Source organism: Lynx canadensis, chromosome A1, assembly GCF_007474595.2.
Source record: "Lynx canadensis isolate LIC74 chromosome A1, mLynCan4.pri.v2, whole genome shotgun sequence".
In the NCBI taxonomy this organism is placed as follows: Eukaryota; Metazoa; Chordata; class Mammalia; order Carnivora; family Felidae; genus Lynx; species Lynx canadensis.
In genome coordinates, this window is record NC_044303.2 from 195,841,754 (window position 1) to 195,912,767 (window position 71,014).

Sequence of the window (71,014 nt, forward strand, 5' to 3'; positions counted from 1 at the left end):
TTGAGTTACATTTTAGGACACTCAGCTGGTGTCACAGAATTGCTTGTTGTGGGGAAAAACAAAAACCCACACACAAAACCCACACATCTGATGACCACAAGTGTCCAGAGCGTTCTGTGTGAAAGTAGAGGAGAAAGACACAAGAAGGGAGCTGTGGGGTTGTCCAGTACAGCCATCTATGGCAAAATGTTAAGATTTGTCAAAGCTAGCAGGTAGATACAAAGATATCAACCTTATTATTCTGTATACTTTCTTTGTACGCTTGCCATATTTCACAAATTAGAAGAAAAAGGACTTGACGTACACCGTGGAAAATATTGCCACCAGTTCAAGAAGCTGTACAATGAAAAATAAATACCTGTTCATTTCAGATCTGTGATCCTCCTCAGAGACGCTCGTGGGCTGTGGTCAATTTCATATGCATCTTTCAGGAGCAGTCTGCAAACGCAAGCTGTAATATCCGCAAGACCTGCTCCCCTTGGAAGCATACATACACACATACATCCTTACACACCTAGATGTCTGATCTTACCCATGTGGGAAGCAGACCTGCACATCGAAGCCTTCCATTTGGAAAGTCTACCTTGTGACCCTTGATTTTGGACACTCACTAGAAACCACTCTGTTTTCTCTGTCAGTGGACCTGAACCCATCTTGCATGTCTTTTCCAACTGGTGATTAATGTGGGCCTTTCTTATTAACTAGGGTCAGCTTTCTCTGGAGAATGACTGCTTAGCTCTTTGAAGCGTCCTTCTCAGGCTCCCTAGAATGCAATTTCCAGGTGCCAAACAACCCATATTTTAAGTCAGACCATCCCAAACACATCCTTAAAATTTGGTGAAAATCTGTCCTGCCATTTTCTTAGGATATGGTACGTAAATAGACAAAAAGTCACAAACTTCCCTTTATGATGTGAATAAACCCTCCCACTGCTCCCCCACTCTGACCTTTAAGGGAAAAGAGAGAGAGAGAAAACTTACAAAATGAGAACACGCGTGGCACACTGTCTGTACCTTGCCTTTTTTTTCTTACTTATCACTGTATCTGAGATGGTTTTGTGTTTCCTATCAGTCCACACAGTTTTGCCTTTGTAATTTATAGTATAAATACTGGTTCAATTTCATTTGTGAATATGCTGGGGACTAAATTCCTAGTAATCTTTTCTTTCTAAAATAAAGTCTTAATTTCTGTTAAGTGTAAGGTGACCAACTCATGCTTTTGCTTGGGGGTTTCTGTTTTATCACTTAAAAGTCCTATGTCCCGGAAACCCTTCAGTTCTGCACAAGGTGGGATGTTTGGTCACCATGTTTAGGTACCATGTGAACAGTAGACAAATTTGAATAGGAAGTAGTTCATTATAACAACACAAGTAATGATCTTCTCTTTTGCCCTAAAATGAAATTATTTTTATAAACATTTTTAGAAGTTTATTTTGTATTTTTTTGAGAGAGAAGGAGAGAGAAAGTGAACGAGTGGGGGAGGGACAGAGAGATGGAGTGAGAGGACCCCAACAGGCTCTGAGCTGTCAGCCTGGAGCCTGACTCGGGGCTCGAACTCACGAACCGTGAGGTCATGACCTGAGCCGAAATCAAGAGTTGGATGCTTAACCGACTGAGCCCCCCCCAGGTGCTTCCTAAAAAGAACTTGTTAACCAAATATTGTCCACATAGAATAAGGATGGTCCTAGGACTTTTGCTAGAGTTGGGGGTTGCCTTACGCTTTTAGGTGGCTGTGTAGTATTTCAGGGTATGACTTCACCATAATTTTATTAAGCCTGCTTCCTGCTAACGGACATTTTGTTTCTTTCTAGCGTTTTGCTGGAATAAACAAGTCTTCCCTGAATGTCCTTACTTATTTGTTCTATAAACTGGTAAACTCCGCATAAGAAATTTGTTTTGAGAATAAGGCTTTCCTGCTAAAAACAAAACTCAAAACGCCACAAGATTAAAGCCTCTTTCATCTCGGGCCTTCTGTGAGTCTCTTTTTCTTCAGGTGACTGACTGGGCTAAGGATGAGTTTAAAAAGGGTTGGCAGCCAAGGTCTGGGAAGGAAGCCCAGGCACAGGAGAGGCTTCCTGGGGCGCATGAGGGAGAAAAACAGCCCAGTGCTGTGCTTCCCAGCTTGGAGGGGGTGTTTATCAAGGCCAGTGGGAGAGGAGTTGGCCAGACTTCGAGGGGTCCAGTGTTGGCCAGGAGTAGGGCTGAGAGACTGGAGCCATTCAGCTGCGTTCCAAAAAGAGCAGGGAGAGGAAGGGGAAACTAGCCCAGACACACACTGGGTGGCTGCCGGCTGGCCAGGGCTCTTGGTACAACAAGCCCAGTGCCAGGCAGTGGGGCCCAGCCAGCTGTCCCCCGGGACCCCACCCCAGACTAGGCAGGGTTAGGTCAGTTCCGCAATTGCTTCTTGGGGCTATCAGGAATGGAGTTCTATGGAGTGTGGGATAATTCAGTACTTCTCCAGAGATGGGCTACTTGGGCCAGAAAGGTGATTTTTCTACCCATGTGGTATGTGCGACACGTGTGTAGTAATGGATCCTTTATCTTGCAAAGGGGCTGTGGCATCACTCGCCAAACTGTTCTATGCAGAATGCTGTTGGTAAAACACCAGATCCAAAAGTCAAAAAAGCTCGGGAAATGCCAAGTCCGTCAAAATCAAGCAGAATTCTTTACTGTGGGAATTCTCAGAGCCTTCAGTGTGCTAACAGTGTACTTCCTGACTCTTCAAAGAGGAGATGAAGTAAACATTGTTTCCCTGATGTTAAGTCCTTGGAACATCCTCTGTCCCCTCAGGGAACACATAATAACATCTTTGCTAGATGGTGTCTGCTAATTCTAACCCATAGGAAAAGGCAGAAGCCAACAGGCCCACCTGTAAACCATCCAAGAATGTAGGACGGAGAGGCCTCTGGAATCTGGCCGATCAGAGCCAGAAGATGCTGCCATATCCTACCCAAATGTGTGCCAGGCATCTTTCACAATATAAAATGATTGACTTTCAGGAGCACGAGGGATTCCCCCAGACTTGAGGTAGGGGCAGCCCCATGGTGATCGGAACAATTGAGGGAGTACAGCAGAAGAGCTTGGGTTTGCTCCAGCCTTCATCTCTGCATCTCATTTCTTCTGGTCCCAGAGATTCAGCAACATACTTCACCACAGTGATCTCTGGGGCTCCTCCTGTGTGTCAGGCTCAGCGCACACAGCACCGTGGGAGAGACGCCCCGCTTCATCCAATTGTCATCTCCACTGTGTGGCCTCTGGGTCTGTGACCCCCACCTTTGTTGGTGCATTTTTTTTTTTTAAGGTTAAAATGCAAAGCCATCTGGGAGGAACCATTGCCAGGGTCCTTAACAGCTTCTCTGCCCTGAGATTTATGTGGAAAGAGCCAAGTTTGGTGTTGGAGGACAGAATGTCTTGTAGTAGAGGCTGTGTGTGCAAATCTTTCCCATTCTTGAGTCACTGGGTTAGGCTGGTACCTTGTATCTATGGTCCCTTCTCCTGGAAAGAACTGGAAAATGAAATGCTAAAGAGTGAGAGAGAACTTGAGTCTTAGTTCACTCTGCCCCTGATTTGCTAATTGACATTAGAAAGTTCTTTCCTTTCCCTGAGACTTTTTCTTCCTTTGTAAAATGAAGTGGTTTAGACTATTTTAATTAATTTCTAACTTTCTGATCAGAGGAAGACTTGTGTCCAACAAAGTCCTAAGAGCCATCCCATCTAAAACAGGTAAAAGTGGTCTGTAACCAAAGTGTTTTTAAGGTAATATGGCATCATAATATTATGGAAGTGTTTCCTGTAAAAGTTAGGGTAGAGGTGCTTTTAGGAGCAAGGAGATAGTTGTGATTGGTCAAGGCACCCAAAGGGCTTTCTGGGTGACTGCAAATTTCCTGATCTGAGTGGGAGTTACAAGTGGTGTTTTCCTCAGAATCTCTCAGCAAACGATAAAAATATTACTAATACGTTATAAAGCCAATCACTGGGAACACAACTGTGTCAATTAGATTTAGCTGCAAAAGGCAAAAGCTTCATAGTAAAAGTGGCTTAACAAGATAGAAGTTTACGTTTCCTTCACGTAAATGAAGTCTGGGGGTGAGCAGTCCAAGGCACTCGATGGAAACAGCTAAGAGCTCAATGAGCATCAAAGACCCAAGGCTCCTTCTCTCTTTTGTCCACCATCTTCAACACAAAACTTCCAATCCAGAGGTCCAGATGGCTGACTGAGCTCCACCGTCTTGTCCACAATAGATACATCCAGCAAGAAGAGAGATGAAAACAGCATGCCCTCTCACTTCAACCCCTGGAAGGAGCACAACCTTTGCTTACATCCCTTTGACCAACACTTAATTACAAGGCCTAGCAGCAAGGGAGGCTGGGAAATGTAGTCTTTAATCTGGTGACTTCAGCTCAGGTCATGATCTTACAGTTCGTGAGTTTGAGCCCCGCATTGGGCTCTCTGCTGTCAACACAGAGCCCACTTTGGATCCTCTGTCCCCCTTTCTCTCTGTCCCTCCCCCACTCTCTCTCTCAAAAATAAATAAACATTAAAAAAAAAAATCTGGGTGGCCATGGACCCACCCAACTGTTTTTTCCACAATAAATGTAAAAAAAAAATGAGTAGATTTAGGGGACAACTAGCAGAATCTGCCACAACATATTAATGGATTTTAGTTTCTGATGTGTTGAAATTTGTGGGTGACTAATGTGGGTGTCTTTGCTTCTTTTCAGTCACTGTTTTAAATATAGCTTGAGACAGACAAAATGAGGTGAATATTCATAATTTGTGGCACGGCCAGAGCACTCACAGAACACAGCTTAAAATCCCCTGAACTAGAAACTCCCCAAGAGTTTTTCCAGCTTTGACATTCTAGAATTCTATGAAAGCCCTGCCCCCTTCCATGAGCTAACAGAGGGCTTTCTCTCTGGGGACTGGCAGGGGACTTCTTGTTACCTTCAGGACTGAGAATTGTGCCCATTGTTTCTTTGGAGGCAGCCGACCTGGCCAAATATCTTGAAAAGCTCTCTGTCACAGCAGCCTTCCCCATCTCGGCCTGGGAGTTCCCCAGAGGTGGTGTGGTTTACTGAGGCATTGAAAACTCAGCATTTCAAAGCAGGGGCTGTCTGTGTCCTGGCTGGGAGTGGCTCAGACTTGCCCTCACGATTTTCGGAGACCTCTATAACAGAAGGAACCACCTTTGGTTCAACTCATCCATTTTTCAGAGGAGGATGCAGGGATCCAAAGAGGTTGAGACTTTGAAGTCACTAAGCAACCAGGTACTGACTTGTCCTAAAGCTTTTCCATCACCACTCATTACAATAGCGTGAATTTTTTTTTTTATTTTTAAATTTTTAAATTAAAAAAAAAATTTTTTTTCAACGTTTATTTATTTTTGGGACAGAGAGAGACAGAGCATGAACGGGGGAGGGGCAGAGAGAGAGGGAGACACAGAATCGGAAATAGGCTCCAGGCTCTGAGCCATCAGCCCAGAGCCCGACGCGTGGCTCGAACTCCCGGACCGCGAGATCGTGACCTGGCTGAAGTCGGACGCTTAACCGACTGCGCCACCCAGGCACCCCGACAATAGCGTGAATTTAATGTACAGGTCCTATGTGCCGGGCCAAGCGCATCACATGCAAAAATCTCATTTAATCTTCACAAAAACCCTGAGAGATAGGTACAATTTTTTTTTTCTTTTTTGGTCATTTTACAGATCAGGAAACTGCAACCTCGATTTGCCCAAGGCCTCGCCGTTACCAGGTGTGGATCAGAACTGGAACGTACGCAGTGCGACAGCGGAGCCCGCACTTTGACCTCTGTGCTCAGAATGGCTGCCTTCCACGGATGCTCCGGGTGTGAGGAGGACCGACTTTACTGCTAGTAAACTGCGAGGGGCACATTGTTGCCTGGATGAAGCCGCTTGGACATTGCATCCGTTCAGACCACTCCTTGCCCCAGATGTAGCTCTGTCATCAGCAGCTTGGTGTCAAATTCAAGGTGTCTGGGCACCAGGAATCATGTGCCCGGAGGCGTGGGTACCTAACTTTCCACCAGGCAAGAGCCCGTCCCCCAGATTTACCATGAGCACCTGTCCTATCTGTCCTACCCTGTCTGGGTGAGGCAATCCTCCAACACCACAAAGAGGACCAAGTACCCCTGCAAATGTACTGACCCTGGGTGTGGGGACCTCCCCCATCTCTGGGCCATCTCTGGACCTTGCCTGAGTAGCCTGTATAGCAGGTCTTCTTTGTGACAGCTTTCTGTGTTGGATACGGGGCCTTTCTGCCTGTTATCACTCACTTTTCCCCTGAGCAAAGACGCTGAGGAATTGTAGGGACAATAGGAAGCTCTCAGTAGAGAAGCACCATAGGGAGTTGCTGTGGAGACCTGAGCTGTTTAGCTCACCCCAGCTCTTCAGGTTTCTCCTTGTCCTCTGGCAAAGGAAGCTTCTAATCTGTTCCAGAGTCCAAGGAAGGATGGGATGAGGTCAAGGGCCTGAGATACTTTATCTTAGAGAAGGTTCAAGAAAGGCCCAGGGGCTGAAGGTACTGTTTTTGTCCTTACTCTGACCACATTTCTGAGAGGAATGTTGGTGGGGGTTGGGCATGCTCGGCAGCCTGTTCAGAGGATAGCGGGGTTCAGACAGTGAAAGGCCTTCCACAGAGCTGACCTGCCTCTGTCAAGAGCATAACCCTGGAAAATCCCAGAGCTTCGCATGGCCCAGTCTGTGCAGACTCACAATGGAAGAAAACAAAGTCCCCCCATCACCGGTCATTTAGAAGCTCTGTAATCTTTACCTCCGTATCTCTAACAGCATTAAAAGGGATCTAATTAATAATCCACACAAAACTCCATTTCTGTTTCCTCAAATTCCCTCATCTCCTTAATGAGGTTTTTGGAGTGGTGGTGGGGGGGGGGGTGGGATTCAGAGCTGATGGCCAAGAAAGAATTCTTTTAAAAAAAAATTTATTTTTAACGTTGATTTATTTTTGTGAGAGAGAGAGAGAGAGTGCAAGAGGGGGAGGAACAGGGAGAGAGGGAGACACAATCTGAAGCAGGCTCCAGGCTCTGAGCTGTCAGCACAGAGCCCAATGTGGGGCTGGAACTCACGAACCCCAAGATCATGACCTGAGCCGAGGTTGGATGCTTCACCGACTGAGCCACCCAGGAGCCCCAAGAAAGAATTCTTGAAGACGTCTTTAGTGCAAAAAGGTGATTTTGTTAAAGCACGGGGACAGGACTCGTGGGCAGAAAGAGCTGCACTGGGGTTGTGAGGGGTGACTGCTTAGATACTGTGGAGTTGGGGACGTAAAGTCAAGAGGAAGTTTCTTAAAGGGATTTTCATATGCTAAAGAAGACTCACAGATTACTGGAGGCCTAGCTATTGTCGGGCTAAGTTTATTTTCCCCTTTAGCAAAGCATTAACATTAAGACAGCAGGGAGTTCCTGGATTTTAGGCTGTTGGTAAGATTGTCCTTTTTTTTGTAATTGTACTAAGATATTTGTAAACTGATGGAGACTCTTTTTAGTTTGACCATTTGTTTTCTGTCCTTCCCTTTGTTCTTGGGCAGCCAGAAGTACTTGAAGAATGTCACATATACCCCACCTGGGGTTGGGGGGTGCTAGCTTGTACTTTGCCCTCAGCTTGCCTTTTGGTCCCTCATCATCCTCACTCTTGTTGCCTAACTGCCAGGAAACTGCAAAACCCCACACCTAGGACCTGTGGATTTTTGTCTCTTCCTTCCTTCCTACTAATTAAAAATGTGTTTTAATTTTTTTCGATCTTTTGATTTTGAACCTATCATAGATTCACGAGACACTGAAAAGACATTAGTACTCAGAGGCCCCATGGACCCTTTACCCAGTTTCCCCCAATGGTCTCATCTTCCATAATTCTTTCCTATTAAACTTTAATAGCTCACCTAATCCTTGCAACACCTCCACGAGATCACTCTTCTTGTGACTGTTTTACATAAGGAGAAACTGAGTCCCAGAAAAATGAAACACATTGTTCAAGATCCCCAGCAATTCGGTGGAGAACCAGGACTTAACAATCCAGATTTCTTGGCTCCAAAGTTTGTCCGTGCTCTCATTATTTCTTATTATTCCCCCATCCCCTCCCTGACCCTCTCCGGGGAAAAAGAAAAAGTCCTGAAGAGGCCCAGCCCCTGAAAGAATGCAGTTCTTTACATGCCTCAGAAGAGGAAGCGCCAGAATTTGCTGAAAAGTTGGAGGAGCCTCCCCTGCATAGCTTGGCTGTAGAGTCATCAAAATTATGCTTGTGACCCAGACACTGCTTCAGACACTGCTTCAGATCCTTTCCCAAGCTGGAACACATTTTCTCCTTCCCTTAATGCTGCTCTTTGCCCGGTGTCTTTCTTCCTCTCCCAACCGCCCCCCGCCCCCCATCCCCTGCTTTGATGTTTCTCTGATGCCAGAGGGTGAGTCTCCTGTGCCACGTAACATCATCTCCTTTCTGGTAAAGATACGACTGTGGCTCACCTTGCCTCGTAGACATGAGAAACGGCTCTGTGCCTGCTGAATAAATGTGAGATCTCCTCAGAGCCAGAACACTGGTTTCTTCTCTGGAAGGTGACAGAAAACCCAACCCCAAAGAGCAGAAGCCAAAGGGGACAGATTGGTCTCTGTTAAGGAAAAGTCCAGGAGTAGGGCCGTTTAGCACGTAAGGATTGCACTCAGCTGTGTGTCACAGAAACTTGACCCCAGAGCTTTGGCCTCACTTTGCAAAGCCACCTGGCCATGACCTAGAGTAAGCAGTCAAGGGTGCCGCTGTGTCTCCTTCCACCTGCCTTCCCCGGTGGCTTCCACGCTCCTGCTGCTCCATTTCCAGTCTTGGGTCTGCAGTCCGGAAGGAAGGGAACAAAGGGCAGAACTCTCCCCCCTTCCCCAGGCTTCCTCAGAAGCCCCAGGCACGGGCTTCTGCGGCAGGTTGCTGGCCAGAACCAGGTCCCATGGCCTCCCTGCGCTGCAAAGGCATCCAGGAAGCTGAGTATTTGGGGTTGGACACAGAGCTAGCTCCCTGAGCAAAACTGAGCATCTGCTGATTATTCAGAAGAGCAGGCAAATAGCGGTTTAGGGGCTCAGACCAACCTCCCGGGGCCAGTCTCCGTCTCTGGGTCTCATTCTATCTCTGCCTCTCTCCACTTTCTTCTATTTCATGTTGGCTTTATGCTCATGCAGGCCTCCGTGTGATCTCAGGAAGGCTGCTGCTACTTTGGATCGTACATCCACTCCTGGTCCAGCCCAGGAGGAAAAGCCTAGATTCCGTGTCGTACTCCATGTCGTGTTCCTCCCTGACACAGTTACTGTGGCCATGGGGATCAGGGTGGCTTAGCCTAGTCTCACGCTCTGTGTCTAAGCTGGACTGAGTACAGGAGAGGGTATTAGCCGAGAGGGAAACCAAGGCATGGTTCCCAAAGAAGGGGAAAATGGGTGCCGGTGGTCCCACATCAAACATAACCAATCACAAACAAATACTCCATGCGGAACCTCAGGAGTCGTTACGTTCAGACATGGTTAAATCACTGAAGGTGTGTGACAGCTTCCTAGATAATTGATCAAAATTTCATGTTTTAGATCAGTGGTTCTCAAAGTGTGGTCTAGGGGTACCTGGGGGTCCCTTTAAGGGTCCAAACTGTTTTCATAATACTACTAACATGTCGTCTGCCTTTTTCACCCTCACTCTCTCCCAAGAGTCCAGTGGAGTTTTCCACAGGTGACATGCCATGTGGCTCTGACAACTGCTGGGATGTTGTTTGTATATTCTTGGGTTTTAAAAAGATCTTCGTTTTGGGGTGCCTGGGAAGCTCAGTCCGTCTGACCTCAGCTCATGTGGTGATCTTGCGGTCTGTGAATTTGGGCCCCGCTTCAGGCTCTGTGCTGACAGCTCGGAGCCTGGAACCTGCTTTGGATTCTGTGTCTCCCTCTCTCTGCCCCTCCCCTGCTTGCACTCTCTCTCTAAAAAATAAACATTAAAAAAAAATCTCATTTTAATTTCTAATACAGTAAATATTGATGTTTGTAACCCATGAAATAAAAGTTCTTTAAGGGCCACAATCATTTTTAAGAAACTAAAGGGGTCCTGAGACCAAAGATTTGAGAACTGTTGTGAAGGGTAGCAGAATATACTGCCCCGTGTCACTTTGGCATACCTTGAAGTGGCCTATTCTGCTACCCTTTAGCTGGTTCAGATATTAAGTTTACTTGAAAATCTTAAATAAGACACTCTTAGATCTTAAATAACATTACATGACAAATTTTAACACATTCTAGGTCATCATTAGTTTAGCTCTTTTTTTTTTAATTTTATTTATTTATTTTAAATTTACATCCAAATTAGTTAACATATAGTGCAACAATGATTTCGGGCATAGATTCCTTAGTGCCCCCTTACCCATTTAGCCCATCCCCCCACCCACAACCCCTCCAGTAACCCTCAGTTTGTTCTCCATATTTATGAGTCTCTTCTGTTTTGTCCCCCTCCCTGTTTTTATATTATTTTTGTTTCCCTTCCCTTACGTTCAACTGTTTTGTCTCTTAAAGTCCTCATATGAGTGAAGTCATATGATTTTTGTCTTTCTCTGACTAATTTCACGTAGCATCATACCCTCCAGTTCCATCCACGTAGTTGCAAATGGCAAGATTTCATTCTTTTTGACTGCTGAGTAATACTCCATTGTGTGTGTGTGTGTGTGTGTGTGTGTGTGTGTGTGTGTGTATACCACATCTTCTTTATCCATTCATCCATCGAGGGACATTTGAGCTCTTTCCATACTTTGGCTATTGTCGATAGTGCTGCTATAAACACGGGGGTGCATGTGTCCCTTCGAAATAGCACACCTGTATCCCATGGATAAATGCCTAGTAGTGCAATTGCTGGGTCGTAGGGTAGTTCTCTTTTTAGTTTTTTGAGGAACCTCCATACTGTTTTTCACAGTGGCTGTACCAGCTTGCATTCCCATAGTTTAGCTCTTTTTTATCCATCAGGCTTAGCTGTGAGACCTAGACTCACTCTGTTTTATTGCTCTGCCACACTCAACTTGGGGGTTAAACCTCATGTTCCAAATAGCTGGTTAAACTCCACCCATCCCAACTGCATTCCGTCAGCAAGGCACTTCCAGAAACTGCACATGGCACCACCACTATACTCTTTGGTCAGGACTTAGTTATAGAGCCTACCTGTGAAGGAGTCTGAGAAATTCTGTTTTTTAAACTGTTTGTCAGTTAAAGTCAGAGTTTCTATTGCCTAGAAAGCAGAGTATATAAAATATCAGTGGTCAACTATTAGGTTAACTTTTTTGGTGTACAGACCCTGGAATAAAACTTCTCCTTTATTCTTTGTTTAATTGCAAAGTGTCCTGTGTTTCAAAGTGAGCTGTTTAAAAACAGTGACCGTTTACGACTATATATCTTTAAGTTGGTATTTTCTCAATAACAGGCAATAAAAAAAAAATTATCGCTCAATGAATTGGATGCTGAGGCTGATTCAAATCTGCAATTGTCATCCAAAACCTAGCTTCAGTTTCAAGTTTTTATGGTCATCAAGGCCCATTCTTCTCATTGGCTGGATTTAAAACAAAAATAAAACAAGCTTATTGAGAAAACACTACTTTTATTTTTTTTTATAACGAGATTCTGTATATAATTTCTTTTGGAATTGGGGCATATTATTAAAGAGTTTGATAACAATGATCTTTGGAAGGTCTCAAGCTGAAAGATGTATTTTGTCTATTACTGTATTCTCAAGCATTTTAAATATGAATGTCTTGAGAAAGGCTAGGAACTTTCTGCTTCACACCAGGCTCTACCCCACTCTCCTGAATTAAACTTGCCTACTTCACCAAATCTTAACATCTGCCTGGCTTCTGGAGGCAACTGAAATGCTGAAATACCTATCAGATTATAACAGAGAGGGAAAGGATTTGCCTAAAGTCCAAGGAGAGGTGCCTGGCTGGCTCAGTCGGCAGAACATACAACTCTTGATCTCAGGGTCATGAGCTCAAGCCCCATAGTGGGTGTGGAGCCTCGAAAAGAAATGAAAAGAAAAGAAAAAACAAAAAAGGAAAGAAAAGAAATAAAGTCCAACAAGGATTTGTTGAACTTTGGAGAAACCAAGAAGTGGGTAAATGTTCTTACAGAGAATAATCTCTAAAGTATGAATCAAGCACAGGTCACATGAAAAGATAATGGTGGAAATTAAGGTCAGATGTTGGAGAATCTTGGAGATGAGCTGGGAATACTGGCCTTGACTGTGTGGGTGGTAGAAAACCACTAGATTTTGAATTTTAAAGAGTCTAGAATTGTTTGGGAGGTTATAGGGATTGCCTCTTTAAATTCAAGAGTAAAATAATCTGATCTGGACATGAAAGTAGAGCACTTTAAAACAAGGAGATAGGGGAGCCTGGGTGGCTCAGTCGGTTGAGTGTCCTACTCTTGATTTCAGCTCAGGTCATGATCCCAAGGTGGTGAGATTGAGCCCCACATCAGGCTCTGCATGGAGGCTTTCCAAGCTCTGAGCATGGAGCTTGCTTGAGATTCTCTCTCTCTCTCTCTCCCCCCCCCCCTCTCTCACCCCCTCTGTCCCCCTCCTTGAGAGTTCTCTCCCCCTCTCTCTCTAAACAGGCAAACAAAAATCAAAGCAGATAGGAACGGCCTGGGGTTAGTACTAATAGAGAGAAAGGCTGGGTATGTCTGCCAAGGGAGTGGAAAAATCTTCAAGAAAAACAATGGGGCAGATCTGCTGGGATGGTCGTTAGTATTTTAATGAACACATATAAGCAAGAATTTGATTGGTTTCTTGAGAGTTCCAAGCAAAGCTGCTTGGGCATTCAACCCAGAGAATGACTCAGGAACCATAAATTCAATGAGCATGGCTACCATTAGGTTTGCTGGGTCCTACAGGGAGGCTAGGAGCAGGGATTGCAGATAATCAACGAGAAGGTCACACTCCAGGAAGCATGGACAAGCCAGGGAGTTGCTTTCTGGGTCTGTTGAGCTGGACTGGCTAGACAAGAGGTACTGAAAATAACTGCCATTTATTGAGCCTTTTTTATGTGCCAGGTATTGTGCTAAGCCTTGTGCATGAATTATCTCCCTGAATCTTCTTAACTGCTTGTTATTTGGGGATAGATAGCAATATCCCTATTTTACAGAGGAGAAAACTGAAAATAGAGAGGCTAAAACATATTTTTTTTGGACTGATTCCTATTGATGGGGTTAAACAGCATAACCAGATTTCTTTGTTATCTCTTCTTAGAGGAAATAGGAAAGTTCCATATGTTTATTCTAGTACTTGCAATGAGATAAGAAAGGCAGGGGGCTGCTGTATCTTGTCCCTCAGCATCCATTGGTCCTTTCTCCAGCACTTGAGATTTCCCCTGGGAGACCCCTCCTCCCCCTCCTAGCATCTGTGTGGGGTGGGAAGCCTCTACAACAGCTGCAGGACAAGAATGTCCCTCAGTCTGGCCAGTCAGAGCACAGGGAGGCAACAGAGGCTCTCTTCAGCTGTTCTGCAATGCAGGCAGTCTGGGGAGGAAGTCAGGGCATTGAGTAGGCAGGAGGCCTGGGAGAAAAACTGCTTCATATTCCTTCCAAAATGTACCACTAGGCCAGTGTCTGTTTTCAGAATAGCTAACATTTTATTGGAAATGGCAGATTACAGCTGGACCATAAGCTCTGGAGAGTCAGGGACTATGTCCAGGAACACCATAGAACAAAACACAGTCCATAGTAGATGTTTAGTTGAGGATTGTTGATTGACTGGATGAATTGGTAGGCACCTTGACATGTTTGGAAGGATCCAGAGATCTTTTAGTCTGATGCCTCCCATCTCCCTGAAGAAGAAACCAAGGCAAGGGGATTCCTAGTGAGACCAGCACCCAGTGAGAATTGGGTCCTGGGCCTCCCACCTCTCAGTCCAGGGCTGGCTTTACACCATCATAGCTTCTCAAAGTCAGAGTTTACCACGTTTTGTATTTTGGTATGAAATTGCCCTGAATCCACTGAGTCAGTAAATTATCTCCTTTTAAAATCTTTTCCAAACCTCCCCATCACCTCAAGGAGAAAGTCTTAGTTGGGAGCTACTGAATTGCTCACACCTTTCTAGCACTTGCTATCTTACTTTGCTTTAACAGCAAGAGAGCCAACTTTAGGCTCAGAGCCTTCACAAGTAACAACTAATTTAATTTAATTTAATTTAATTTAATTTAATTTAATTTAATATTTTAATCTAAAAGTTGCATGGCAATGTTCACGCATACTTCAAAGCAAAGAGAATAATATCATTAACCTTCCAGGTACCCATCACCCAGCTTCAGTGGCCATCAACATTTTAGCAAGTTTATTTCACACATTGTTTTTCAGGAGTATTTACCCATCACCCAGCTTCAGTGACCATCAACATTTTAGCAAGTTTATTTCACACATTGTTTTTCAGGAGTATTTCAAAACAAATCTCATACATGATATCATTTCACCTATAAATATGCCGGTATGTGTAGCTAGTAAATCAGGACTTTTTTTTCAGCCTGGCTACATGGGGCTTAATCCCATGACGGTGAAATCAGGACCTGAGCCGGTACCAAGAGTCGGACGTTTAGCCACCTGAGCCATCCAGGTGCCCCTAATTTTTTTATTTTAAAATCGATCTCTTAGGCTGTTAAATGTTGGTTGCTGATGATACTCACACATTTTATTTGTTTATCATATATATATAGTTTGTTTATCCCATTGTTTCAAGATACTAAAATTAGTACTAAGAATACGACTACTAACTATATATATTTCTTAGTATATATGTCACTAAGGATGAATGCCTAAAACACTGTTAAATTTACTCGAACCAATGATTCTCAGGATGGCTACGCCACCAACTTGATATATAATTAGGCTCATTTGCTTCTGTACTTTTTTATTTTTAGAATATATCTCTTTGATATACTTAAGTATTTTTACATTTATTTATTTATTTATTTAGACAGAGAGAGTGTGAGCGAGCTGGGGAGAGGGGCAGAGTGAGAGAGAATCTTAAGCAGGCCCCACGCTGTGCACCAACTTGTGGCTTTTATCCCGCCACCGTGAGATCATGACCTGAGCCAAAATCAAGAGTCAGACGCACAGCCGACTGAGCCACCCAGGAGCCCCTACTTTAGTATTTTCATTTTTATTTTTTTAATTTACTTTTTAATTAAAAATTTTTAAAGGATGTCTGCTTATTCTTTTTTTTTTTTAATGTTTATTTATTCATTTTGAGAGAGAGAGAGCGAGCAGAGAGAGAGGGAGGGAGAGAGAGAATCCCAAGCAGGCTCTGTGCTGTCAGTACAGAGCCCAATGTGGGGTTCAGTCTCACAAGCTATGAGATCATGACCTGAGCCAAAATCAAGAGTTGGATGCTTAACTGACTGAGCCACCCAGACTCCCCTTTATATGTTTAATTATGTAAAGTATTTAATAGTTCCAAAGTTAGAACTATAGAACAAGGTATATTCAGCTTTTATCAACAAGTAGCTTTTATTAACAACGTCCCCTTAAGGGAACTGTTTCTATTAATTTTTTGTTTGCCTTTGAAAATATAAGCAAATACACATACTGTTGACCCTTCAACAATTGGGGGTTAAGGGAACTCACCTCCACATAGTCGAAAATCTGAGTATAACTTTTGACTCCCACTCTCCCCCGGATTTAATTATTAATAGCCTGCTGTGGACTGGAAGCCTTACCAATAACATAAATAGTCAAGGAACACATATTTTACATGTATTATCTATTATCTATTGTATTCTTTCAACATAGTAAGCTAGAGAAAAGAAAATGATATTAAGAAAACAGGAAGGAGGAGAAAACACATTTACACATTTACAGTGTGGTGCTGTATTTATGTGGACCCGTGCATTTCAAACCTGTGTTGCTCAAGGTTTAACTGTGCATGTTTTCATTTCTCTCTCCCTTGCACCCTGAACATTGCTCTGCAACTTGTTTCTTGTGGCTGTTACTCGTTTGTTTTTCACCTAATATGTCCCGAAAATCATCTTATAGCATATGTAGAAATTCTTCTTCATTCCTTTTTACATTCAGTTAGCATTTAATGGCATAATTTTATTAGCATAAATGGGTAATCTGGTAATTTAACCAAGGCGCTATTCATGCAGGTGTGGGCCCCATGTAGGTAAACCAGTGGGCTGGTGCAAATGCAAGGGGCCTGAGGGGTAAGAGTAGAAATGGTCCCTAGAACCAGAGATGGGCTGTCAGAGGCTGAGGAGCACACCCAGTCTGTGCTGATCCCCGGGGAGGAACTGGGGGGACAAATACTCCAGCCACACTCTTCTTTCTCTCCCTACCCAATCTCCCACTGATGCCCCCCTTTGACCAATCCCACATGGAAACAGAGAGCATGGGAGCCCAGTGATCGGGCTTAAGGTTGGCCTCCCTGCCTCGGCACACACAAGAGTGGTGGAGAGTGGATCAGAGGGGCAAGCAGGACACATCCGGCAGAGCAGTGATAGTTTTCCCACTCAATAGTGATAAAAGCTTTCCTTTAAATTAAATATATTTTGGGGCGCCTGGGTGGCTCTGTCGGTTAAGCGTCTGACTTCAGCTCAGGTCATGATCTCACAGTTCGTGAGTTCGAGCCCCGTGTCGGGCTTTGTGCTGACAGCTCGGAGCCTGGAGCCTGCTTCCAATTCTGTGACTCCCTCTTTCTCTGTCCCTCCCCTGCTCACACACTCTCGCTCTCAAAAATAAACATTGCAATTTTTTAAAAAAAATAAATTAAATACATTCTGGTTTTAAACAATAAGTTGAAGGGCGCCTGGGTGGCTCAGTCGGTTAAGCATCCGACTTTGGCTCAGATCATGATCTCACGATTCATAGGTTCGAGCCCCGTATCCGGTGCTGTGCTGACGGCTCAGCGCCTGGAGTCTCCCTGTCACTTTGCCTGTCCCCTACTTGTACTCTCTCTCTCTCCCTCTCTCTCTCTCTCGAAAATAAATAAAACATTAAAAAAAACACAAATACGAAAAATAAGTTGAAGAACAGCAAGTAATGCTATGGGTGTTATGAGGCTATGGCAAAAGGGGGGATGTGGTGCCAGGTGACAGCGGTCTGGGAAGCCCTGCTCAGGACCACACTGACCTCTTGTATTTTAGGCAATGGCTCCTCTCCCTCCCAGCCCTTCCCTGGCTGCCTTTCCTCTGGACATTTGAGAGTTGCTGAGAAACATTAGGGAAAGGATATTTTTAATTGGAAAGAGAGGGAGAGGCCCTGGGAGGTCATTGGGTGAAGGGCTTTGAGAGCCGCTGAAACGGACCCACGCTCCTCTGGGCATTCTACTGACTGCTCCCCCCACCTTGCAGCCCACGCCCTTGGCCACCCTCCCGGGGAGCACAGGGACCTCTTTCTTATTCCTTGGCCAGCTGAGCAGCTGAGGAAAGCTGGACGCTGCCTGTCCTTGGGGCTTGAACGTCTGGGTTGGAAACCGGAGAAGGACCTTATAGGGTAAAAGAGTCCCTGCCTGTGTTCAGTCCCAGCTCCCCCTGGCCCTGGCTCACAAGCCAGCCATGGCCTAAGGGCTGAGTGATGACCTCAGAGAAGCTTCGATTTCTCTCCAAGAACCCAGGGAGGCAGAAAGCTGTGCGATTGGGGGATGGGAGGGGTAAAAGAGACAGTTCTTAAAGGGAGGCATTCCTCCTGCCTGTCCTTGCCTCTATCTCTAGATAATCTCACTCACTCAGATGAGTGGCTGAGCCCTTCCTCTGTGCTGGGCACTGTGCAAACCCTAGGGACACAACGGGGACAAGGTATGTTTCTCCCTCTGGAAACTCCCAGTACAGTGGAAAAGACAGGAGAGTAAACAGTTACAGTGCCAGAGCCTGTAGGGGAGGTGCCTAACCCAGAACTTGAGAGGCTGGAGAGGCCAGGCTTTGCAGGGACTTGCAGCAACCTGATGGAACTTGAAGGGTAGCCGTGCAGGGGAATGAAATGTTTAGGCAGAGGAGTAATGTAATCAGATTTGTGTTCAAGAGACTCCTCATGGTGCCCTAGAGATAGCTCTCAAATTATCCCCACATTTCTACCCTTACTGTCATTCCCTGAACCTCAGCAATAGCAGCTTCTCCCTCCTGAACCCCCAAGCATGCTGTGCTCTGCTTCAGGTGAATCTATCCTTCCCTTCATCCTCCCTTCATCCTCCCCTCTCCCTTCCTTCTTCCTTCCTCCCTTCCTCCCCTCTCCCTTCCTTCTTCCTTCCTCCCTTCCTTCCTTCTTCCTTCCTTCCTTCCTCCCTTCTCCTTTCCTTCTTCCCTCCTCCCTTCTTCCTTCCTTCCTTCCTTCCTTCCTTCCTTCCTTCCTTCTCCCTTCCTCCCTTTTCCCTTACTTCCTACCTCCTTCCTTCCTACCTTCTCCCTTCCTTCCTTCTTCCTTCCTTCCTCCCTTCTCCTTTCCTTCTTCCTCCTTCCTTCCTTCCTTCCTTCCTTCCTTCCTTCCTTCTCCCTTCCTCCCTTTTCCCTTCCTTCCTTCTTCCTTCCTTCCTACCTTCTCCCTTCCTTCTTCCTTCCTTCCTTCCTTCCTTCCTTCCTTCCTTCCTTCCTTCTCCCTTCCTCCCTTTTCCCTTCCTTCCTTCTTCCTTCCTTCCTACCTTCTCCCTTCCTTCCTTCTTCCTTCCTTCCTTCCTTCCTTCCTTCCTTCCTTCCTTCTCCCTTCCTCCCTTCTCCCTTCCTTCCTTCCTTCCTCCCTTTCTCTTTCTTTCTTTCTTTCTTTCTTTCTTCTTTCTTGTTTAATGATATATAATTCACATACCATATACTATGGGCTGAAGTCAGTTCCCCCAAACCCATATGTTGAAGTCCTAACCCCCAGTACCTCAGAATGTGGAGACAGAGTCTTTAAAGATGTAATTAAGTTAAAATGAGGTCACTATGGTGGGCTCTAATTGCACACAACTGGCGTCTTTATAAGAAGAGGAAATTTGGAGGGAAGACCAAGGGCCAAGGGCAGACACAGAGAGAAGGTAGCCGTCTACAAGCCAAGGGCAGAGGCCTCAGAAGAAACCAACGCTGACAACCCCCCTAATCTCAGACACCCAGCCTCCAGAGCTGTGAGAAAATACAACTGCTGTTGTTTAAGCCACTACGTTTGTGGGACTTTTTTGTTGCAGCCCTGGCAAATTAGTACATCATACAATTAATTCACCCATGTGAGGTGTATAATTCAGTGTCTATTTACAGACCATCACCGCAGTCAATCTTAGGGTATTTTCTCACCCCCAAAAGAAACCCCTTACCCATTATCAGTCACTCCCCATCCCTCCTAGGGCCCTATCCCCTCAGCCCCTTTCCCAGGCAACCACTAACCTTTTTTCTGTCTCTATAGATCTGTCTACTCTGGGGCGCCTGGGTGGCGCAGTCGGTTAAGCATCCGACTTCAGCCAGGTCACGATCTCGCGGTCCGTGAGTTCGAGCCCCGCGTCAGGCTCTGGGCTGATGGCTCAGAGCCTGGAGCCTGTTTTTACTCTGGACATTTCATATAAATGGTCCCATGTAATGCATGGTCTTTCGTGACTGCCTCTTTCACTTAAGCATGGTGCTCTCATGGTTTGATTGCACCACCTTCCTTAGTGTCTGTTAGCTATGTGTACTTGTGCCTTTTCCTGCCCATAAAGATCAGTTGCCCATGGACACAACTCATGTCGGATTCATGCCTTCACTGTCCACAGCACATGCCTGCCATAGAGTGGATTCATTTTTCTGTGAAATCATTTTCAATGTAGATAAGGAGGAAAAAAAGAACGTTAAAGAAATTAGTGTATAGGCCTTAGAACAGATTACATTGTGCGACCTTGCCAGTAGTAAGCATCAAAATAAAATTCCACTTAACCCTAACACTCATCAGTGTAAAATTCCTAATAATGACAGCAGCATTATGCCTTAAACTTTCTAACCTTTGCATCTACTAAGACTGGCTTTTTTTAATGTCATATGGTGAGTTCCTGATAATGGAAAAATCATCACTGTCAGAGGTGCCTGGGTGGCTCAGTCAGTTAAGTGTCCAACTCTTGATTTCGGCTCAGGTCATGGTCTCACAGTTCGTGAGTTTGAGCCCTGTGTTGGGCTCTGTGTTGACAGTGTGGAACTTGCTTTAGATTCTCTCTCTCTCTCTCTCTCTCTCTGCCCTCCCCTGCTTGTGCTCTCTCTCAAAATAAATACACTTAAAAAAAACTTAAAAAAGGACATCACTGTCAAACCACTGTATGCATTGTGTGAAGCACGAGGGCTATTTCAGTGACCAAGACAGAGAAGGTCCCTGCTCATGTGGCACTTAGATTCTGGGGAGAGTGAGAGAGAGAACAAGCCAGTAAATAAAACACAGGAGTTTGATCTTGTGGTAAGGGCTATAAAGAAAATACCCCAGGGTGGGATGATAGAGTGATTGGAGATTGTGGGCGGGTAATGAATTTCATTGAGATTAGGTGGTTAGTGAAGGTTTCTGTCAAGAATTAGTTGAGCTGAGATCAGATGGATAGGGGTGTAGCTTGTCTGTGAAGACCTGAGCTTAGAGCATTCCAGGCAGGGGAACAGCAAGTGCCAAGTCCCCACGTGGTAGAACACGTATCATGCTTGACAGAGAGAAGGTAGTAAGGAGTATAGAGCAAGGGAGAGAGTAGTTTGACCTGAAGCCTGATGGCTGGGGACAGCTTACGTTAAAGCTTTGAGGGTCAAGAGAAAGCGTTTGGGTTTTACTCTTTTTTTTTTAATTAATTAATTAAAGTATTTTTTAATTTACATCTAAGTTAGTTAGCATTTAGTGCAACAATGATTTCAAGAGTAGATTCCTTCATGCCCCTTACCCATTTAGCCCGTCCCCCCCCCACAACCCCTCCCGTAACCCTCAGTTTGTTCTATTTAAGAGTCTCTTATGTTTTGTCCCCCTCCTTGTTTTTCTATTATTTTTCCTTCCCTTCCCTTATGTTCATCTGTTTTGTATCTTACATTCCTCCTATGAGTGAAGTCATATGGTATTTGTCTTTCTCTGACTAGTTTTGCTTAGCAAGAATTTTTTTTCAGAGTGGCTGCACCAGTTTGCATTCCCACCAGCAGTGCAAAAGAGATCCTCTTTCTCCGCATCCTTGCCAATATCTGTTGTTGCCTGAGTTGTTAACGTTAGCCATTCTGACTGGTGTGAGGTGGTATCTCATTGTGGTTTTGATTTGTATTTCCCTGATGATGAGTGATGTTGAGCATTTTTTCATGTGTCTGTTAGCCATCTGGATGTCTTCTTTGGAGAAGTGTTTATTCATATCTTTTGCCCATTTCCTCACTGGATTATTTGTTTTTTGGGGTGTTGAGTTGCATTTGGGTTTTATTCTAATGGGATAGGAAGCATTAAGGGTAAATCAATTAGAACTAAGTTTGGCTGCATGTAATAGAAAACCTCAAAATAATAGTGACTTAAGCCAGATAAAAATTATTTCTTTGTCAGGTAAAATTTCAGGGTTGATATGGCAGTTCCTTGGTCATCAGGCACCAAGCTGTTTGTTTCTGCTCTGTGACCCTAGCTAATGGCTTCCATCGTTAAGGTCACTTCGTGGTTCACAATGGCTGCTAGCACTCCAGCCATTGTGTCTGAATTCCAGGTAAAGGGAATTCAGGAAAAAGGAAGAAAGGAAGGACAAAAGAAATGGACTTTCACATGCTAATCCAAGTATTGCTGAAATCAACAATAACTCTGTGCTTTGGAGTCCCTTTTCATTCCACCAGGAGTGAGTCTCTGCCACGTAATATAGTTTCACCACCTTGGGAAGGAGAAGAGATGAAGAGGCCCAGCTTAGTTTTCTCTGTCTTGCCAAGAGTGAGCATTTGAGGGATCTGAGCAGGAGAGTCCACGATACATGAGACATTTGGATTTAGCCATAGGCAGAGCTGCCTCTAGGGTGTACATGGCCTTGGCCAAATTTTTCGGTGGGAGGAGTGGGGCCCCTATCTATATAAACAATTTGATTTAAAGAAAAAAAAAAAAAGAAGATGGGATTCGTAGGTGAGTCAAATTCCTGAAAGTATCCTTCTGGATCTCAATCTCCATGCATCTTGCTGGCTAGAAAATGGATATTGGGGGATAGAATTCTGCAAGGGTTTTAAGCAGGGCAGGGACATGAAGCAATTTGCATTTTAAAAGGGTCATTCTAGCTTCCAAGTGTAACATGGACAGTAATGGGAAAAGAGTGGGAAGAATATCAAAAAGGGCGTCATAGACTTGGTTCCTGGTCCTGTGGTTAGACAAATCAACCATATGACCTTCAACAAGCCTCTCCCCCCTGCCTGGGTCTGAATGTCCTCATTTCTCAATTTGGATTCGATTTGACAAGCACTCGGCTCCCTTCTTCTTATTTTTTTCCAGCTCCTTTCTCCATATGAGACTAACTTACCAGAGGTGGTTGCCTGTGGGCCCAGGACCTCTCAGAGCTGGTTCTGGGTCCTGGAGAAGCTTCACCAGTTCCCAGCTTTCTTCTGGGCCTTTCTCCTGTCCTCCTTTAGGCCTGGGCACCTTGGTTCTGGAAGGAGGGAGAGGGTCCAGCCCCTGCCCCTGTCTGCCCCTCCACCTGCCTGGGTTCTGTTTTCTCCTGCTCTGTCCATGCCCCTCTCTGCCTGTCTTCTCCACGTTTGTCTCCTTTGCTTCCTCCGTCTTGCTCCCTGCCTCCTGCACGGATTTCTGATAGCGCCACACCGCGCCAGCCTCTGAAGGAACCGGTCAGGGTCCCTGCCCATCAGAACCTGGCTTCTTCTGCTTTTCCTACTCTTGATGTTCTGTCTCTGTGGTGGTTTCTTCTTCTCTTCCAGTCTTTTTGCCTTTCTCTTCATGTCTGATTCTCTATTTTAAAAGCTTAAAATAGGGGCGCCTGGGTGGCGCAGTCGGTTAAGCGTCCGACTTCAGCCAGGTCACGATCTCGCGGTCCGTGAGTTCGAGCCCCGCGTCGGGCTCTGGACTGATGTCTCAGAGCCTGGAGCCTGTTTCCGATTCTGTGTCCCCCTCTCTCTCTGCCCCTCGCCCGTTCATGCTCTGTCTCTCTCTGTCCCAAAAATAAATAAACGTTGAAAAAAAAAATTTTTTTTAAAAGCTTAAAATAATTGGGGCGCCTGGGTGGCTCAGTCCGTTAATAGTCCGACTTCGGCTCAGGTCATCATCTCATGGTTCATGGGTTCGAGCCCCGCATCGGGCTCTGTGCTGACAGCTCAGAGCCTGGAGCCTGTTTCAGATTCTGTGTCTCCGTTTCTCTCTTCCCTGCCCCCACTCGCGCTCTGTCTCAAAAATGAATAAACATTAAAAAAAAATTTTTTAAGCATAAAATAATAGGTGATTATATGCTCATAAGAGCGAATTTGAAGGCCCCCCCCCACCTCTGTTTCCACTTGACCCCATCCCCTCTCCAGAGGCTGCCCCTGACCTTCTGACTCTGTATGTGGGTCTGACTGGGTCTCAGGCCCACTGCCCTTCTCTGTCTGTGTCTCTGTCTCTTTCTCCGGCTCTCTCTCAGTGTCTGTTTATGTCCTTCCCTTTCTCGCTCTGTCTCAAGTTTCTCACTCTCGTCTGTCTCCTTCTATTTCTGCCTCTCTTGACAAAATATAGTTTTTTTTTTTTAAGGTTAAAAACACAACTCTTATACAGATAAAAGAAGAGTGCGGGGCGCCTGGGTGGCGCAGTCGGTTAAGCGTCCGACTTCAGCCAGGTCACGATCTCGCGGTCCGTGAGTTCGAGCCCCGCGTTGGGCTCTGGGCTGATGGCTCAGAGCCTGGAGCCTGTTTCCGATTCTGTGTCTCCCTCTCTCTCTGCCCCTCCCCCATTCATGCTCTGTCTCTCTCTGTCCCAAAAATAAATAAACGTTGAAAAAAAAAATTAAAAAAAAAAAAAAAGAAGAGTGCATGTCAATAATTTCTTTACCCTGTTATGAGGGGCTAAGGATGGAAAAGCTGGTTTGGAGAGAATTCAGAGGGAGATAGGCACTGAAGAAATGTGGGTAAAAGGCGGCTAGGTCATCCACAAAACTGGTCAATGTCCTAAAAGTTGCCAAAACTATAACCTCTGAGCTTCTTCCTTTAACTGATCAGAAACTTACAAATTAATATGTACCTGCACAGTCAGAGTCCTAATCAATAGTAAACAGCAAGTCAAACAATAGGTCCCCGAGAGAGGAAGGGGGTGCTTGGATGGGCCCAGCAGGCCACGCTCCAGAGGTGCAGTCACCTTCTTACTGCTTAAGTTTGGGGTCAGTTTTGTCCACATCTGTTTCTGTGTGTCTGTCTCTTCCTGTCCCTACGTCCTCGCCTCTGCCTCCGTCCTGGTCATGACAGACTGTCAGTGGGTGTCTCTCTCTCTCTCTTTGGTTCTAGTTTTCTTTTCTTCTCCTTCCTTCTCTTTCTTCTTTTTGTTGATTAAGTGGGCTCCACGCCCAACATGGGGCTGGAACTCACGGCCTTGACAGCAAGAGTCACATGCTCTACCAGCCGGGTGCCCCTGGCTCTCGTTTTCTGTCTTGATTTTAGCCACTTTTACCTGGGAGTCAACCGTGTGCTAGGACCTGCACCAGCAGCTATGGCGAAAGGAAGAGCTGAGTCTGAGGTGCCCTTGCACCCTGTCTGCATTTCTTTTCAGAACTGGAAGGAAATCAAGTGGAAATTCTGAGAACTTGGAGGAATGGAGCTGAGGGTGTGGGACGTGGCGGGGAAGGGAGGGCCCGCCAGCTGCTGTGGGCTGTTAGCGAGCTCCCGGCTTCAGCTGGCTGGGGCGGAGATGATTTCACACCACAAAAATGTCTGAATCAGGAGAATAACCCAACTTGGGATGCGGCTGGGAAGCAGGCAGTGTAGTGGGGGGGCATGGGGGCTGAGATCTGTGCCGGGGGCAGGGGCCGAGATAGGTGGCTGGCTACAATTCACCAAGGGCCTTGGGCGTCCCTCATTGTTCTGGGATTTCAGGAGAGAAAGGCTCTCTTCTTTCATGTTGCGAGTGAAATCGCAGCGCCCGGACTCTAGAGCGATAGCAAGATAGACGCAGGCTTGCAACCCTGAAGAATCATAAGGCTGTGCTAGCAAACCCAAGGATCTGAGCGAGGCATCCAACGGAGGGACAAGAGCAGGAGAGGGAAGAGAAAGAGAAGAGGAAACACTGAATTTACAGGCTGGAAGGCCTTAAATTAAATGACCTAGGGAATTTCAAGTGTTTTATTAGCTGCAGAACCCTTTGCTTACATGAGAGACTGCTGTTAAAATAGCCAAACAACAGCTGCCTCTGGGGCTTCAAGAGGAGAGCCTAAGCCTCTCTGTCCTGATCACCCACTGTTTGGAAATTATGACCTAATGCCACACGCTCATTTTACAAATGAGCAAACTAAGGCTCAGAGAGGGGAGAAGACTTGCCCAAGTCATTTACGGAGTGGGTGAAGAGCTCGGATCTCATGACTCCTTGACCAGTGCTCTTTTTAAAAGGATGGGGGGGCGCCTGGGTGGCGCAGTCGGTTGAGCGTCCGACTTCAGCCAGGTCACGATCTCGCGGTCCGGGAGTTCGAGCCCCACGTCAGGCTCTGGGCTGATGGCTCAGAGCCTGGAGCCTGTTTCCGATTCTGTGTCTCCCTCTCTCTCTGCCCCTCCCCCGTTCATGCTCTGTCTCTCTCTGTCCCAAAAATAAATAAACGTTGAAAAAATAAATAAATAAATAAATAAATAAATAAATAAAAATAAAAGGATGGGGTCCGGGCAAAAAAGGAAGGAGAGAAGAGAAATGAAGTGAAAGAGAAGAGGAACAGATCAGGAAAGAGAAGGAAGAAAGAGGCTGGGTCTCTTTCAAGTTGTCCAAACCAGGAGGTTAAATGCTAGCCTTTCTCCCAGAAGAATACAGAAGAGAGATAGTTAATTTATTTAAAGAAAGGTGAATCTGGCCCGCATCAGTAAAGGTACCACACTGGTGTGCCAAAGGGAGATTTCTCCAGGCTCAGGCCCACGTAGTCCTGGTATATTTCTTAAAGGGGATGCTCACATCTATCACCTGCCTATCCTGCCTGTCCCTGAACACGCTGAGTTTGCCCGCCTGGGAACCCCGGTCTGTCCTCCAGGGATGTACCAGGCTGGTGGATGGAGCCCCTTCCTCCCGCTGCTGGGAGGAAGTAGGTACTACCAGCTGTCTGCCCAGGGTGAGGAGACTGCAAACTTCTGGGGAGGGGGTGTCTAACACACTCTGGGGCTCACATTTGGCTCTTGAAACCTCCCCCTTCCCATGGTGCCCAGTACAATTTGTGTTTCTCATACTCTGTATCCTTGGACAGATAACCCTCTCTTTCCATGCCCATCATTTTTTTTCTGGTAGGGCCAGGAGCTGACGATAAATTTGTGCTTTTCAAAAACAATTTTTTTGTAGGTAGTGAAACCATTTGAAGAAATGGAATCTTGGGCAAAAGTCCAATGTGTCAGACAGAAAATAGCAGGAAGCAGGGAAGGGCTGGGGGCCTGGAGATCTGCCCCCTTAAGTTTCCCTCATGGAGCTCTTAGAGCCACACAGAAGGCAGTCTGAATACCACCGACACGGGGCACCACGAAGGTTCCTTACAAGAAGCTCCTGTCTGAGGAAAGCTATCGGATCCAGGAGTGGCGAGACAGGACCTAATGAGGCGGTGCTGGACCAGCCTCAGAAGAGGACAATGAGGCCTACTTTGTGCCAGGAAATGGTGGAGGAAACGAGACTGTCACTGGAGAAGAGGGGTAGGGGCTCAGCTGCTTAGTCCAGATCTCCCTTCCTCATTCCCCAAGCTGTCCCCCAGGTCGGCTGAGTCACCGCCGCCACGTCGCTGGGCTGGAGGGCCCTTATTACTCCTGGTGGCACAGCTACTGAAACCGAAGAGAGGTTTGGTTTGCGGGCCACGTCAGGCATCGTGTAAGAGCTGCCACGTCGTAGGGTTGGGTTATTGGGCTTTCCTCCTCCTTCAGGAAAGATTTCTAGGCGTGTGGCGTTTCAGAAGAAAATTGGTGCCTGCGTGTGAGTGTTCCCTGGACCCAGACCAGCAGCTGTAATATTACAGAGCCAGGGATGGGAGGAGACAGAACCAATCCACCACTGAGCTCCTCCAACACCGTCCGGGCCAGTGGGAGCCCTGCACCATCAGTCATGGAAACAGAATGCTGGGGAAAGACCAAAGGACTTGCCAGTTGCACACAATACTATACAGATCTGTAACATCTAGAGAGTGCATGTCCACACCAATAGCAGAAGGCATTTTCCTTGGTGTGGTTTAATGGGAAGAACAATAAGCCAAAGAATTCATCAGCTTGGGTTGAGCCCGGGCTCTGCCATTATTGGCCAAGACGAGTGCCTTCGCCTTCCTGGATTTTAGTTTCTTTTCAAGACAAGGGCGTTGGATCAAATAAACACTTCCCAAGGAGTTCTTCATGGAGCACAATCTCTGTGGGATGCATTCCCAAGTTCATGAAAAAGAGGTTAAATGGAAACCAACGGGTTTCTTTTCTGCAGGACGTTTCAGAGGCTTTGATGTTCTGAGGTGCCTCAGGAATATCCCCAAGCAAGGCGACAAGCGTCACTCCTTTCCATAACTCACTTAATCCTAAGGTACCTCTTTTTCCTGAGGACTGATATTTTGTGGAACACACGTTGGGAAATGTTGAATAAGCTCATGCTCTAATGATATGAGAGTGAACATTATGGACAGCTTAGGATATGCAACAGTGAGCCAGGTGTATGATATATATGATCTCCCAACTCCTCACAAGAACCCCATTACGTGGGGGCCTACCCTGCACACTTGAGGACCTGAGGCTGGAGGCTAAATAAGGTCCCCAAGTTTTCCAGAGCTGAATAGCTTGCCGTAGAACCCAAGCCCAGAGATTTGACTCCAAAGCTGGGCCTCTTACCCACTCTCTAAAACCCATGCTCACTGGAGTAGTACACTGACTTTGTACCCACAAGGGTCAAGTATAATCATGCTCATTTTATAGATAAGGAAGCCAGATGAATAGGACAGATGTCTGCCCAAGGACAGACTGTGGGCAGGGCTGTAGGGCACAGGTCCTACTAAGGGCAGAATCCATCTAGGAACTAAGGTTAGCGCTTCTCCTCGGGTGGGTTTGTGTTTATGTGAGGAAGGACAGCAAACACACCGTCAACCATGTGTCACCTCAGTGAAGAAGGGGGGTCTGTGAGGTAGGCTTCGGTAAGCCCTCCCTGGAGCCCTGGCTGGAGGCACTGGAAGGAGACTTGGGTTGACTGTTCAGGTTGGACTCTTCACTTCCGCTCCCCCAGGGGTCAGCTGTGTGACCTTGGGCAAGTCCCGGAGGGATGCTGTCTGCTCAAGCCCAAAATGTTCTTAGCAAATCCTGACTTTTCTACCTCACAGACTAGCTGTACCACTCAAGGAGATTATGGGTATAGAAGTCCTTTGTGAACTGTGAAGAGCTGAGGGGAAAAAAAGTCTAAAGTTGCTCAGCGGGCGTGCTACAAGTGGCGAGGGGGCTGACATGAAATTTCATCGTCTTCTCTGTTTAGCTTTGGCCCGGTCAGCAGCCACTCTGCCCAGGAGACCAAGGGCCAGTTGACAATGGGGTTTTTGTGCCCTTAAGCCAATAGAGGGCCTTCCTGGGAAAAGATACAGTAATAGGAACACAGGCTGAGTCAGTCTCTATACACCCAGGCCTTCCTAGCTTGGCAGCCTTGACTTTGAGCCAGACACACAAAGAGGGCATTTCAGAGTTTTGCTGCATAATCTTCATCCAAAGGCATCAGCAGGTCCAGTCTCTGCCTCTGGAGACCTGGGGCAGTCAGAGCTGGCCTCAGCCTGGGCCTGGAGTTGGGAGACCAGGGCTCCAGCCCAGGTGACCACTCTGTGGCCTTGGACTATGCAATTCTCAAATTCCTCAGCCCTATAGGGAAGGTGTAGTGTTGAGTAGGGCTTAAGGGCCCATCCGTTCTGAGCTTCAAAGAATAGGAGAGATTCAGCCTGATCTTGAAGGATGGGTAGGTTTGGGGCAGACGGGGGGAAGGGAGGCGGCCTCACCAAAAGTGTGGTGTAGGCAGGTTTTGTGTTCAGAAACCTTGGAGAATAGGGGGTCTGGAGTTGTGCTACTTGTGTGGATTCCTGGCTACACCACTGTGGGACTCTGAGCAAGTAATTGAGTTCTCTGAACCTTTGTTTCCTCATCTTTAAAATGGGAATGGTAATTGTACTTAGCAAATAATGGCCCCCCTCCCGAAGGTGTCCATGTAACTGTAAATATGCCACCTTACATGGCGAAGGGGACTTTGCAGATGAAGTTAAGGGTTTTGAGATGGGAAGATTGCCTTAGATGATCAGGTTGACTCAATGTAATCCCTAGTCTTTAGTAGAGGGAGGCAAGAGGGTCAAAGTCCAGAAACAGATACGATAAAGAAGCAGAGGTCGTCATGTCGTTCTTTCAAGATGAAGGGATGGGTCACCAGCCAAAGAATGCAAGTGGCCTCTAGAAGCTGAGAAAGGCAAGGAGACGGTTCTTCCCTCCAGCTTCCAACAACACCTCGATTTTCCAATTTCTGACCCCCAGAACTGTTAAAGTAAATGGATGTGTGTTTTAAGTCATCAGGTTTGCAGTAATTTGTTTTAGCGACAAGGGGAAACTAATACACTACCTAAGTGTGTATATTAAGTGAAGATTAAATGGGATGATGGATATAAAGTATTTTGCCCAGGGTCTGCTCAGTATTACTGGAATTATTATTTCTTTTCCTACTTCAGTCATAATTATTCCACGGGGTCCTGGTCCTCCAGGGGCCTGCAAGTTCCCACACACAAAATCTGTCAATGTTTTTAACTGCAAGGCCCATTCAGGATTTATGGCCTGGAGACCTGAACCCCTGAGATTCTGACACCGTTCTGATGTAAGGCCCTAGGGGATGTTTCTTGGCACTGCTTTTATTTACTTGACTTTCTGCTTGGTTGCGTTCGTTCTTGCCAGAAGCCAGGTCGACAGAGACTCGCTGATCTATTTCCAGGGTCCAGACCTCTTGCTCCCTGTCCAGGTAGTGCTGCCCATACGTGGGAACACTGGATCCCCATCTGGCTCTAGTCCAGCTCCCAGAGATGGTCCTCCAGCTAGTTCAGGTGACAGAGACTCTGGAGTTCCTGAGCAGAAAGACAAACAGGTTCTAGGTAGGATTGAAAATTTGCCTCTGGGGCGCCTGGGTGGCGCAGTCGGTTAAGCGTCCGACTTCAGCCAGGTCACGATCTCGCGGTCCGTGAGTTCGAGCCCCGCGTCGGGCTCTGGGCTGATGGCTCAGAGCCTGGAGCCCGTTTCCGATTCTGTGTCTCCCTCTCTCTCTCTGCCCCTCCCCCGTTCATGCTCTGTCTCTCTCTGTCCCAAAAATAAATAAACGTTGAAAAAAAAAAAAAAAAAAAAGAAAATCTGCCTCTGAGGTAGGGGACAGGAGACCTGGCTCTGAATCCCAGCCCCACTGGGTGATCGGGGCCTCAGTTTCCCCATACCTACAATATAGGTTATAAGCCCTACCCTGACTCCCTCACCAGACTGCTCTGTCCCTCGCTGAGACAGTACATGAGGAAATAACCTTAGAATGGCCAAAAGGGTGTAAAAATGGAACGAATGAAGAAGAGGAGAAAGAGGAAGGAGAAAAGGAGGAGGAACAGGAGAAGGGGGATCTCCGAACGGCAGTTCTAAGCACACTTTCAGTTACTTAAAGATGCCAAGCTCCCCCTGCCCCAGGGTCTTGGCACCTGTTTCCCCTTGCCTGGAATGTTCCTCCCGCCGCACCCCTCACTGACTCACCATGTAACCTTTTTTCTCAAAATTTGCGTCTTTCGAGAGACCTACCCTAACTACGCTATCTAAAGTAGCCCCCCCATTACTTTTTTCATTTCATTCTGTTTATCTCATTCATAGAATTGATCACAATCTAAAACTAGTTCATTGCCCGCCTTAGCTATTCGAATGTCTCTGTCCCACCTCCTGTGCGGTAGAGTCAATGAATGAATGAAGGAGGTAGCTGATGTTCTGGAGGTGTGGACAGCCTAGACACCATGCACGCGTGCACATTCCCAAGGCACTGGGTAGTAAAGCACCCTTGAGTTCCAAGGCTCTGACTGGGTCACAGGATCGGTGCTCGGGTCTGGAAGGACAGGATCAAGGTAGAGTAGGTCGTGTCTAGAAGAAGGCAGCTGGAGGGTGGCTGGACAGGGTGGTGGGCAGGCAGCAAAGATCCCAAGGTACTGACTCCTCATTTTGCAAGCTGAAAAGCTGATTCAGTCTGATGTTGGATACACAGCATTCCCAACTAAGAAGAGGGGTACCAAATGGCTGTGGGGTCTAGAGTCTGCTGTCAGAGCTGGAGAGAAATTTAGGAGGTGGTAGATTGTAGTGGTTGAGCACTTGGGCTCTGGTGTTCTTTAAACCTGGGTTGGAATCTCTGAATTGCCATGTGTCTGGTGGATGAGCCTGGGTGTATTACTGATCTGAACTTCATTTCTCACACCTATAAAATGGGGATACTAATAGCTCCTATTTCATAGAGGTTAGATCTGAAAATATATGCCAAAGACTTAGCTCAGTGCTTGACACATAGCAGGTGTTTAGTAAATTCTGGCTCTTATTACTACTATTATGCTGTCCAGTCTATTTACAAAGGAAAACGGTGCAGCTCATATGGGGGTGGAGATGGGCTCAAAGTCATTCACTGATTCAGTGGCAGAGTGGGGACTCACAACCAGGTCTATCACACCTGGCCCAAGGTGCCCTTCTTTCCCTGCCTCTGAAGCCCTTGGTGATGGCGGGAAGACCGGCCTTAGTCCTAGCAGTTTCCCTTCCTAGGTCAAAGTCATCCTTGCTTCAGAGGCTCCTGCTTCCCCAGGGGTGCCTCTACCCTAGATATAAAAATCTACTGAGTCTTCCTGAGAGGGAGCCTGGCTCAAGGTATCCCCATAGGGGCTGGCAAGTGGCCCCTAAATAGGACCTCTCACCCAGAGCCTTAGCCTAACTCCAACCCACTCTCTAATTCCTGAAGCAAAGACCACATGGGAATGGTTCCATTGGTTCATTCTCATCAGAATCATTATCTTAGTTTATAAAGAAGAAACACAACATTTTAGTTAATTTTAGTCCCCACGATGCCTGGGAACTATAGCAACCAATCCTATAAAAATATGCATCTGTCCAGATGGCAAAACACTTATCTGAGGAGTCTGCCAGCAGCCAGTATCGAACAGCCAACGCAGGGCATCAGCTCTTGGCTTTTGGATCAGGCAGAGGCCTTGGGGATCATCTAGAGTAGAGTTCCTTTCCTGGATTCCTGACTAGTGCCTTTGGGAGCCTGAAGAAAGCCTTGGGCCTTCTCTGCAGAAGAATGCACAGCCACTCAAACTTTTACAATCAATTTTTATAGGGTTGAGGGTCTCTGGAAGACCAGTGTTGGGCACTATTCCAGTCTGGAACCCTATTAAAAGACAACCTCCTCATTGCGTGAGTGCCAGCTTTGCCTTGGCCACTGTTCTCAACACGTAGAGCATCACAGCGAACATGACATGTGAAGCCCCTGCTCTCATGGATCGTTTGTCTGGTGGGGGAGACAAATAGTTTCTGATCATGGCAAGTGCTGGGAGGGAAAAAAAGAGTGTAAACTGGTGAACTATGCCTGTGAGAGAAGCAAGGAGACTAATTCCAGTTGGGTGGTCACGGGGGGCCGAGGGGCTCTTTTAGGAGATGACATGGTAACAACAGAGACCTGATGGATGAGGAAACTCCAGGCACAGGAAATTCAGATGGACAGCTGTCCCTGGCAGAGGTAAGTGCAAGTGCAAAGAACCAGAGGTAGGAACAACATGGGGGTCATCGAGGAACCGAAAGACTGGTGTCCCGGAGTAGAGTGAGCATAGAGGACGGGATGGCGAGAGAGGCAGAGGCCATATCATGTAGAAGCTTATGAGAGTGTTCTCAGTCTTCTCTTTCCATGTTATTCAAACCAAATCCATGCTTCAAGAGCCACCTGTTCCAGGAAGCCTTCTCCACCTGCCCCAACGGAGGAATCCCTCCACTCTGAACTCTGGGATAAACCTCAGAGTCTGTACCACTCGTGTGAGTGGGTGTATGCCTAAGGCATGCCCTCTCAGCAACAGCCAAAGCTCCTTGAGGACAAAGACCAGGTATTAATTCCTGGATCTCTCAAAGTCCTAGAAACGCACTCATAAATATATTCATCATATATATGATGATATATATATTCATCATATATATATATGATTGATATATTCATCAATATTCTCATAAATGTTCAACCAAGACCCGTTGTACCAAGAAGTTCATGTAGCATAAGAGTGAGCCAAGTTGAAATGTGGACTCAGCCTGCCCATACCACTTTAAACCAGGTGATCTTGGGCAAGTGACTTAGTCCCCCTGAGCCTCTGTTTCTTTATTAGTAAAATGGGGATCATAACAAAATCTAAGTTAAGGGGTTGCTGGTGAAGATTATTAAGTGTCAGTAAACATTGGCTATTGTTACTTCTATGATTATTATCACTATCATCAATCACCTTATCTACTCTATACTGATGACAGATTCCCTGGCTAGAAAGCTCATCTCTTGTGTTATTAGTCGTGCAACTTGAGTCAGAGTTGTTATTTTTAGATCATATCCCAAATCATCAATGATGATGCCACCAGAGGCGGCTTCTCTTGTCTGTACAGAGGCGAGTCCCGGCTTTGCCTTTGTCACAGATACAACCCCCTTGAATTGCTTTGCCCTCCTCAGTATTGCCTAATGTTCGGGAGGGCTCTTGTAAAGATCCCTGGTCACAAAGTCAGGACATCTGGGCCTGGCTCTGCCCCTGGGGGCCTTTGGGTAATCCCTGGCCCCTTCCAGGCCTCAGTTCCCCTCTGAACAACGAGGAGGTTGTTCCTGGTGATTCCTGTGGACCCTTCCAGCCCTGGCACTCCATGAGTCTGTGTAGGCAGCAGTCCCAGAACCCACGAGGCAGGCAGAGTTGGGGAGTCTGGTCAGGACAGCAAGGAGAGAAAGAAAAATCTGGAAGACATAGCCGGCTTTGGCTATGGGGAGGCAGGGGAGGGGGGGAAGGAGGAGACAGAGGAGGAGGAGGAGGGACTGAGGGGTGGAGGGGAGACAGACCCAGCCCAGAGCTCCTAGTGGTTTCCTGTTGCCCGGCTCTAAACCCTCCACATTCCGGCAGACCTTCACACAGCCCAGAGCACTCTGCCTGCTGCCCGCCTGCCTGCCACTGAGGTACGCACGACCCCCACCCGGCCTTCCCCTTCTCCAGTGCCCAGCCCCTACACCCTAGTTCACTCCTGCACTTTGTGTACAGAAAGAGAAGCTGGGCTGGGAGGTCTCTGGGTCAGGGACGGGGCGCGCATCTCCTTTGGGCTCCATCACCACTGCCGCGAAGGGCAGGAGCCGCGGACTGGCTGCCTGTTGCTTTCCAGGTGGTATAACTTTGTCTCCCTTTTAGGTTTGCAGAAAAATAATCTCATTGTGTCTTTGGGGGAGTGTTTTCTCTGTGTGTGTGTTTGGCTCTCTGGTTTCAGAGGCTGCCTGCCTATCCTCTTTGCTCCCTTCACAAATGTGGCAGCCTCCTTTCCTGGGAATCTGATCTGGTCACAGCTGCACAGGGACAGAGGGCGGCCAGAGTCTGCCCTGCTCCCCCTTCCAGAAGATACTTCCTAGACTGGGTTCTTGGTCGGGGGTTCTGTTCTCCAAAAGGGACTTTGCATGAGAGATAAATTGATCTCTGGAGGGCAAGTGGGGGGGGGTCTCCACCTTTAATCAGCACCCTGGGAAGGTTCCTGTTTCCCTGGAATTCTCCCCCAGTGACCCCTCCCCCCCCAACCCACACACTCTGAAATAGCACCGTCAGACAGTCATTCCTGGGTTAGGCATTGTTCCCATCTGGGGCTGCCCCGGGGTATAAACACAGGAACTCACTGGCAGTGGCCCTTAGTGTAGGTAGATCTGAAGACCCCAGGCATCTGATATCATCCAACCAAGACACCTGGGTCCTTTGGGAGGCTGGGTGTGGCGGAGGATGTGCCAAGAAGGGGAGAAGGGGGAAGGCAAGAGAGAGTCCCAGGGCATCTCTTTCACACCACCTTATTTGAAAAGCCCAAACTCTACATGGGACTGGTGTCTAGCCTTTTAGGATGTTAAGTCCTCTTTGGACGCCCTCCTTCCCATCTCTACCGTCTTTACCTTCACTGGCTCCATTGGCTGGGTGATGAAGGGACTTCCTGGGGTCTGAGACACATCAAGGATAAAGGGGGCACTAAGATGAAGCATGTCTTCAAGGAAGCCCAGCCTGCCCAAAAGAGAACAGAGAGGCACACATTTTCCTCCAGAAAGGACAGCATTCTATGCAGAACACATGGAGAAAATGTTTCCACCAGCAATTCTCTAGGGTTACATTTCTATCACCTCCAAGTGCTGATGGTAGAAGTGCTGAGAAGCAATTAAGAAGTAGGTTGGCAGACTTAAAGCACACATTCTATGTGTTATCTTAGGTAAGTGAGTCCTCTGGACTTCGTTTCCCTATCTGTAAAGAAGACTGGACTTGGTCTTCTGGGTGCCTGACGTCATCTGAAACTTTCTAGGGAAGTTCTCTTAAACTGGAATCCATGGACTGGCCTTTGAATGGGCTTCAAGCATCTGCAAGCCACTTAAAATTATATGTACAGTAGTGTGTGTGTGTGTGTGTGTGTGTGTGTGTGTGTGTATGAGACAGAGAGAACGAGAACAAGGGGTATTCACAGCCTTTAGTCTTAACATATATTCAAATGGATGCACTACCCCCAGATAGCCAGAGGGCATGACGACGTGGGCGATGGAGTGTGGGTGGGACTGGAAGCAGATGTATATTTGCAGGATGATAAACAATTTTGAAAGAGAGTGGTTGGGGGAAGAGAGGGTTAACTCAGAGTGCTCAGCTGCCACATCGACAAAGCCTGAAGGCGGCGAATTGCCCAGGGAGAGAGGAGGGGGGAAGGGGTGCCTGGAGAAGGAATCAACTTTTGAAACTTTCTCCAAGTCCCACCCACAGAAAGGCTCTTCTTTGCCGTGACTCATTCTGGGAGGAATGTGAGTTGCCACGGTAACCTTTTTTTCAGGGTCTCTGCCTGCTGGCTGGGAGGGGACACTGAAAGACTCAGAACGTCAGGGTCAGGCTCGTCAGGCTCCATCTGAATGTCCCCTCCTTCACTCAATCCCCAGACACCAGGACAGCAAACTCTAGGTCCTGCCCTGCTGATCTCCCAGGATCCCAGGGCAGCTGTGGGGCTGTGATAAGCCTCCCTGACTTGGGTGTTTGAAGAGTTTTTGTTCCGCTGCTGTCCCCGGGGTGCCATTTGACCTTGAACTAATCGGTTCTCCCTTCTGAGCCCCAGTTTCTTCCTTGATTAAAGAACAATAACAACCGTCACCTCCAAGGGCTATCCTGTGGAAGAAATGGGCTGACACACAGGAAGCAATTGGTGAACTGTGGTCCTCCCACCTAATGCAATGGGTTTTTAGAACTGATAAATTTATGGCATCCAGAGACTTAATGAAATCATTTCCAGCTTTTTTTGGCCCGGGAGCTCCATCATCTTGGGTTTGTATATGACTTCTCTTTACTAAAAGTGCTGACAGGCACAATTTAAGCAAAATATTGTTTAAATCCATTTTGATTTGGGCACCTTCATATTTCCCAAGAGTGTTGTACCTCCCAGTGTGAAAAGAGCATTGGCCAAGGCTATGGTAGAGGTGAGTCTTAACTCACAGTGAGTGACATTAGGTAAGACCCTTCCCCTCTCTGGGTCTTAGTTTCCTAATCTGTTAAATGGGGCAGCTAGATGGTCTCCCGGGGCCCTTCCAGCTCTGCAAGGGCGTGCAAACCTAAATCCCAGAGGTTGCCTTCATGAGAAGGAGTAACTGGCCTACACTTTTAACACCCCTGTTTGCCTACTTGAAAAGGAAACAAGAGAGGAGGGGCTACAGGATCTTGGGTTGCATAATAGTCCTGCTAAAACCTTTATCCCTCCGAGGAGACTTGTCAACCAATAGCATGGCTGGGGTTTGCTATTTACAAGAGCAGCTTTCCTTGATGAAAATAAGCTATAAATAGGAAAGGATGTTGGTGGAAAGGCAAGCGCTCAGGATGCGAGGTAAATAGGAGAATATGTGGCTTTTGAGATTATTTACGTAGGTGTGTGGAGATAAACAGGGGCAGACACGAACCCATGAGGATGCAGATTCTGAGCACGGCTTTTACCAACAGGCCCCCGCTGGTAGAGCTAAAAATAAGTGCCTCCACACGTGAGCAAAGACAGAAGGCCATACTCTCACATACCTCTCCCTGAACCATATGCTGGCTCACAACACAGCACAGACAAGTCCCAGGTGTGCATCTTGATGCACATACAAACTCTGACCCTTCCTTCCACAGGCCGAAACAGACAGATGCTGAGCCAGGTGGACACACAAAGACACACATACACAGCTTCACATGGTCTTCAGGGCCATACGTAACTTACACACAGACACACTGTCCGTTACACACACACACACAACTACCATTTGCAACCACACACTGTTGTGCGCAGCCACACGTAACTACAGACGATGACAAGGAGGTAGACATGTCACACACATACAGTACCAAATCGCTGGCTGTACTTCACAGATAGAGACACTGAGGATCAGAGAGGGAAGATAACTCATTCAAGGTCACACAGCCAACTGATGTCTGAGCCTAACTTTCAGATGTTCGGAAATATCCAAATGTTTGCTTTTTTCTTTTTCTTTTTCTTTTTCTTTTTCTTTTTCTTTTTCTTTCTTTCTTTCTCTCTTTCTCTCTTTCTTTCTTTCTTCTTTCTTTTTTTGTTTTCATCTGATCACTTTGGTTTCATGTTTGTACAGGCAACAAGCCCTGTGGATGATAAGTGAGGAGCAGTACTTTCTCTCTCTCCTTTGCTGGCCAGCAATGGCCTATCCCAGGCCTCATTAGGGAATTATGCCATCAGGACGGCACAATGTGGCTAATAGGTGGCTGTTCATTTGCTTCTTGCTGTCTCCTTCCCTATCCTGTCTTTAAAGGAGGTAAGAGAGGGCTGGAGCTGAGCTTTCGGCCAACCCTGGGGATTAACGAAGCCACCTCTTCTCTACAGCAGACGGCCTGGATCCTATCCCCAACCCTGAACTCGGGGATGGCTGGGCTGAGCAGAGCCAGAGGCAGCAAGCAGTGACTTGGCAGAATCCTTTAGAAAAACAGCCTCCTGTTATCCAGGAGGGAGAGATGGCTTAGGTAGGAAATTAGTTCTGCCCCCATTCTCAAGACATAGAGCTCGGTGTCTATAGAAAAAATATGGATGGAGATACCAACTGTGTCCAGAACTGGGTTCTTTCAGAAACTGGTTATTAGCCTATCTTATCCGGGGATCCCTCTGGGTCATCTTATATTAGTCATGGCATGAGGATCCCAGACTGATCAGATGAAATAAGAAACGAAACAAGGTAAACATCTGGAGGTTCCTGAACATCTGGAAGTTAAGCTTTGACACCCGCCTGCTGTGGGACCCTTAAATGAGCTACTTTTCCTCTCTGAGCCTCAATTCCTTTTGTCTCTCAAATCAGAAGCATGGCAGACAGGTTTCACATGGCTTGCCAATGCTAATCCATAGGTAGTGGCTGCTAGAAGAACCTTGTTCAAGATTTAGACTCCACTCTGCACTTTAGGGGAAAAAGATCCTGTGCTTGATTAGTAAGGTCTGCCACATGTACTGGAGGAGCATGTGGAGACATATTCACCATGTATTTACTATCCTAGGGATGTGACAGTCTGAGCTCTCATCCCCTCCATTTGTGGTCACCCCATTTGCAGCAGTGGCCCCTAGAGGGAGCCAAGGAGGAAAGCCTGAAGCTCCACCCGGGGCCTCTCCTAACCACGATGAAACAGTGAAACGTGGCATCTTAGATGCCTTTATGGAATCTCGGGCTGATCCCAGTCCCAGACTCTGGAGCTGCTTCAGAGCTGCCCCAGAACCTCTTCACTTCTGGGCTTGAGCTTGAGTTTCCCTCAGATTCTTCTCTTCCAGCAAGAAATATTAAAATTGGAAGCAGAGTCCAGGGACAGGCTGGGTGGGGTGATACTCTGAAAGGTTTCTGCCTGAGCTGACTTAGAAAGCCAGAGCCGAAAGAAACCGTAGGGACGACGCTGCCCCAGGGTTTGCAAACTGTGTTTATAGGAGAACCCAGAGATGCTCCAACATGTCTCAGGGGTGTCCGAGTGTGTAGGACCTTCAGCCCCCTTCTCAGCATCACTTTTGCCTGCTTTTGTTTTTTTTTTTTTTTAATTTCACGCTGATTCACTGAACAGATAAACGCCTTCATGTTTCAACAAATGCCAAAGGCTGCTTCAAATATTGGACTTTGCAGAAGACCTCATTGAAAGAAAGGGCTTATGTAATTTTGAGCACCACTGATCTAAAACAACCTCCTCATTGTGCACATGAGCAGGGCCAGGTGTGGTCCAGGGAGTGAAGGAGCCTTCCCTAAATTTGCATGGTGAGCTGGGAACAATGCTGCCAAGACCGCAGTCCCAGGACTCCCGACTTCTGTGTCACGAGACCACCTCTGAGTGGTGGTGCTCTCTCCCTGGTGTGAGTGCCAGGTCTCCGGCCTGGCCCGGCCCTCCTTCCAAGTCCCAGCTCTCTGGTGGGCCTGGCTCGCAGAGGGGGTTCCTTTATTAGCCTCCAGACTTGTTTTTCTCTCTTTAGGCTTGTTTACCAGGAACGTGTGTTTTTGGAACCCTTGTTTCCAAGCCAAACAGTGGGAGAGAGATGCTTGGTTTGCGTCAGCAGGCCAACGAAGGGGCCGGCCTGGGGCCCAGGCTTCGTCACTGTGTTCTCTGGAGGCTGGGATAGTGTCCCCTTGACCAAGAGGAGCAATGCCTCCTTTGTTCCACCCCGACACCCTCTCTCCCTAGGCCACAGGCAAGAGCTGAGGTTCTTGCCCTGGATTCTTGAGGGGGGGATAGATATTCTGGGATCCTTGGGTGTTCTTGCAAACAACACTGCTTACTTCTATTCTCTCATATAAATCACCCGTGAGCCTCTCAAGGTAGGTGTGTTATTTCCGTTTTACCGATGGAGAAACGAATTGAGGCCCAGAGAGGGAAAGTTACTTTCCGAAGGTCACACAGTTGCTAAGCGGCAGATTTGAATCTGTACGCTCTGTCTCCAGAGCCCACGAGCTTACCTTTCTGTTCTGCCGTTTCTATAAAAGTGTGTAATCACTCCAATATGGTAGCCACTAGCCACATGTGGCTACTTAAATTTAAATTAATTACAATGAAATATAATTAAAAATTCAGTTCGCCCACACTAGCGGTATTTCAAGGGTTCGCCAACCATAGCTACCACGTTGGACACTGCAGGTAGAGAATATTTGCATCATCTCCAGAAGGTTCTCTTAGACTGCCCTGCTCCATAAACCTCTTTCTCTTCAAATCAGATTTGATGATTACAGCTCAAATTCTGTGCTTCACGTTCTTAAGAGCCTATGATTCCAAGGCCCACAGTCTAAGGCTCCATGACTCTGAGATGTCCCCCCTGTGCTGACATTCAAGGGACTTTTCAGTGTCCAAGGAGAGCCCAAAGGAGGCCCTTTATATTTTGAGGGAGATGAACTGGGGGGGCTGGCTGTACTTTTCCACTTTTCCATCCCCGGAGTCTTTCTAAAGAGAGGAGTGACCTCAGCTTCAGGTCCTGCTGGCAGCCACGGACGGGTTTTCAGCCATCTCCAGAGCAAATAAAGGCAAAAAGGAAGGGACTTGATGTACGGAACAGGGGGAGGAGGCGGCGGTGGGGTGGGAGTGAGCAGTGTCTGCATTTGGTGACCACCAAGCCAAGGGAAACACGCCTCCTGTTCCTCCCCTGGCCCAGGCTACTTTCCTTCCCTGCAACTCAGGCCAGTTCACAGCCCAACTGGGCTCCATTCAGGTGAGCACCTGGGAGGTGGCAGCTGCCAAGGGAAACTGTGAGACGAAGAGACCGCCAGGGGTGGAGCGGGGCCGCCTGGGTCCTCACCCAGCCCTGCTGCTCACTCCCTGGGGCTCTGGGAAGATGTCTTCCCCTCTCTGGGCCTCACCTTCTCACCTGTACTACGGGGCAGGAAGACATGCCTTGAGCCCCCAGCGGGATGCTGGATTGTGAAAACACTTTGAAAAGGATAGACATCTGCATCACCACGGGCTAAAGAGATACAAAGGAGCGGGTCTTCATTCGATACCAGTCATTTCTACAGGGCTGTTTATATTTTCACTGGGCGGACCGGATCTAGGTTTGGTCGGCAGAGGATGCGTTCTGAATGCTGGGGTTTGACTCTGTGTTCTGACCTCACTGGGGTTACTGTTGCACCCCATCAGCTCTGCGGGATGGACGGCTGGCCCCTTTGCCAGACCTGTTTCCGAGAGCCTCGGGGATCTTATGCATGTGTAGAAAGTGTGGCCATGCAGGAAGAATAGTCCAGACATCCCCCTTCCCTCTCAGCCCATCATCTGGAGGCATAGGGTTCTGGGACTGGTGATGTAGCCCTGGGCACTGGGCAGGAGCCCAAATTTTGGAAATTCACGCTTTCTCTAAGATTTTGGGTCATTTTCTTAACACTGTCACTTTCTGCATTTCTCCCCCACGCCCCCACCAGACATAATCCCTAAATAGGCCCAACCCATCTCCACAAGAAGGTAGTTTCCCCGGGGAGTTTGACTTGGACAAGGCCTGAATGTTGCACGATTTCCTCCTCTCAACCGCAGGCTCATCAGGAAAGTGGGACTGTAAGCCCTCCCGGGCCGTGTCTGCCCGTGTGTCACAGCACAGGCTCCAAGGGGAACAGTGCATATGTGAGCCCTTTAGACGCTAAACACACTACAAGATTTAGAACTATTTTTTGGTTCTGGCTGCAAAACCAGCGGCGGGAAGGGTGATTGTGCCACTAGGAAAGAAATGCAGGAAGGTAGAGAGGCAGGACAGACCAAAGAGCTGACCAATAGACCTTTCCCTGGTCAAGGAGGGGAAGGAACATGGTTCCTCTGCTCACATGAGGGACAGACTGGAGATACTGGCCTTCCTGGCTTTTTAATCGGAAGCTCATCACATTCCCAGTCCGGGCTGGGCTAGTTCTCCGATGACATGACTTCTCTGTCACTGGAGCCCAGACAACACCTTTTTTTTTTTTTTCCTTCTAGTTCCCAGTCTCACTTTGACCCTTTAACTTCAAACAGCCCCAGACAAGTCCTTCGCTGATGTTTCTCTCTTGCTCCATTCATAAAATCCTATGTGGGGGGTTGTCTTGCTTGTATCTTTCAAATGGGAAAGCAAACAGGGAGATTTTTCCACTTGTAGGTCTGGGGCGGGGCGGGGGGGTGGTGGGGAAACAAGCATACAACTGTGTGGGGCAGGAACATTCTAAAAATTTCCTGGAAAGGGAAGACTGGACTCATCTGGGGGTTGGAGCCAGGGTGAAGCGATGCCAAGCTCCCAGGTTGATTCCTCTTAATTTCTATTACTTTTATTTCATACACACGCTGTGAAATAAGAGGTGAGGTTTTAGGTGGATTTTAATACAATAAAGGGCCATTATGAATCTGCTCTTCCTCTGCCTGTTTCTACCGTCCAAATACCATAGTCCAAGGGAAGACTGGTTATACCACAGGCGAAGACACATGCCAAGACCAGCGTGTGCCTGTGACATTTTAAGGGCATTTTAAGAACCCAGCCTACAGCCTCAAAGCTTACCTGGTCTGACCCTCACAACTAATGGAAGGGGAAGCAAGGTCTGGAGAGGATCAGTGATTTTAACCAATAACCAAGGTCGTTTTGAGGCTGATCAGGATCCCCTGGCATTGGATTCCAAGCCTCGTGTTTGTTTTTTTCCATGATGCCAGGGTACCTCCAAGGAGCTGGGCCAGTTGAAAAGTCTTGGAAAGAACTAGGAATGACGAGCCCGATATAGACGTTTGTGGGGACAAAAGAGGGAAGACACGGCCGCTGCCCACCTTGACTAAACGCTGCTTGGAGGCAGAAGGAGAATTCTTGTTTAGTAGGCACAGGAGGAGGAACAGAGTAGACCAGAAGTTGGAGGGAGGCAAGTTTGGATCCATATAAGGAAGAACTTTCTAAAGCCATCTGGGAATAGAAGTCCATCTAGTTAGAACAAGAAATAAAACGTGCCCACCACAGTTCCTTTGTGAGGGATGGCATTTTGGCAATGAATCATCAGAGAAGATTCTGCCTCCAAATCGCTTGCAGTCATGGGATTTTTGGAGCCAAGGGTTTAGCATCCAGAGGATGAGGTCTTAGCAGCGACCAGGGCAGGAGAAGGTTCTAGATCTCAGCTAACATCCTTCAGCTGTGAGGGGGAAAGAAGAGAAAACATGAACATAAGTGAGCATTTGGATAGTTTCCCTGGGGGATCCAGAGAAGTGCTGTCCCTTCTGGGTAGAATGGAGACAGATGTGGCTGTCCACTGGTCACACTCCAAGACTATTGCTCTTTGTTTCATTTACTTAATGTTTATTTATTTTTGAGAGGGAGAGAGAGAGAGCATGATGACTGAGCCATCCAGGCACCCCTCTTTCTGTTAGAATGTAGATCTCATTGTCTCAAAGTGGCAGGAGGTCTCTGCCCATTAACTTCCCCCCTTCTTTCGGAGGGTAGAAAGGAGGAGGAAAAGGAGGAGGAGGAGGGTTTGGAGGATGGGAAAAAAAGAATTCTGTAACATCGGGGATTAAGGGTCCTTGAAGATGATCTGGTTCAGTATTGCCCAAACTTGACTAGTTAGCCAACCACCTTTGGCGAGCCACTTTTTTAAACCTTAAATAAATGGGGGCGCCTGGGTGGCTCAGTCGTTGAGCATCCAACTTCAGCTCAGGTCATGATCTCACACTCCATGAGTTCAAGCCCCGTGTCGGGCTCTGTGCTGACAGCTCAGAGCCTGGAGCCTGCTTCAGATTCTCTCTCTCTCTGACCCTCCCCTGCTCATGCTCCGTCTCTCTCTCTCTCAGTCTCAAAAATAAATAAAAACATGAAAAAAAATTTAAAAACTTAAATAAATGTATCGGGAAAAAAGACTTTATATCTTTACCGTAAGCGGAAAAATCTTTTGTCTTTTGTCATAAATGGAAGGAAACTATAAAAAAAAGAAACACAAAGAAGACAAAACAACTCTGTTGAATTCCAGCTGGATATAGTTTCCTGTGGAGGCTCTGAGCTGAAGGCCTGCTCTCTGTTAAAAAGGAGCAGGGAGCCTGGGTGGCTCAGTCAGTTAAGTGCGTCTGACTCATGATTTCAGCTCAGGTCATGATCTCATGGTTTGTGCGTTCAAGCCCCACGTCGCAGTGGAGTCTGGTTGGGATTCTCTCTCTCTTCCTCTCTGCCCCTCCCCTGCTCATTCTCTCTCTCTCTCTCTCTCTCTCTCTCTTTCAAAATAAATAAATAAACTTAAAGAAAAAGGAAGAGAGAGGAGTGCTAGACAGGTATCAAAGACACCTTAGCAGCAAACTGAGACTTTCTCCTCATACAGTCGGAACTGGAAGAGAATGGAATAAAAGCAATTTCCTCTGGCACCTTCCATTATCCCTTTGCATGCACCACCTAAATTTTATCTCAGATATCACAGGAATTCAGCTCCGAAGGGGCTTTCCGTCAAGAAACCTCCCACTCACTCAATTCTCCATCTCCGTCCCCTTGCAGGGTTCCCAGCATCATGAGGGCCTGGATCTTCTTCCTCCTTTGCCTGGCCGGGAGGGCCTTGGCAGCTCCTGTAAGTACTCACACAGCATATCCGCTCGGTCTCCCTCCATCAGAGTCACCGACTCTACCGGTCCTGGATACTTGGAGGGGCGAGGGCTTCCCTATCTCATTTTGTGCCTTATTAAAAAAAAAAAAAAAAAAAGATTTTTCTTACGCTAATAAGCTCAGGAGAAAAATTGAGATGAGGACCCCTGGGTGGAGAGTCCAGGGAAGAGAGATTTCCATGTAAGGAGAAGGTGAACTTTTAGCACCCACAGAGAGAGGGCTGGTTAGTTTTCAAGTCAGTGAGGACTATTTGGTTGCAAGCAACAGGCTCCGGTCTCACCACATTAGGAGGGGGAAGGATATCTACAGGGATATATTATGAACTCTAAGGCCTTGGGGAGGGCTGGAGAAGGACAGGTCCAGGATCTGGGAGGTGAGAACAGTCTCCAAGATGCTGCCATTTGAATGGATCTGCTCCAAAGGTTTCACTTCTTGAGAAAACGTGCCAAGACGATCTAAAAAAAAAATCAAGGAGAACCAATCCAGTTGAGCTTGGGTCCTGGGCCTGCTTCTTGGCCAGGGGTCATGTAGAGCACCCTGACTGACAGACCGTCCCTCCAAGACTTAGACTTGCACGCAGAGGGCCAGCAGTGGACATTCAAAGCTAATCCGGAAGCCGTTACCGGAAGAGAGGGGAAGAAGGGTGCGGCAGACAAACAGTTCCTTGCAACCTAGGGTTCCCTCGGCCTGTCTCCACTAGGAGGTGTGAGTGACTGTGGACTCCGGCAGGTAATTTTGGCAAAAGATCTGGCAGGGTTAGCCGTTGCTAAGAAGGAGCCCCAACCAGCCAGGCACCTCAGAGTTGTATGCTACCTTGCTTCTTCCTACTCCAAGTTGACATGGCAAGAATAACAAATTCATAAGAACATCATACTTGCGGAAAAGATAATGACATCTGTTAAGATTCGCGGTGTTCATGCCCCCGTGGGTCTCAGTTTTCCAATCTATGAGATGAAGGGAGTCGGTCTGCATCAGTGGTTTCCAGATTCATAGGAGTTCGAAGCAATGAAAGTGCTTTTCCAAGCTGAATCTTATTGGGAGAGACACCCCAGATAGAAAATATATAAAGGGGGGGTGCTCCAGCGTTCCACAGGGCCCCTGTGTTTGGCTTCCCTTTTGCCCTCATCACCCTACCCATGGCAGTCCCTGAGGCACAGCCTTCGGGATCTCCAGGGAGCTGCTCTCCCAGCTCCCCAGGCTGGAGGCGCTTCAGAGGTGAAGCTGGCCCTGACCTCCCTGCACCCCATTTTCTCTTCCCAACAGCAACAGGAAGCCCTGCCCGATGAGACGGAGGTGGTAGAGGAAACCGTGGCTGAGGTGGCAGAGGTAAGTGGGTAGGGTCCCCAGATGTCCACATCCATTCCCTGGAGAAACCAGGGTGCTGGGAGTCTCGATCCTGGAACGGGACATTTGCCCCTTCCCGTGTGCACGCATAGCACCGAGGTGAATGCCGTGTATCCCCCAATCCTGACGCGTTCCTGAATGTTCCTCGTTCAGTGAAACCCTGGAGGTGGGAGCTGTGAGTTTGAAAGTTTTTCTTTCTAAGCTGTGGGGCGATTTTTCTTAGGCGATCACCCACAGTCTCCCCATACGTTAAACACGAAGGGGAGCTGCTGTGGCACGGCTGGAGGGGATGGCGGGCTCGGTACCCCTCCTGCCCTAACACCCCTCGGGGCCTCTGAGGTACCTCGGTGGGCCTGTAGGAGTCTTTCTTAATTCTGACGCTGGCATCTGTGCTCTCTGTGTGCCCTGGGCCTGGCATACCTTTCCGGCTCGTCTCTCCTCTCGTGGGACCTGAAGCACCCGAGCAAGTCCCCTCCAGTCTTTACCTCTGCGGGTAGGGGCCATTGGACTCACTCTTCTCCCCCCACCCCCAGGGACCTGTGGGAGCCAACCCCGTGCAGGTGGAAGTGGGAGAATTTGACGAAGGTGCCGAGGAGGCCGAACAGGAGGTGGTGGCTGAAAGTAGGTCCCTTTCTCGTGTCTTGTCACATCCAGGCTTTGCACTTCACTGCTTGAGCCTGGGGCGTGGGGACAGCCTACGTGAGGTTCCTTCCCAAGGAAATTCAGGGTGAGGTCCTCCCCCCGGGGCGGGGGGGAGGTGGCTGTGGAGGAGGAACAGTGTTGACTCAAAGGTTGGGAATATTCTCTGGAATCTGGGAATGATCTGTTTATAGCCAGGCTGTGGGTCTCAGCAAAGGATGTTCCCAAGCTAGAAATGGCCTTCTCCCCTCACAGCTGTCCGCCCTGATTCCAAAGTTGGGCTTCACGTTCCCACTGAGGCCGCAGGTCACATCTGGTCCCCGAGCTCCTCGATGACCTCTGTCTCAGCCCCTGTCCCACACGGGCACAGACCTCCAGGAGCTTTTATACTCCTTAGCTTATGTGAAAATTGTTTCACACAGCCGTGAGGAAATAAGGCCTGGAAACCCGACAAAGCTCATATAATGCTACCCTTGGACTTCGTGCCAGAAGGACCGAACTGTCCTAGGGCCATCGGCTCCGGCACACCGTGCTGGCATCTCCGACCCAAGGGGTTAACAGCGTGGACTTGGGAGGCAGACCCACGTAGGCTTGCCTTTAAACTTGCCAACTCCCTCTGCGAGTGCCCTCCGACAGCCTTAGCTCCGTTGAGCCCGCTTCCTCACCTCTAACCCAGGGATGACAAAGATGCAGACCCTCGCCCCACGGCTGTTGGAGGATTAGGAGATAAAGCGCAAGGGCACTTGGCCCACCGCCTGGCAGGGCAGGCATCCAATAAAGAATGACTAAAATACCCCAAATCAAGCACCAGGAGGAAATGGCTAGATTGAGCTGTCATCCTGAGGGCACAGAATTTTTGTCGGAGCAGAGGGGCATCTAATGGGTCTGTTCCTTCCCTCCTCCAGGCCCACCCTCATCCGGTGTTTACCAGACACAGCTGGGCTCTATTGTTCACTGCGGGCCTCAAGGCTCTTCTCCCTTTTCCTTTACAGCCACTCAAGTCTGTTTTGCTTGGCCTCACAGCTCCCTGGCTCCATGACAACAGCTGATTTTCCATCCTTCTAGAAAGTTTATTTTATAATCCAAAAACGCCTCACTATCACTGAGGAACAGAGCTGAGAACACAATGGTTGCTTCGATCCTCAAGGGAGTCATATGGTATCCAGGGCTCCTGGGTCCCAGATGAAGCCTGCAGGTCCCCAAAATGTGCCTGACCCTGACCTCACACTGAATCTCTAATCCCCAGACTGAGCCAATTTCTCCCTTAAATGCCAATTGCTGGGCTCAGCAGAAGAGAAAGGAGGACTCAGGGCTGCCCAAAGCCCAGAGTGGGGGCCCTGGGAGAGGAATTCTGCCCCGGGATCAGTCTGGTTGGGTTCGGGTGGACCGGGTGGTGCTAACTACACGCCCTTGTACTCTACCAGACCCCTGCCAGAACCACCACTGCAAACATGGCAAAGTGTGTGAGCTGGATGAGAACAACACCCCCATGTGCGTGTGCCAGGACCCTACCAGCTGCCCTGCCCCCATTGGCGAGTTTGAGAAGGTAAGGGCCGGGGGTTGGGGGATTGGGCCTTCGCAAACATGGAGTGGCTGCCCAGGACACTGGTGGCCTGGTGACTCTGTGGGGCAGTTCCAGTCTCAGAAGTCCCCACACTGGTCACAGCAGGAAAGTGGAGGTAAGGCTCTGTCCGTCACCATGTGTCTCCAGCAACCGATAAGGATTTATTCGGCACCGTCAGGTTCCCAGCTCTGTACCAGATCCAGAAGGGAACATATCAAGAACATCGGACACTGAGATAGGGACTTCAGTGCTTGGGAGCAGCCTAGCAAAGCATCCAAAAATGTGGGTTCTGGGGTCAGACTGAAGGTTGACTTCAAACCCTATCTCCACCCATGTCAACTGTGAGATCTTAGCTAGATGTCGAACCTTTCCAAGTCTCAGCTTTGTCATCTCTGACATGGGGATAGAGATTGTCTTTATTTCATAGGGTGGTTGTGGATATTTGTTAGGTAGTGCTTTGTACTTAGTACCCAATATATGCTATTTAAAAAAAGCTTTCAAACCCATCCATTCTGCCTCTAATAGGACTCATTCACTCAACCAACCATCCATCGATCCAACCGTGTAATTATTTATTGAGTGCCCACTCATGACAACCAATGTGTTAGTGATGACCTAGCTCAGGACAGCATATTTGGTACTGGCATTGTTCCCACAACCTCCCATCCGGGTTCTCCATCAGTAGTCTCTCCCCAATACAACTTATCCTCTGGGCTCCAAATTTTAGCATCACTGTCAGGTCTTTCCTCCTCCTCACCCCTTTACTCCCATCCCACTGGTCACCAGTGCCCATCAACTCTCCCTCTGCAGTGATCTATAAGCCATAGTGAGTATGTATAGGAGGTTCCACACAAGGCTCCCTGCCTCCTAACACAGATACTTCCTGCCACAGTCCTCGTTCACCCCGCGGCATCTCTGCTTGGCCACCCCCACGTGCAGAGAGAGATTCACTAGGAGGACTCACGTGACCCAATGTACAGTTGTGCTCACAGCTAAGACTTATTACAGTGACATATTAAAGATATACAGTATATCACGCGGGAACAAGATGTAGGGAGAGCCTGGAGGAATCCAGGCCCAGGCTTGCTTGCTTTCTCCACTCGCATGAGGGGTCTCACAAAATGCACTCTTTCCCCAGCTACAAAGATGCAGCCACGTGTGAACAATGTTTCTGCTCAAGGAAACCCATTAGAGACTCGGCACTCAAAGTTTTCATTGAGCGCTAGTCACGTAGGCACCCTCTGCCTAGCACGTACCCGAATTCCAGACTTCCAGAAGGAAAGCAGATGTTCAGCACAAACCGTATCGTTTGTACAAGCAGCCTAGGCTCAGTGAGGCACCCTTATCATCTGTGGAAAGTTTTATAGCAGGTGCAGGGAATTGTTTATCGGCCAACTTCCCAGATGCCAGCCAAGAGCCAACATCGCAAGCGGGCCTTGCTAAGGATGACAGTCCCAGGATTTCTGCATTAACTTTTTTCTGTACTCTGCCTGTTCACCACCCCCCATCTTTCATTCCTCCTTTCCACATCTGCCAGGCTTGTTTCCCATATCTCTGCCTGATTCAGTTGTACCTCCGCTCAGAGGCCAACAGTGGCTCTCACCATGGGCTCGTCATCGGCCCGGGAGCCCACAGAGTGGGTTCTTGTTGCAGCCCCAGCACTAACCCACCGCCTGACCTTGAGCTGATCACATTCCTTGCTTGGCCCCTCGTGTCCCCGTCTCTGAAATGGGCAAGGATGGTGGGGCCAGTGAAGGGCTTTGGGAATCAGGGCGTGGCCCTCTGTGCTCTATGCTTTGCAGGTGTGCAGCAATGACAACAAGACCTTCGACTCTTCCTGCCACTTCTTTGCCACCAAGTGCACCCTGGAGGGCACCAAGAAGGGCCACAAACTCCATCTGGACTACATTGGGCCTTGCAAATGTGAGTCTGTCCTTGGCTTCTTCCAGCGCCTCATCTCGGGGAGAGAGCACTGAGCTGGTGCTGATGCAGGCTCTGCACCCCCGTGCTTCGTGACATTGGGCTCTTTCCCTCTCTGAGCCTCAGGATCGCCATTCACTACATTTTAGATGTTTATTCATTTATTTAGAGAGAGGACACATTGCACACACACAAGTAGGGGAGGGGGAGACACGGAGAGAGAGAGAATCCCAAAGAGCTCTGTGCTGATGTAGGGCTGAGGCCCCGAACCATGAGATCATGACGTGAGCCGAAGTCAAGAGTCAGATGTCGAACCTACTGAGCCACCCAGGCGCCTCAGGATTGCCATTTATAAAATGGGATGATTGTCTAGGAGTAGCTGCCTCTCGGCTCTGCATTCGGGACACCTCCCAGGAAGGACTGAGCAGTTGTGGAGGTCAGGGAGGGTTTTTGGATCCTTCCACTAGCATCCAAGACAACCCTTCCTTTTCTCTACTGATGAGGATGTTCTTCTATAGGGCTAACCCAAATCTTTAGTGCTTCAATATGGCAAAGCAAAAATGATGTTCTCTCTGGGCCTATAAAGTGTTTTTAAAAGACAGTAAAACCTTGGTTTGCGAGCATAATTCATTCTGAAGACATGCTTGTAATCCAAAGCACTTGTATATCAAAGCGAATTTCTCCATAAGAAATGATGGTAACTCAGATGATTCATTTCACAACCCAAAAATATTCATATAAAAATGATTACAATACTGTAATATAATACAAAGTAATAAAGAAAATACAAAATATAAAGACAAATAAATTAACCTGCACTTACCTTTGAAAACCTTCGTGGCCGGTGTGAGGGAGACAAGAGAGAGGAAGTTTATTGTGTAGGGTGACTTTCACTATCGCTAACGGAATCACTGCTCTCTATTGGCTCAGTGGAATCTTCTTCTGCATGGGGGCCATTGTATACACTCGCGGGGATGTTGACTACAGTACAGTATTAATAAACTCTTGTCATATACTGTATCGAATGTAACTGGCAACAAGGCAGCCTAGGAAAGGGTCTCGATCTGCAGGCAGCCTGACCCAGAATGAAGCAAAGCATTCCTAAGCTCACTCTTGTATGGAACAGCGGAGGGCTGTCCATAGGTGCTTTGAAGGGACAAAAAACACACTAGTGCCAGTTGGGGGCACCTTCCAACCTTCTGAAAAATCACTGATTTCTGCCAAACATTGTGGCCTGAGACCCAGCATCTGTGCATGGGAGACGATCACCCACAATCCCACAGTGAGAGAGAGAGAGAGAGAGAGACAGACAGAGAAGACCCATTGGCCCAGTTGCGATCACGTGATGTTCAGCAACACATACTACTCGTGTTACAAGACGTCACTCACTTATCAAGTTAAACTGTATCAGAAATGTTTGCTCATCTATGGAACACTCGCAGAACAAGTCGCTTGCAATCCAAGGTTTCACTGTGTTTGAACTTGAATGCTTTAAAATATGAGGCATGCCAGTCAGTTTCCTTCAGGCCCCATTACTCAGCGTTGCCCTATCCTTGGCCTTTTCACTCCATCACATTCCCGTCTGCCCACTTAAGACCTACGATTAACCACTTTCCTCTAGAAACCTGGGAGTCAGGTGTTGGGGGAAGGGATGCCAGGATACTGTCTAGCTTCTTGTTAGTGATTCCAGGTGCAGATCCCACTGGCCCAGGTGCCTCTTTCAGCATTGGCAGTCTCCTTATCACTTCAGACACCCAAGGCCACATCCTCCTCCAAGACAACACCCATGTGGTGTCTCTGGTACATTCTGGCACCAGATGGCACTGGGGAGAGCCACTCACCGGCTTCGTGAAGGTGTGCAGGGTTCAGAAAGGTGGAGGAGAAAACCAGGTTCTCCCGTGGTCAGCCCCATGCTCCCAGTTATGGGGCTCAGGAGGCTGGGGAGGAATGCTGATAGGAATCCTTGGGCAGTGAGACGGAGGAGTGGGCCAAGAGGCCTTTTACCAAAGTGGTTCTTTCTGTCCTCTGGGTTGTGTTGCTCACTCGTTCCAAATCCTAGTGTGTCCACCACAGATGTTCCCTTCCCCTCCCCAGCTGGTGGTGGAGAAGGTAGTTGTCCTAAGCACAGAGGGGACTTTCCCTAGACTCAGGATGAGGGAAGGACAGACCTCTAAGCCCCAGGGCAACCATATGCCAGGGGTGGTGGATGAGGTTCTGATAACGTGGCCTTGAGCAAGCCCCTCCCCCCCTCCCCCCCCCCCCCCCCCCCCCCCCCCCCCCCCCCCCGCCCCCACGCTGACCTTTGATAAGTCCAATAAGAGGGCAGACTTGGTCTGACATTCTGGGATTCTAAATTCCAAAGATCAGGATGGAATCATCATGAAGAATGTTCTGGTGGGTAAGTATTACTGAACTCCCCGCCAAAGCTAAGCTGGGCCTATGGATAATGTTATTCAACCTCCCAGCTCAAATACCTCCCAAAGGTTGGTATCACCAGCGTGGGACCTGGACCTCTGCTTTCAGAGCCCCATCACCCAGAAAAGCGCAGGAGTCACTGGAGTGAACCATTTCCCTCAGCAGACTAGATCAGGCCTAGGGAGGAGCAGACGTGGCTCAGTGGAACCTTCTTCCCCCACACAATCTCCTTTGCTCACTGTGGTGTGAGAAACCGTCCCAGAAAGGCCGAGCCACTGTGCCCAGGTCATCGATTGAGATAGCTGTGGGAGGAGGCCCTGGGTGAGAAGAGTGGCCCAGCCAGCACGTTGGCCCTCAGGCGGGGAGAGTCGGGGTCTGTGCTGACCACTCTCGTGTTTTGGACCCTAGACATCCCCCCCTGCCTGGACTCCGAGCTGACCGAATTCCCCCTGCGCATGCGGGACTGGCTCAAGAACGTCCTGGTCACTCTGTACGAAAGGGACGAGGACAACAACCTTCTGACCGAGAAGCAGAAACTGCGAGTAAGTGCTCTCTCTTCCCAGCCTGTCCCAAGGCCCTTGCCTGGCACTGAGCGAGGTGGCTCCTGGCCCCCGGCTGGCTGAGATCCAGTCCCATCCCTAGAACTAGGCCCCCACGTGTAAGCCTACACCGCGGCGCTGACGAGTGCCCTTATTCTGGGTGCTGGGACGCCGGCTTCTCGCTGCCTTTGGAGGCTGATAATACACGTTCACGTCTTAAAGCCCGAGGAGCCCTGTAATAGAGAGACCTGCTCACTTTGTTTGGCCCAGTGTTAAACAAAAGGAATACAAACAGCCCAGTTGCTTTTTCCTTCTGATCTGTGGATCTTTAACGTTACTGGACATATCAAGCATTTGGAGTACCGATAACGTGCAGATTCCCGAGCCCCATCTCGGGCCCACAGAATCAGTGTCTCTGTGAATCCGGGCCCAGGAAGCTGCATTTTCACACACTCCCCAGGTGCATTTGGTGGGACAGCTCTAGGCAGATAGACAGCTTTGAGATCACCCCAGGCCTCTGCTTTTGTGGGTGAGATGCTGGTACCCATCTATGCCACTGCCTTCCCTCATTTCGAACCTTGGCCTGGGCTGGCCTCTTCCGGCTCCGGCCTACTGTCGGAAGAGGAGGGGCCCTCCCTGGCCTGGACGGTCTCCCCTGGACCCTTCGTCACGCAGCATCTGCTCTCACAGGTGAAGAAGATCCATGAGAACGAGAAGCGTCTGGAGGCTGGAGACCACCCCGTGGAGCTGCTGGCCCGGGACTTCGAGAAGAACTACAACATGTACATCTTCCCCGTGCACTGGCAGTTTGGCCAGCTGGACCAGCACCCCATTGATGGGTAAGGCCTCAGGCCCTCAGGGTCACAGGGCGCCGCTCTGGCTCGGTGCTGGAGGACGCAGAGTCGTGGGTCAGGGCTGGGGGGTGCACTGGGTATGGCCAGAAAACTCTGCAGACTGCTGCGTGCAGTCCTGGAGTCCCACAGTTTGTGTAGGGGCCGAGCAGGAAGGAAGCCATAATACACGTTCATGCCGGAAGAAGTGGAAGTCAGCTGGAATTGAAAAATCCCTCCTTACCCCTGTGCGCACTGGCCTTGGGTGTCCACTAGTTGAGGGAGAGTGAGCTGGAAAGGAGCTCAGACTCCGTGGGGTAGTGGGGCAGAGGTGGGCTGGCCTGCGTGCTCACAGTCCTTCAGCAAAAGACCTGAGACCCAGCAGCCCCGGGAGGGCAAACTGAACCTGGGACTTCTTAAAAAAAACTCCACAGAACCAATCCCATCCACACCGCAAGCCCTTGTTGAATTGCTCTTCCCTGTCGTCCAGATGGGTTTTGACGTGCCGTGCAAGCACACGGCAGAACAGGCACGCAGCTGTCCGTGACCCAACACTCACTGAGCAACTATTATGTGCTCAGCCCTGTTCGGGCAGGGGGTTTAACCGTGATCAGAGCTGATGTGGTCCTTGCCCCCATGAAGCTCACGCTCTGGGTGACAACCTGCTTCTCACAATCGAAGGACAACAGTAAAAAGGCCCCCAGAAGGTGTAAGTGGGTGGCCGGCTGCACGTGAGGCCGGGCAGTGGTTGTCAGGACCCTCACCACAGCTTTGTGGCCTCCTCTTGCTGTGTGTTCTCGGGGGAGCCCGGAATGGAGGGCCACCTCGTTCACATGCCTGGGGGAGGACACCGGGCCCAGGGATGGTCCTCTCTGGGCTGCTCACCCCTCGTCTGTGCCTGGAGCCCACCCACCCTGGCCGCAGTCCCCAAGGGGGGGGGGTCTCCTGAGCTCTGGGAACCTCCTTGCTGCTTCTCTCCCAGGCTCTTTCCATGGCTGGGATTCAACTGAGTCGCTCACTGTGGAGGGGAAAGGGGAAGTCAGGGGGGACATCTGAAGCTCAGACTGAGCCACTGGATCCCACCACAATGAAAGCACCGGGAGAGAGGCTTCCGGATGGGGCCGCAGGACTGTGCGTCTGGGAAAGTGCTCCAGCCTGGGCCAGGGGGCCCATGCCCCCGCTCTTCTTGTCCCAGAGCTGCACGGTGACCTTGCCTGAGTTCCTGCCCCTCTTTGGGCCTCAGTTTTCCCACCCATATACAACAGAAGGGGAGGGGATGTTCCTTCCAGTCGAAACATTGTGTGATTCCTTCCACGAGTTGGGTGGCGTGAGGGAGTCTGGGGGTTAGAGAGAAAATTGGAGTCACCGTGCGGCCCCTTGGGGAAGAGTGTTTTGCGGACAACTGGTTGAGGGCTCTGGAGAATAAGGAAAAAATTCATACGGGTGCTCTGGAGTCCAGGCCGGCTGGAGGAAAGGGAATGGACAGCCGGAGAGAAGCCAGAAGGCCTCCCTCTCACACGTTACCAGGTACAGAAAGTGAAAGCTCTTGTGGAGGTCAGAGTCCTTCTGACCGTCCTGCCAATCCCAGCCCTGTCCCACTTCTCCCCAGAAGGCGGCACCGTCACCATTTAGTGTGTTTCTTTTTAGACTTTTTTTCTAGGCATTTGTCGCTATAGACATGTGTGTCCCTGGAAACACGCACGGTTGTTTCATATCAGATTTTGATCTACCAACAGCAGAAGATTTTCACTTTAAGTGTTTGCGCCCCGATCCTCAGCCAATAAGGAAACAAATGCACCAAGAGGCCCCTGTTATGAACCCATGGGATCTCAGAACCGGAAGGGCCCTTAGCCGTTACGGTCAACTCTCCCTGCTTTGAAGGAGGGGAAACCGAGGCTCAGAGCAAGGCATTGCCGGCTCTCAGTCCCACAGCAGGTCAGCGGCAGAGCGAGGGGGTAGACCAGGACGCTGGCTTCCTGCTCCGCTCGCTCGCCCCTTCCTTCCGCCCTGTGGGGCAGCCTCGCTCTCCTGCCTCTCCTGGAGCGTGGGGCTTTCCCACACCTCAGGCCCTCCCCGTCTCCTGCCCACAGGTACCTGTCCCACACGGAGCTGGCTCCACTGCGTGCACCCCTCATCCCCATGGAGCACTGCACCACCCGCTTTTTTGAGACCTGCGACCTGGACAATGACAAGTACATCGCCCTGGATGAGTGGGCCGGCTGCTTCGGCATCAAGGAGCGTGAGTGTCTGAGCAAAGGGGCCCCGCATCCTCTCCCCGCCTCCCCTCTGCTCTCTGTCATCTGCGGGTCCGTCCTCTCTACCCAGCTCTGCTCTCTGTGCCTAGTTAACTCCTGTCTGCTCTCCCTGTCTGGGCGGGCCTTGCTCTCTCAGGTGGCTTCTTGTCCATCTGGCCGTCTTTATCATTCCCTTCCTCAAGCGTAGCACTCAGTCTGTGCCTAGCCCTATTGTGGGAACCGGCAGGCACGTAGACAGGAGACAGGAAGTGTAATTTGGCAGTGTGTGTCAGTGACAGGAACAGGGGCAGGGAGACCAAGGTTGTCAGTCGCCACGTTCCTGGGTGACCCTGGGCTGGTCATCTGACCCCTGGCCTGCGGATGGGGGGGACCCACCGACTCCTCAGGAAGCCCGTCTTCACCTGCACAGGGCCTCACGCTCTAACTCTGTTCTCTCGTCTTGCTTTGCAGAGGATATTGACAAGGATCTGGTGATCTAAATCCACGCCTGCCTCCTTCCGCAGTTCCGGATCCTCCCTCTTCGATCTTCCCCTTCCTGTTTCCCCCAAAGTTTAAAATGTTTGGATGGTTTGTCGTTCTGCCTGGGGACAAGGTGCTAATATAGATTTACATGAATACATTAACGGTGCTAAAAATGGAAATTGTAACCCAAGTCATGACATTCTTAGGTGTAACTGCTCTCACTGCCTCTTGCTCGCCCACTAACGGCCCCATTTTTCTCTCGCCCCTTGCGGTGTCCCCCGTTGTCTTAGTGGCGTGTGGGTGGGAACTTTGATCTGCTCAAGCCTGCCTTCAACACACATTGCGTCTTCAGATTTTCTCTCCTTTTCTGTTTGAAACTAACGCTCACCAAGGTAGTCTTTGTGTTCATTTTATTTCAGGGTATTGGCTGCCGGTGTGGGGGGGGGGCTCTTCCCCTCATGGCCTGAAGGTGGGAAAGGGAAGTAACAGGCACGTGATGCTGGCAAGGATGTTTCTGGGACTGGAGGCCTAGTGGGAGAAAGCCGTGTGGAACCTGCCAGCCAGAACCGCAGGTGGCAAGGCTGTTGCTGGGAGAAAGGACCCGAGTCTGTGTTAGGAAAGTATGTTAAACTCTCGCATACGCCAGTTCCGCACCAAGTCCCCCTCATCTTTCGGTGCCGTTTCTTTTCACGTTAGGTTGTTTGTCCAAACTTTTGGGAGCCGGGGTTGGACCATCAGCTCTCTGGAATCCGCCAGGGCCCTGCAAGGGTGGGTCACCACACCGTGCGGGGCTTCTCCCCTCCTAGATGTCTTTGGGAAATGCAGGACTGGGAGGTGCTTTCGACCAGGAAGGCCAAGGTCTAGAGCGAGGTGTAGAAAGTTGTAAAATAGAAGTGTGGTTGGTGAATTTTTTTTTTTTCCACATTTAGATAGCTGTCACAAGAGGTCTTTCCCTCGGTTTCTAGCACGTCCCTCCTTTTCTCCCTCTCCCCACTTTTTTCCTTCTATCAGTCAAGAGTAACTTCAAAGTCAATGGGATGGTCGGATCTCACAGGCTGAGAACTCGTTCACCTCCAAGCATTTCATGAAAAAGCTGCTTCTCATTAATCTTGCAAACCCTCGCCATGATGTGGGGAGTTTGACAAATCTTTCAAAATAAAAAGTAACGACTTAGAAACTGCCTTCCTGAGTGATTTTGCATGTGTCTCAGTCTTAGACATCTCATTACCCTGATACGCAGACCCATGGGCGGACGTGTCTACACACAACTGTGCAATTGCCAACCTATGCAAAGACACTGCTAGGCTTTGGTACACACAGGCTTTTTTTTCTTTTTAACTTTTTTTTTTTATATTTACTCATTTTTGAAAGACAGAGAGAGACAGGGCACAAGCAGGGGTGGGGTGGAGAGAGAGCGGGGGGACACAGAATCTGAAGCAGGCCACACAGGCTTATTTATATGCAAGGGGTGTATTTGTACACAGGGAATGTATGATTCCTATATGCACAAATTTAGCTTACTTTTAATTTTATGACCTGTGTGCTGACCCTTCTTCATTACTGCACTTCATAATCAGAAACACCAGGCTAAGCAACTATCTCCTTCCAATATCCATCCATCCATCTGTCCGTCCATCTGTCTATCCGCTCATTCATGCAGTCAACCAACGTTTATGCTATACCGACTACGCACCAGGTCCCATGCCCGGTGATGGAGACTCAATTGTGGCAAAGCAGACAAAGCATTTGTTCTAGAATGTATAGCCTAATAGATTAAACAACTGCAGGACCAAATATAAATTACAAGAAGAATGAAAAGTGCAGTAAAGGAAGAGTAAGAGAAACCATGAGTGCGTGCAAAGGGGGGGTGGGGGTGGGCAAAGCATTATTCTAGAGCTGCACAGTCCCACAGGGTGGCCACTACCCATCATGCATGGCCACTTAGATTGAAGCTTAAATTAACTAAGATTAAAACTTCAGTTCCTTAGGCACATCAGACACTTTTCAAGTGCTTGTTAGCCACATGTGAGTTGTGGTTACCGAGTGAACAGGGTAGATCTAGAGAATTTTTATCATTGCAGAAAGGTCTATTGGACAGGGCTGTTCCATGGCTTCCTTGAGAAAATTTGAGCTGAGTCACAAAGGAAAAGAAGGGAGTGAGTGTGTGGAGTAGGGAGAGAGCAGGGAGACGGCAGGGAAAGAGCATTCCAGGCAGAGGGAACAGCATGTGCAAAGGCCTTGAGGTAAATGGGGGCATGATGAGTCCCAAGCTAGCATGGCTGGTGCACAAAATGAGGGGTAAGTCATACTGGACGAAGCTGAAGAAGTGGGCAGAGGCCCTGGGAACACAAGCTGGTGCAGCCACTCTGGAAAACAGTGTGGAGGTTCCTCAAAAAACTAAAAGTAGAACTACGCTATGACCCAGCAATTGCCCTACTAGGCATTTATCCACGGGACACAGGTGAGCTGTTTCAAAGGGACACGTGCACCCCCATGTTTATAGCAGCACTATCAACGATAGCCCAAGTATGGAAAGAGCCCAAATGTCCATTGACAGATGAATGGATAAAGAAGATGTGGGATATATATATACATATATATATACACAATGGAGCATTACTCGGCCATCAAAAAGAAGGAAATCTTGCCATGTCCAACTATGTGAATGGAACTGGAGGCTATTATGCTAAGTGAAATTAGAGAAAGACAAAAATCATATGACTTCACTCATCAGGACTTTAAGAGACCAAACAGATGAACATAAGGGAAGGGAAACAAAAATAAAATAAAAACAGGGAGGGGGACAAAGCATAAGAGACTCATAAATATGGAGAACAAACAGAAGGTTACTGGAGGGGGCGTGGGAGGAGGGATGGGCTAAATGGGTAAGGGGCACTAAGGAATCTACTCCTGAAATCATTGTTGCACTATATGCTAACTAATTTGGATGTAAATTTAAAAAAAAAATTAAAAAAAAAAAGTGGGCAGAGGCCAGACCACGTGGTCTCGTAAGTGATGGTGTGGAGTTTGGATTTTATTTTTTGTGCAATGGGAAGTCATTGGAGGGTTTTAAACCAGAGAAACAGACAGACAAATAGGATTAGATTTGCTTTAAAAAGAGCACTCTGTGGGGCGCCTGGGTGGCGCAGTCGGTTAAGCGTCCGACTTCGGCTCAGGTCATGATCTTGCGGTCCGTGAGTTTGAGCCCCACATTGGGCTCTGTGCTGACAGCTCGGAGCCTGGAGCCTGTTTCAGATTCTGTGTCTCCTTCTCTCTCTGACCCTCCCCCGTTCATGCTCTGTCTCTCTCTGTCTCAAAAATAAATAAACATTAACAAAAATTTAAAAAATAAATAAATAAATAAATAAAAAATAAAAAGAGCACTCTGGGAGCACCTGGGTGGCTCAGTCTGGTAAGTGTCGGACTCAGGTCATGATCTCACAGGTCGTGGGTTCCAGCCCCGCATCGGGCTCTCTGCTGTCAGTGTGGAACCCGCTTTGGATACTCTGTCTCCTTCTCTCTCTGCCCCTCCCCTGCGCACTCTTTCTCTCTCTCAAAAATAAATAAATAAACAAATAAATAAACAAACATTTTTTAAAAAAGGCACTCTGATTTTGGAAGGAGATAATGACAGTTTAAGTCCACAGAGCACATTTCAAAGTTTACACACGTTCATCGTGCTAGTGTGATAGTTCCGGCTGGTATTCCAATTCTCTCGTTACAGAGCCCAAGAAGTGAATGGGCCACAGAGCTGGGTCTTCAGGTGCCAAGCCCAGAGTTGTTTTCACCCACAACCCCCCCCCATCTTATTTGAAACTATTTTCAAATTACTGTACTAATACACACACACACACACACACACACACACACACACACACATGAATGCCCTCAAGGGAAAAGCAGCAGCAGAAGGGCATAGGCATGAGTCAACCCAGGGCCCCAGGGAGGGCGGGGCAGGGCTGTACCCCTGCTGGCTGCCTCACAGTTCATCCGTGCCCCTTCAGGGCCCCCAGAATCCAGACTCTTTCAAGGCAGTGTTTCTATATTCTTCTACCCATGTTCTCCCTATCGTTAAATCAAATCACTTAAAACAAAACAAAACAAACAAAATTAACATTTAAAGGAAGTTGTTTCATTACCTTAGGTAGAAAATCAGTATCATCTACCATTACTAGAGATGAACCTTAAAGATAAATACAGTAAAAATATAAACACAGTGAAAAAACAATGTTATGCAATTATGAATGTGTTCCATGCTTGAAGGATAGTTTGTTTCTTTTTCTTTCAAGTTTATTCATTTATTTTGAGAGAGAGAGAGAGTGTGTGTGAGTGAGGGAGGGGCAGAGAGAGAGGGAGGGAGAGAGAGAATCCCAAGCAAACTCCATGCTGTCAGTGCAGAGCCTGAGGCAGGGATTGATCTCACAAACCTGTGAGATCAGGACCTGGGATGAAATCAAGATCATGACCGGATACTTAACTGACTGAGCCACCCAAGCGCTTATTTCTTTCTTATTAAAAGAAAAGATCTAAGAGATTTCTCTTTGATAATCAGATGGTCCCAAAGAGAACTGAATAATAGCTCATTGAATGTTAATTGATGCCAAATCTGTAACTCTCCTAAAATCATCTCCTAGGCTGGAGTGGGGGTCTCCCTCCCTTTGGGCCATTCCTCTTTGCAGTAAAAAGAGTGTGGGTCCTTTGGAGACCATCTGAGTCCCCGGTAACAGAAGGCTCCTTCCTTCTGAGTATCTGCCTCCGAACTGGATTGAGCCCTTCTCGGGCAATGACCTAGCACTGAGCTCGTGTCCTGTCTGATGATAGTGGTTTCCGCCTCATAGGTCCTTTCGTCTGACATCCCGGAAGCCAATAATGATAAACAGATGAATACTTTCAACTTAACTGCGAGGGGCCTGTTCTTCCCTGCTGCCTAGACTGCTCCTCTGTCCCCGGTCCCCTCTCAGTTGGAAGGGCTCCTGCTTCAAGGCCACACCCCCTCTGTAAAGGGGTTCCCAGGTGTCCCCCATGTCAGGCTGTGCTGGGCTCCCCGGTGTAACGGTTTTGGCCACAGGACTGCAAGAGTTAGGCGTGTCCAACAGGAAACAGAGAAATAAGGCACCCTGAGGAGGTAAAGGGGCCGCGGCTAGGGAGACAGGAGTCTAGTTTCCAGGCCACTGGTGTGAGCCGGACAAGGGTCTCCCCCTCTGGGGATCCAGTCTCAGCTTCTAAACAGCGGGGGAGCGGGATGAAATGGTCTTTATCTTCAGAGCCTTTATCAGAGTCTGTGAGATCTCCCCTTCTTTCCTTAGGAACAGGCTGTCCTAGGGATGAGTAAGTCCCTGGGACCTTCGAGACCTCACAACCTGGTTTCCAGATGGTCCCCAGAGCCAGCGGGACCGGTTGTCTCCTGGCTGAGCCACAGCCCGCCAGGCCGCTGAGGAGGGTGAGGGCGCCCCCTGGCGGGACCTGGGAGAAAGGCTCTCGGAGCAGTGGGATGGGTCTGAACTGACTGCAGTGGCATCCAAGGACCCATGGAAGGAGCCCAACCCCTCATTTTCCAAATGGGGAAGCTGAGTTCACAGGCGTGAAAGACAGTCTGTTGGGTAAAGTTTCCAGATAAAACACAGGATTCCCAGTTAAACTTGTTTTCATATAAACAAGAATAATATTAACATTTTTTTAACGTTTATTTATTTTTGAGAGACAGAGAAAGGAGCATGAGTGGGAGAGACGCAAAGAGAGAGGAATACAAAGAATCCGAGGCTGTCAGCACAGAGCTCCAAGCAGGGCTTGAACCCATGAGCTGTGAGAGCATGACCTGAGCCGAAGCTGGAGGCTTAACTGACTGAGCCACCCAGGTGCCCAGAAATGAATAATTTAAAAAAATAATAAATTTTCATTTATTTATTTTTGAGAGACGGAGAGGGAACAAGTGGGGGAGGGGCAGAGTAAAAAGGGGACAGAGGATCCGAACCGGGCTCCGTGCAGACAGCAGACAGCCTGATGTGGGGCTCGAACTCACGAACCATGAGATCATGACCCGAGCTGAAGACAGCCGCTTAACCGACAGAGCCACCCAGGTGCCCCAATAATTTTTTTAATGTAAGTATGTCCCGTGCAACATTTAGGACATACTTCTACTAGAAAATTACTTGTTAGGTACTTGAACTTCAAGTGTAAACAGTGTCTTGTCTTTTCTTTTGCTCAGTCTGGCAACTCGACTGCAAGTCCATCCACTGAGTTAATGTCTGAGCTCGGACTGCAGACCAGACATGGGTCAGGGCTCCTTCATCCCTGACTAACGTCCTTTGCTTGCAGCTCTGCCCAGCGTTCAGCAGGGGCATGGGACACGTCCGTTGACATTTCCTGGGAGAGAGCAAGTGGAAGGATATATGAATCTTGTCTTTGACGATCCCAGGAATGTTTTCAACGTTCAGACAGAATGTTTCGAAGAGATGGGTCCTTCCCAATTCATGCTACCATCAAAAGCCCACCTTCAATGTTTTGGTAATAGAATTGCCTGACCTCCCTGTCCTGGTCTGATTTACAAGGTTAGGGAGGAACCTGGGCGAGGAAAGAATCTGCACTGATAACTGGGATTCCTCAGTTTTGCTTCTTGTGGTGAGCATTGAGTAGTGTACAGAATTGTCCAATCAGTATGTCATACACCTGAAACTAATATGACATTACCTATTAATTACACTTCAATTAGAAATAAATAAGTAAATAAGTGAATAAATGTCTGTATGTTCCCCAGGTGCTTCTGATACATAGCAAAGATTGAGACCCCCTGGGTTAGCTATAAGGAAGAAAGGTAGCTGCTTAGATGGGGCAGGTTTTATCTGATATATATCAGTAACTGCCCATCTTCATGATGCATAGGTGGAGGGGGCTGGGTTGTTAAAAAGCACATTCCCAGGGGGCATCTGGGTGGCTCAGTTAGTTGAGCGCCTGACTCTTGATTTCGGCTTGGGTCATGATTTTGTGGTTCATGGGATCGAGCCCTGCATCAGGCTCTGTGTTGATAGTGCAGAACCTGCTTGGGATACTCTCTCTGCCGCTCCCCCTGCGCACTCTCTCTCTCAAAATGAATGAATAAACTTAAAAAAAAAAAAAAGCACTTTCCTAGTCCTATTTCCAGAGATTCTCTTTGAGTAGATCCAGTCTGCGGCCCTGGAATCTTCCCTTTTGACCCGCACTCAGGTTCACCTGTATTTGTAATGTATTTGATTTGTTAAGAAACAAAAACAGAACTGAAGCAAATATGGATGGGTGATAAAGTTCTTCAGATAGGAAGTATATGAATACAAACATTATTCTATTTGCTCTAACTTAAATATTTCACTGAAAATACTTGTAAAACTTAGGAGCATTTTAGGGGTGATCTGTGATGTAGGTGGCAAGAGGGTGGACAGAGATGCCCACTTCCAGATGCAGACTGGTTGCCCTCCATGTCTAAGAGTTGCAGTCTGGGGTGAGATGAGCAGGGCTTCGTCCTGCAGGGTGGGAAAGATTCAGAGAAGCAGAGGTCAGCCTCACAGTCAGGAAGCAAGGAGTCTGAGCAAATGGGAGAGTAAGTGTCAGGCGACTAGGGCTGTGTCTTGTTCGTAGCCGGTGTTGATAAATGACCTCTCTTGCCCTATCTCCTATCACTACTCAGTCACTATACCTTAGCCAAAGGCCTTCTTTGTGTTCCTGAAGCATGCCAAGTTTTGCCGTGCCTCAGGGCCTTCGCACTTGCTGCGCCCTCTGTTGGAACTACCCTCTTTTCCCAGCTTTTCCTTAGTGACTGCCTCTTCGTTACTCTCAGGTCTCAGTTCAAATGTTAGCTCCTCAGAGAGGCCTTTGCTGTCTACCCTTCTTACTCCCATGCTCTGTCCTTCATTTCGAGGATCACAACCTGTAATTATTGTCATATTTATTCATTTTTGTTGCCTGACACCCCCCACCCCGATGCAAAATGTAAGATACATGAACACAGGGACCTGCTCTCTTTTGCTCATCGCTATTGCCCCTCTCCCTGAGCACATCTCGTGGAACATGTTCAGTTCTCCCAGTCAATTATTTGTTGAATGAATGAATGAATGAATGGTGGGGCAAGGCCAGAATAGGGAAAGCCCTTGGAACAAGGGAAAAACGTAGGTAGACATTGGAGTCTGAGAAAATACAGGGAAAAAGCTCCTTGACATTGGTCTTGGCAAAGATTTTTTAGATTTGACACCAAAAGTACAAGTGACAGAGCCAAAAATAGACAAGTGGGACTTCATCAAAGTAAAAAGCTTCTGCACAGCAAAAGAATCATCAATACGACAAGGCATCCTACAGAATGGTCGAAAATATTTGCAAACCATCTAAGGTGTTAATATCCAAAATATATCAGGAACTCATACAACTTAATAGAAAAAATTTTTTTTGATTTAAAAATGGACAGGGGCGCCTGGGTGGCGCAGTCGGTTAAGCGTCCGACTTCAGCCAGGTCACGATCTCGCGGTCCGTGAGTTTGAGCCCCGCGTCAGGCTCTGGGCTGATGGCTCAGAGCCTGGAGCCTGTTTCCGATTCTGTGTCTCCCTCTCTCTCTGCCCCTCCCCCGTTCATGCTCTGTCTCTCTCTGTCCCAAAATAAAATTAAAAAAACGTTGAAAAAAAATTTATAAAAAAAAAATGGACAAAAGGGGAGCCTGGTTAAGCATCCGACTCTTGATCTCAGCTCAGGTCATGATCTCATGGTTTGTGAAATTGAGTTCTGCTCTGGGCTCTGTGCTGACATTGCAGAGCGTGCTTGGGATTCTCTCTCTCTCTCTCTCTCTCTCTCACCCTCTGCCCTTCCCCTACTCATGCACCCCCCCCCCTCTCTCAAATAAACAAATAAGCTTAAAAATTGTTTTAAATGGGCAAAGGACTTGAATAGACATTTTCCCAAGGAAGACGTTCAGATGTTCAACATGGAAAGGTGTTCAACATCACTCATCATCAGGGAAATGCAAATCAAAATGATGGTGAGATATCGCCTCATGCCTGTCCGAATGGTTGTCATCAAAAGCACGAGAGATAAGAAGCCTTGGCGAGAATGTAAAGAACAGGGAGCCCTTGGGCACTGTGAGTGGGAATGTGATTAGCATTAGTGAGTGGGAATGGCATTAGCACAGCCACTGTGGAAAACAGTATGGGAATTCCTTGAAGAATTGAAAACAGAACTATCATATGATCCAGGCACTTCATTTCTGGGCGTATATATCTGAAGGAAATGAAAACACTATCCGGGGGCGCCTGGGTGGCTCAGTCGGTTAAGCATCTGACTTCGGCTCAGGTCAAGATTTCGTGGTTCATGAGCCTTGCATCAGGCTCTGTGCTGACAGCTTGGAGCCTGGAGCCTGCTTCAGATTCTGTGTCTCCTCCTCTCTCTCTGCCCCTCCCCTGCCCATGCTCTGTCTCTCTCTATCTCTCAAGAATAAATAAACTTAAAAAAAAAAAGGAAAACACTATTGCAAAGAAATATCTGCATCCGCATTTTCCTTGCAGCATTATAGACATAGACATAGAGACAACCTAAGTGTCCATCAGTGGGTGAATGGATAAATACAATGGAATATTATTCAGCCATAGAAAGAAGGAAGCCCTGCTCTCTGTGACAACATGGATGGACCTTGAGGGCATTACGCTAAGTGAAATAAATCTGACAAAGAAAGAGCAACATTGTAGGTTCTCACTTATCTCTGGAATCTGAAAAGGCTAAATTCAAAGGAATAGAGTAGAACGGTGGTTGCCAGGGGCAGGGAAATGGGGGAAACGGGGAGACGTTGGTCAACGGGTATAAATGCCAGGCTCTGTGATGAGTAAATTCTGGGGATCCGAGGCACGGTACAGTGACTATAATCAACAACACTGTGTGATATACTTGAAAGATACTAAAAGAGATCTTAAATGTTATCACCACACACACAACAGAGGGAATTCTGTGAGGGGATGGAAGTGTTGATCAGCCTCATTGTAGTAAAGCATTTCTTAATGTATCAAATCATCACATTGTACCCCTTAAACTTACATATGTTGTTTGTCTATACTATTGCAATAAAGCTGGAAAAAAAAACACACCAAACCAAACCTCCACATTTCCTACGTCTCCAATTTAGTAATATTTAGTTCTCCATCTGTTAAGTCTCCGGTCTCTTTTTTTCCCCCAAAGTTTATTTATTTTGAGAGAGAGAGTGAGAGAGCACGCAGGGGAGGGGTAGAGAGAGAGAGAGGGAGGGAGAGAATCCCAAGCAGGCTCTGCACCATCAGCGCGGAGCCTGACCCACGAACCGTGAGATCGTGACCTGAGCTGAAATCAAGAGTCGGTTGCTTAACCGACGGAGCCACCCAGGTGCCCCGTCAGATCTCTTTGGTTGCATATTTGCCGAGGGACATGGCTACAAAAGCAGGCGGTGCAGGGAGGTCAGAATGGTGACGGCATTAGTGCCACCGGGGACGTGACTTTCAGAGGCGGGGATGGACAAACCTCCGTGAAGTTCAGAGAAAGCGAAGGGCCAGCATCCATCAACTCACAGGGTCACAGCACTTCAGTGTATCTTAAAGCAGAACGAAGCAAAACGACAACAAAACAAACAAAAGCCCGAACAGCTTTGCTCATGTTTGCAAAGGCGAGCTAGATTCCGGGCTCAAATCCTTAGAAACAGGATTTCTCCGTCCGTTCGTTGAAGAGCCACGTGGGACGTGGGACAATTCCTCACGGTGCAGGACTCTCTTGGTCTCGGCCCCTGCCCGTTCAAAGGCCAGCTGTGCCCTCGTGACTGACCCCACAACTCCAAAAGGAACCCGGCAACGATACACCACCGGGAGAACCTCTTTCTCGGACGCTTGCTGAGCGCTACCCGAGGCCAGCAGGGGGCGGCCTGACTCCAGAAATGAGGGCTCCTGGGCCGGGCCGTGGACCTCAAAGGCCCGAAGGGAGCCCCCGGCCTGTCCTCTCTCAGGACACTGAGGGGTCCGCTGCTCTGCCCCACTCCCCCATTGCACACCATTCTATAGGTGAGGGAAACTGAGTCTCAGAGGGGAAGAGGGATGGGAGATTTGTGCCGTGTCTACTTTGGTGACACAGTCTGGAAAGGAATTCAAGAAGCAGAAACCCCAACCCCCACAATGTCATCATTCCTGTGCTCTGAGAAACGTCATCGTCACCTCCCCAGTCCTCAGCCGTGGGACAGACACCAGGGACTTGAGCCCTCCTGTGCCCAAGGCTAGCTCCTGGGCCTAGCAAAGAAGTCAGTGTGCTAGAAGAAAAGGAGGGAAGCCAGCGGACCTGGTCCTGGGTCCAACCCTGGCAGTAACCGCAATACCACACGATTCCCCTCTCTGAGCCCCCGACTTTCTTTTTCTAAGGAGAGTAGTACATACACGGCAAAACCCTACCAAACATAAAACTCCAAATTCTGCAGAAGGGTTTAAAACGTCTCCTCCTCTTGGGATGAGCACTGGGTGTTGTATGGAAACTAATTTGACAATAAACTTCATATATTGGAAAAAAAAAATGTCTCCTCCTCAGCTTCCATTTCATTTCCTAGAGTAAACAAATTGTTAATATTCCTTATATATCTTTCTGGAGAAATATTATAATATGCAAAGATAGTTGTGTGTACATATATATGCATATATACTTTTTAAAAAGGTTTTATCTATTTATTTATTTATTTTTAAATGTTTATTTATTATTGTTGAAGAAGAGAGAGAGAGAGAGAGAGACAAAGGGTGAATGGGGGAGGGACAGAGAGAGGGAAACAACAGAATCCGAAGCAGGCTCCAGGCTCCACGCTGTCAGCACAGAGCCCAACGCGGGGCTCGAACTCACCAACCGTGAGATCATGACCTGAGCTGAAATCAAGAGTCAGACACTTAACTGACTGAGCCGCCCAGGTGTCCCTAAAATTGTATCTATTCAGGGAATCTCTGCACCCATTGCAGGGCTCGAATTCACAACCCTGAGATCAAGAGTCGCATGGTCTCCCCACTGAGCCACCAAAGCACGCAGATTGGATTATACTCAACACTTTATTCTGTGTTTTGTTTTTTGATTTACAGTATCACCAATAATCTTTCCACAGCACTGATGCGTGTTTACCTCCTTCCTGCCCGTGCCTGTATACCACTCCATAACACAAATGTCCCACAGTTAAATGCCCTTTCCCTCCAGTCCCAGGAGGGTGGAAAGTATGTGAGGCCTCCCCAGTTCCCGAGTCGCTGTGGGAACCTTCTGAGTCCTTCCCTGCCTGCCCATCCATTTTTCCCACCTGGTTTAGCAACTTCTGCCTTCCCTCCCAAGGGCTCCCATGCGGGTCTCTTGAGATAACATCTTGTGAAGGCCTTTGCCAAAAGCACGCCTTTTTCTGCCCCTGGAAGGAATTATTTTCACTTGTGCCGAAGAAGAGTCTCTGCAGGTACTTGTAACCCCTGCCAAGAAATCTGAGAGGCCCCGAATTCCTCAGTGCCTGGATCCCAGAATCGCTTCATCTGCCGGCTGCTCCCTTCCAAGGGGCACTGAGATGATGGAGTTACACGCTGCTTAAAGGCTTCGAGGGTGTCAGATGAAAGGGTTTGGGGGAAGTGGTGTTTACAGGGATCAGGGCAGACACACTGGAGGGGCCAGGGTCCCCCTTCCCTTCTCAAAGATGTCAGAGGATTGGCATCATCCAAACCCCTGAGGAAGTCTCTGACCCTTTCCATCCCAAAGCCACTTAGCATCAGGACTGTTAGCCCCTGAAGGTTTGTGGGGACTGGGGAGGACGATGGGGGCTGCTTCACCTTGCACAATGCCAAGGGGCTCTGTTTACATTGACTATGCGGTGAATGGTACCCAGGAGAGGTACAAAGTGGTGCCGATGACCATACTACAGCAGCCAGCGTGATCCTTTTAAAATGTGAAAAAAACCGGGGCGCCTGGGTGGCGCAGTCGGTTAAGCGTCCGACTTCAGCCAGGTCACGATCTCGCGGTCCGTGAGTTCGAGCCCCGCATCGGGCTCTGGGCTGATGGCTCAGAGCCTGGAACCTGCTTCCGATTCTGTGTCTCCCTCTCTCTCTGCCCCTCCCCCGTTCATGCTCTGTCTCTCTCTGTCCCAAAAATAAATAAACGTTGAAAAAAAAAATTTTTAAATGTGAAAAAAACCAACTAATGATTTCTTGCTATGCCCCAAATAAAACCCATAAATCTCTCTGCATGATCCAGTCTCATTTTCCTCTTAACTTGATGTCTAACATCACGCTGGCTCACTAAGTTGCAAACACATTGACCTTTCTGATCCCAAACGGGCCTGGGGGCCTTAGTTTCCACCTCAGGGCCTTTGCACAGGCTGCCTCTAGACCTTCCCAAGATTGGCTGCTTCTTGCTATTGAATGCCCATCTTATTTTCAGACATGAGGTCTTTCTATTCACTTCCAACTTACATTCAAAGTCCCATCTGCCAGCTCTGCTCCTTTTGAACATGCTCTTTCTTTTTCCAGCAGCTGGAGGGGTAAGTTTGTATCCACGGAGTCAGCACAATGCCTGGCACCTTATGGACGTTCACAATTTCTTCCGAACAGACGTTGACTTGAATCAAGGCGGTTGGCAACACCCTTGAGCTGTAAAGTGCTATGCTTTATAGTTCCCAAGTAGTGGAGAGCAAAGGGTTAGGGTCAGAGGAAACTTAGTGTCCCCTGGTTTCAGAAGTTTTGAAAAAACAGAGAACTTCTCTTTGGGGTCGGCGCATGCTTTTAGCCCTCCCTGCCTGCACAGGCTTATAAATGACGGGGCTGGCAGGAATGACCCAATCCAGCTCCATTACTGTAATAATGGGAAAGCTGAGACTTTCCCAAAGGAGAAGAAGACATTAGTAGTTGAGCTGAGACTAAGAACTCAAGTCCCCATCCTTCTGGGCCAGTGTACCCCAGTGTGTTCGTTGTCTAGATAAAGAATGACGTGGGCAATGCACTTTGAGGGGCGGCCGATCTGCCCCGAGAAACCCGTCACAATGCTCGAAATTCCTAGCCGTTTGTCTTTCACCTGAGTCAGGGTAGTGTGTCTGAAGAAGGCTGCTATCAAAACAGAATACTTGATTGGAATCTCATCCCTTAGAAGGGATTGGTCTCTCAGGTAAGTCAATGTGGAACAGTGAAGAGTGGGACCCTGAGTGGGGAGAAAATCCCACGGGTGG

At 48.2% G+C, this 71,014-nt stretch overlaps 1 protein-coding gene across 1 annotated transcript; it reads left to right on the top strand.

Moving 5' to 3' along the window:
- Positions 1-34,170: 34,170 nt before the first annotated feature.
- Positions 34,171-58,016, top strand: SPARC (secreted protein acidic and cysteine rich). The gene is made up of 10 exons (XM_030328911.1): positions 34,171-34,269; positions 44,763-44,832; positions 46,131-46,193; positions 46,745-46,832; positions 48,275-48,396; positions 50,217-50,337; positions 53,158-53,291; positions 53,979-54,127; positions 56,209-56,357; positions 56,824-58,016. Exons 2-10 carry the CDS (start codon positions 44,776-44,778, stop codon positions 56,850-56,852), a joined length of 912 nt encoding a protein of 303 aa, XP_030184771.1. The 5' UTR covers positions 34,171-34,269; positions 44,763-44,775; the 3' UTR covers positions 56,853-58,016.
- The last annotated feature ends 12,998 nt before the right edge of the window (positions 58,017-71,014 follow it).

Bases quoted from the DNA above. Each gene is read 5' to 3' on its own strand.
- SPARC (XM_030328911.1), top strand. From the start codon at position 44,776: ATGAGGGCCTGGATCTTCTTCCTCCTTTGCCTGGCCGGGAGGGCCTTG. The intron at 46,833-48,274 runs GTAGGTCCCTTT...GTACTCTACCAG, and splicing joins ACAGGAGGTGGTGGCTGAAA to ACCCCTGCCAGAACCACCAC. The intron at 56,358-56,823 runs GTGAGTGTCTGA...CTTGCTTTGCAG, and splicing joins CTGCTTCGGCATCAAGGAGC to AGGATATTGACAAGGATCTG.